The sequence below is a fragment of the Thunnus thynnus genome, chromosome 3, assembly GCF_963924715.1.
Source record: "Thunnus thynnus chromosome 3, fThuThy2.1, whole genome shotgun sequence".
NCBI lineage: Eukaryota > Metazoa > Chordata > Actinopteri > Scombriformes > Scombridae > Thunnus > Thunnus thynnus.
Genome location: NC_089519.1, coordinates 5,123,874 through 5,194,472, shown reverse-complemented (window position 1 = coordinate 5,194,472; position 70,599 = coordinate 5,123,874). Strand labels below are relative to the sequence as shown.

Genomic DNA, 70,599 nt, shown 5'->3' with positions numbered 1-70,599 from the left:
TAAAAGGGAGTATAAGACTTCAAAGATGAACCTGCACTCAGTAACAACCATACAATTTGATCAGACTCAGTCACACACCTACGAGCAGCCTGTCTGTATGCCAGGGGCCTCAAATAAAGGAGAGTCGGTTCCTGGGATCACTATCATCCCCGCGGCTGTACGACTACATGCACAACCACTTATGATCACTTATAACAAGTCTATAGACACGGCGGCCGTCAGCTGATCCACGCCGACAGGCACAAGGAGAGGCACCCTGGGAGAATCCCCCTTTAAAGCCCAATTATCCCGTGGAGCCAGTGTCGTTTCAAAGGCCAACAGTAGAAGATGTTGGCCCCCGATAAGGGACACATGTGTTCCATCACACTTAATTGAAGCAGGGTTTCCTGAAAAAGAAACAACCCCGGAGCAATATGACAAAACAAACAGATTTAAGGACATAACAACTGTATTTGTAATAGGAACGTTTTTCATGGTGCATGGAAATTGTGTTTTTTGGGGGCATATTTCTTTTTTTTTTTTTTTTTTTTTTTAAAAAAAAACATCTTTTTGTCAGAGTTCAGCACAGAGTGGTGAATGTGTGTGAGAGCGTTTCTTCTGCTTTTTTACTGGACATCATTCTGTCTTGGAGAGCACACCATGACGATAGGTTTCCAAACCTTCCCAAATTTGATTACAGGTCTGCAAAAACCTCAAACAATGCCGTGGCAAGCATGTCACTTACGGTCACAAGCCAAAGTCCTTCTCTGTTTTTTTTTTTTTTTTTCCCTTCTCTTCTCTTTCTTTTTATCCTTATGATCTGAAGTTAAGAATAAAGACGTACTGTAAGTGATGTATTTTAACAGGAAACATGCAGAATTCACAGAATTTATTTATCGTGGCTTTGATTTTGAGAAGAGTTGGTGAACCGTATGAGCGAATCCTTGTTTAGGATCTTTTGTGCTTAAGGTTCACATTAACAAATCATTTGAAACTAAGAAAAAGAAGGAAGGTTTGGAAATTCAGAGCCAATCATGATGACAGAGTTAAACACAGTTGTGCATTGGTCTCTTTGTTTTATTTTTAAGAATCACTGGTGTCTCGTGTACCTCGATGCTGCTCCCAGTTTGTTCCCATGATCTGTAGGATGTATTTAGCATTTGCAATTTCTCATTTATGGGGATATTATTACCTCTCTGGCACCGAGCCCTGTTTTTGGGGATCCTTCCCTTTAATGTTAAATCATGTGGACATTAAAGTCTTTCCTTGACTTACAAGACATGACATCTCTGGAAACATACAACCCAGGTCAAAGATGGAGCTCGTTAAAGGATTGCACACGACCACAAATTCACAGAGAGAAAGGGGATAAAGAGAAAAAATGTTTAGCTAACTCAGACTTCAGTCATTGGGGAAGCTCGGCTTTGTAACCAGCCGCTGAAGATGAGAGACAAAGACAGTTCTGTGCAGACTGCTCAATAAGGCTCCCCTGTCTTACTCAGTTTATCACAGGAAAATTGTGTTTGTTATCGACAATGCCTTTTAACAAGCACCACAAGCAATGAGGGGATATGACTATAAGGAGATAAAACCTCAAAATAACCCACACTGTACTTTCCTCCCTCTGATGTTAAATTAAGACCACGTTTTTTAAAAAGGTCATGTATGATTAAAAGCTGGTGCGTGCAGCTATTTGATCACAAACTGTTTTCCCCCCCGATTTTCAGTGGCACCTAACTGATGGAATATTGGCTCTTTCCTCATTTTCATCAAGCAAATCATCCTTTCTTCCTCTGACTTAAGCATTCATACTACGTCTTCAATTATCGTTAAACAAACTAATCTGAAACACACATAACACACATCATTCCGCCAGTGATTCTCACCAACAGAGTACAAAGAAATCTCAAATTGACTTGTTTAGTCTTCACAGCATCCACAGCCAACTGTTAGCCAGGCATAACTGTGGCTAACTATTTGTCTCATTAACTGCAGTTTGTATCCCGTTAAAACAAGCCAGAGAGACACTTAATGACCCCCCCAGACAAGCAAATTACAGAATTAATATCGCAATCTTTAATTAGACTTTACAAGCCGCCTTCAGATTTGGAAAAGTTATTTTAAAGTCTTATTTTTCCGAAGAAATACAAATAGACCAGACTATAGCTCCACCAGACAAGTTTACACATCCCATAACTGTTCAATAATCTCATTCGCTTCATTTGGAGCGCTTGTTTTTTTTTTTTTTCTCTCTCTCTCTCTCGCTCTCTGCTAAATTGCCCAACATCATGATGCAATTTGGGTTTTTTAATCACCGTTTTAGCAGTTACAGCGTGGCTGTCCGATTTCCTGCTACAAAAGTGTGTAGTGCCATTAGCACAAGTAATTCCACACAGCAGGCCTCCAGTTGTGCATGTGATCGGAGGAGAAGAAAAGAACAAGCTTCACAATGGAAAACCTGAGCTAATGTCCTCGATCGTCCCACCTTGTTGTGGTTGTTTCTGGGGCAATTACATTCTTTGGACATTATGGGGGAGAAACACCCGCAGATGGGATATAATCCCTTGGTTCTGTTTTTTTTCTTCTTCTGTGGAGTGTGTGTGTGTGTTCATGCGGGCTCATGCTGAATTTCAGGTGTGTTTAGCATTACAGCATCTCAAAATGGAATACTGAAACGTGTGACAGTCCCTTAAGATTCCCTAAATGGGTCTAGAGGAGCGCCGGAAAGTTACTGCAAGGTCAGCGGTGAGTCATGGAGCTGATGGCGGACCACTGGGGAGTGTGTGGTGCAGCGCTGGGATAGTTTGCTACTGTGTCATCGTTGCATTAAGAGATGTCAAGGTCAGGCTTTTTAAGTGCTTCCACAAAGAATCCCCCAATTCTCCACCCCCTATAAGTCACTTTGTGGACAACCACGCACCTATAGTGAAGTGTATTTTTTTTTTTTACATCTGCCCAGTGCTATACGCCTGAAAACATGGAAGGTAATCTCATCGTTTTGGCTCGCTCCACATTTCAGTCCAACGCAGAAGTCAAACAAGCAAAGCTACGCAGCAGGTCAGATATTGAAAAACGTGCACTTAGAGAGTGAAAAGCAAAACAGATAGAATTCTTGTCCTGTTTTAAACTTTGTCTTATATAAACGTAGCCTGGGCCGGGTGATATCTGATAAAATAGATCAAAATTACATTATTGGCTTTTATAGCCCACTGAAAACATAGCCCAAAGGTATGCTATTTGGCAGAGAGCAGCTCGTAATATGTCTAAGAATTGTTACCATCTGGCTTGACTGCAGGGAATGCTTCTCTCTTAAAAACCTCAAAGTCAAAATGATACAAGTAAAACGCAGCATTCATAACCAGGTTGGCTTTTTATGGACGCCTGTCCACATCGATTTGGCTCCACGGTGTCTTGAAGATAACTCGTGCTATTTAGAAGTAATCTTTTTTTCCTAAAAGTTGGTTTCGCCATTACACAACACAACGTTCGGTCTGAAGCTCCTGCCTTAAAGAGGAGTTGCTCTTTGTGATGTTGTGTGACTTCCAAGTTAAGGCATGTCACAGATAGTAGAGATCAGAGCGGTGGTATCAGTTTTAAGTTGGTCTGTTTTTCTTATTTATCTGGTTTCATCAATATAACCTCCCAAAAACTCAACATGCAATATGCAATCCTTCTGTCCACATAGGAAAATGTTGCCCCGTGACATTTTAACCCCTTTTTTTCCTGAGCTACACCCTTCTAATCGCACCCCTGTACAAAGTTTCAGCCCCCATTACCTTATTATGAGATTACAATGTCAATGTGCTCAGAATTGTGACAATTACAGTAAGTGGTGGAGTAATTTTCAGCATTAAATGGGGTCTTTGTGTACTATGTTGCCGTATATTTCCGCGGCCTGTCATAGGTTGAAAGAGGGCGTCCTGGCATCCAGTCAAGTGCATTCTCATATGTACAATAAGGGGGGGGGGGCAGGTATACAGATGCATGTGTATATAAAGGCACAAACACATATTCATATTAGCAAACACACACACACACACAGTCACACTGACAAGCTGCCATGGAGCAGGAATCCCTGTGTGTATATGTGTGTGTGTGTGTGTGTGTGTGTGTGTGTGTGTGTGTGTGTGTGTGTATGCTGAGGCCTGTGGCATATGAAACATGAGTCCCTGTTTAGCAGTGTGAACCGTGGGGGAGAAGGAAGGGGGGAGGCTGTTTTCTCAATGCCTCCTTGACCTGTCACTATTGATGATGTGTGTGTGTGTGTGTGTGTGTGTGTGTTAGTGTGTGTGTGTGTGCATGAGAGAGTGTGTGAGAATCCGGCAGACATCTACAGGGGGACAGCCACCCCCTCTCCTCCACCCTCCTCCCCTGCTGCCGATATCCTCTCATGCCACCACCACCACCACCACCACCACCCCCTCCTCCCTCCCCACCTCTCTGCCTCCTCTCCTCCCCTCTCCTGGCGCCCCGGTATGAGAGAGAAAGCTGTTGTTAATAAAAAGTTTTCAAAGAATGGGATGAAAAGGGAGGTGAAATTGAGCGGCCCTGGCCGTATTATTTCTTCTCCGTATGGGATCTGGCCTCTCGCGGTCTCTCCGACGCTCTCGGACCAGGAGGGGGTCGCTGGCTCGGTGACCATTACTGCCCCGGGGCCAAAGCAAATGATTTGCCTCTCTGAGGCTTCAAAGGGGAGCAATTATACTTAAGTAACCAAATGAATAGATAGCCCAGCTTGGCAGCAGTTTGGGGGAAACAGTGGAGGCCTTTGAGGGAAGAGGCACCACACCTCAGGAGTAATATGTAACAGCTCGCATCACAGAGGAAAAAAAAAAAAAAGAAGAAGAAGAGGAAAATAAACAAGAGAATATTTTGCCACTGAATTCAGAAGAGAAAAAAAAGGTGGTGAAATCTTCACAAACCAAAACAACAACATCATTTAGAGTGGTTTACCAATCCAGCCGATAGCTTTTAAAGTAATTGTTGCCTTGTAGAAGTACAGACCCAACCACTGGCCACTTTGGGTAACATGTCACATAGACACGTACTACATACAACATTATATCATGGCACATTTGAAAAGGTTTTATTGAAAAATATGCTGTAATATAACTTAACTGATTTGTTTTTGTTAGTTACTTGACGTAAACCTCAGAAACGTCCGATCACTTTGCCACAGAGACACTATTCATTTGTATGACGTTTGTTTGTTTATGGATATGTGTAATTACTGTACACAACAAACTTCAAAAGAGACATGCGAACGTCTCGCGTCTAAGTGAGCGCGAGAAGATGACCCCGAAACAAGATATAAATCATCCCTTCGCTGAATCAAACTGTAACACAATGAATAACATTAATTGCAATCTTGAGAGCCATGAATTGCAGTTCTGTGAGTGGCACACAGAAAGTCAGCCTCTCCCCGCTGATAAAAGACTTGAAAAAGGCCCTATTGAGTGAAGTGGAGACTGGGAGTTTGGTAGGGGAGCTCACCTGTGGAGAGGAGTCTATAGCTGCATAGAAGGCCCAACAGCTGCCAGGGTTGTAAGTCTAGGCACCTAGCAGAGCCGCAGAATGGGAAATGCAAGGCCCTCTTTCAATGCACTGCCACTTAGTAACAGAAGGCATGTGCCAAACTTGCAGAATGAGAATGAAAACTCCCCCTTCAGAGTTCACTAAATATCAGCAGCGACTCTCTTTTTATCCCCTCCTCTCTTCCCCCCCCCCCCCCCCCCCCTCCCCTCTTTCTCTTTTCTCCCTCTCCTTTACTCTATTATAATTCCTCCATAAAAGAACAATGGTTGACTGAAAGACCCCCAAACCACAGAGATATACCAACAATCGGCAGGGAGAAGGAAAAGGGGGGACTCGGCTGAAGTGTGGAAGCCATCAATTACTGAGGGCCTAAAGTTAACATCCCAGCAGGATATGTGCATTAGAATGCAGATATAAGCAAGCTATGGGCAGCAGATGCCTAGCGGAGCGGTCAAAAGAGCAGCCAGAGCTCATGAGAGGACATATGCAGTGTGGGAGACTCTCGCCTCCGCTCCTCGCCTTGGAATCTACAGAAGAATAGAAAATTGAATTGAATGATGATTGTAGCAGCGTCTCAAAAGAGCCATTGTGTGGAACTAACTGGAATTATGGGTTTGAAATGTGACAAACAACTGACATCTCACACAAAGGATGCCAATACACATGGCTGTGTCGCAGTCTCAATAAATCTCACACATCAGCAGTGAGATTGCAACAAGTGGCCCTATCAGCTGCACCGGGGCCGAAAAACGCACCGTGATTCCTCCACATCACTGCCCCTAACAGGATTTTCCCCTCTCACCACATCTCTCTATTCTGGCCGCTCAGCAAGACTCAGCCCTCTGGGCTTCCTCGCACCGCTAATTTACACTAGCCTGCAGGCTACCTTCACAGTCAGAACAGTGCAATTGTATTTTCAGGCTCATTAAGCAATAGCACAAAAAAGGGGAGCTCTTACCCCCCATCTACTTTCCCGTCCACGCTCTGTTCAGCGGGAGAGAAAGGGGAGAAGAGAAGTGATTTTTTTTAAAAAAGGTGGGATAAAGTGATAAAGCAAAGTATTGAATTATAGTCAGCTCTATCAGGCTGTTTGTGTTTACTACATCGGGAGCCGGGGGGAGGAGGAGGAGAGCCTGCTCTCGATCTTCTGAGAACCAATCCGGCTGCTCTGTAGCTGCCCCCTATTCAGGATCAACCCATGCTTGTTTATTTGAAAGAGCCCCCGCTTTTTTAACTTCCCACCCTTTCCATTGTTCGACTTCTCATGGGGAGGACTTTGAAATTGTAATCTCAGGATATTCAAACACACACATTTGTTCTGACCTTTGGTGCCTGCAATAACATTATTACTATCAGACAGGCATTGCCAGTTCAGATCTACATTGAATTCATGCATTCTGTCTTAATGGTTTGGTTACACATTTTGTGGACTTATAAAAGATTTATGTAACACTAGTTTTGCCATTAAAATTGTTCAAAGAAGGTTGAGAAAGTTTAAACTTAACTAAAAATACAAGTTTTGCCACAAATAAAGATTCATTTGTTCATCAAAATGTGTCAAAAATGATCAGGAAAGATTTCTTGTAACAATATATTTAGTGTTTTTTTTTTCAATGTTATGAAAGGGTTGGTAATTACTTCTAAAAAGAAAATACTATCACACCTTAGACATTTGAAATCAGGATTCAAAAACACATTTTTATTTTTAAAACTCTTCAAGTGTCACACATTTTTTTCTCATTGAAGTTCAGGAAATTTAACCTCAAGTGTTTTTTTTTTTAATCAGTTTCTGATATTATTGCTGTGATATCAAAATAATCAACATAATCAATGTGTAATTTATTGAAACTATGTTGACATGCTGTGAAAATCTAATTTTACCTGCATCCAATCATAAAGAAAGGATGATCATCCCAATTACACTCCCGTTAAATTTAACGACGGGATAAAACAAAAAGGAAAATTGGTTGCGACAAATTTTATATTTTTTTCCTCACATACTTTAAATATCGGCTAATACGTTTTTTACGATGCAAAAAAAGAAAAAGATTTCATATAATGTATACCAAATTGCTGTAATTTATACAATTGTTGCTGGTTTTGGCCTCACTGGGATTTCAAGCCAGCAGTAAAAGAGAAAATTGATGCTGCTGCCTTGGTTTTTTTTTTTTTTTTTCTCAAATATACTGCATCACAGCTTTGGCTGCTAAGAGCGTATGAGATTGTGGCGACATTCTTGGGTTTGTGAATGAGACCACAGAGTAGCCACACAAAGTTCCTCGTCCCCAGTCCTCAACCTAACTCGCCCACTCGCATTGTCTCTAGACTTTCCTCAAGAATGTGGATTTCTATGGCCAACAGCAAGCCAGACAGAATTGCCTATTGCATTGTCACCTCTTGTGGTTTCTCTCCTTAACAATCTCTATTGGCAAAGGAGTTCAGGAGGAACCCTCTCGACAAACACGTCAGTTTATGAAGATACTGGAGTGGGAAGCTGTGTTGAAGACAATTTAAAGATGTAATCATCGGTATTTGTAGCACGGCTTCTCATTAATTTCATCTTGAAATGTAAATTCTACCACCACAGTCACAGGAAAGAAACCCTGCTGTGTTTAGGTTCGAGTCAAAAACAGCAGCTATAACACCGCAGGACACTCCATCCCCTGATTGCTTTTTTACAGTCCAAAAAAAGAGGCCATGATGAAGGCAATTTGCTTCCTTCACTTCAGCACGGCAAGAATATTTCCCTCATTACTCGACATTCAAACACAGGGCTCTCTGATGCCACAAGAGGAAGTGGCTTTGGCAGAAAATGTCAAACCAGCGTTTAAGTGCAGGATTGAAGCTGGTCTGATGTGGATTGGATCAACTTGTTAAGTCAAATGAAAGGTCAAGATATTTTCCACAGCGTTGTGCAACCCTAAGCACTGCTATTTAAACTGCTGTTAAATGCGAAGTGCCATGCTGGTCACCTTATGTGCGGAAGGCACACGAGTCGAGGTTTTGACAAAGACAGAAATTTCAAATGATTCATGAAAAAATAGATCATTACCTCTTGCTTTTCTTGTCGGTATAAAAAGCTAATTTCCCCACAAAAATGTTCGTGTCTTATGCCCAACATCAAACCACTGGAGACGGGACAACTTAAAGCAACTTAAGCACATTAGTACCCCGCTCTCCTTCTGCCGATCTCACACGAGGAAAGTGAGATCGGTGTGAGAGTGACGTGCTGCTGAGAATGGCACTCACTTGTCCTCATCCAGTCCGTCATGTCAGCAAAGTGTCCGTTTCATCCAGGCCTGTACCTACAGCTCTTTGTGCCACTGTCGACACATCTCACAGGGATTGGGTTCCACAGCTCCCTCACTCCTCTAAATGATCTGTTTGTTTGTCAGAGGGCCTCGCTACAGCAGGGAATTCACACATTGTTGGATGAGGACAGACATCTGCTCGCCTGGACTCCCACAAAGTCTGAGTTCATCAGCTGCTGCACCTGATGACTAAAGTTTTGAGTCATTTAGAAACTGTTTGGATCATCTTTGGATCCTTTTTTAGGGTCTTAAAAGCATACACTGTTGTCTTCTCACAGAACTTATCGTGCCACCACTTGGCCCTTGCACTTTAAGAGCTGGCTAAGTGGTTTCATCGAAGCATGAGACTATTGGAAATGGCCCCTTACATACATGTGAAAAAGTTTTCATTTCTGGTGCCAGCTGAGGGGAAAGTGCTTCCCATCGAGCTTGCACTGACCTTGAAGGACAGATCTGCTTTCAAACTCACTAACACCTTCTGACATAGTTCACTTGCCTGCATGCTGTTACAGAAATGTCTTTTGGGGTAGGGGAGAGGGGGCCCCGAAGCTAAATACACTGGACAACACTGCAGGGGAGGAGAGGTTACTGTACTTCTTATGTACATTTATCTCTGGGCGTACCTGTATCGGATGAATCTCTGTATGAGTGTGTGTGCTCCACGGGGCGACTCTCATCCCCTTCTTGCACGACACTATGGAGATTAGACAGAGGAAAGGGTGCACGGTCGCAGGGATTTAAACCCAAACCAGCTGGGTGACGAGAGGCCCCGGTGTGTGAGGAGACAGAGGGTCGGCTTTGTGAGATAGGAAATGAAGCAGCGGACTCAACATCAGGATTTACTCAAGGCGAATCATCAACCAAAAGTTGTGCCTCTTACCTGATGAGAGGTAGGTTGTTCTTTGCACCTGAGGGCTTTCAAGAAGCCGGACATCACCGATCTTAATAAAGAGATTTGTCAATCAAACAATCTTTTGTTTTATGTTGTTTTTTTGAGGGGGGGGGCAGTGGGAGCTCATTACAAGCATTTCAGTTGCATGACAGTCATGTGTTGTAGGACACAAAGAATTCCTCGTGGTTCCTGAACAAGTCGAGTCAAAGAGGTAATTTATTCATTGTTTAATCCAATTAAGTAATTAAGCATGACGAGGATTCATAAAGTCATTTGGTGTGGCAAAAGAGGGTAGAAAAGTGGGGGATGTATCAGGTCTGCTGAGCAACATCCATCTTCACACTTAACCACCACTTAATTGTGTGTGTGATAGTGTCGATGATTGTGGTGCTTTCAGTGGAGGCGTATGTTGGGTTGGACTGATGATATCCAGGAGGCAACGGTGTGCCGCTGACACATTTGATGTGATATCAGCTTGGAAATGTTTAAAGGGAAGAGTTTAGATTGTAAACATCATGAAGGAGAGTTTGCATCTCTCTATACAAAGTGATGAGACTGTTACATGGAAATCATTTGAATCAATCATGTACTGTTCTTAAGTACAATTTTTAAGGTACTTGTACTTGAGTATTTCCATTTTATGCAACTTTATACTTAGCACAGAGAGAGACTTTATTAAAAAAAAGAAAATCAATCTCTAAAATATGATTTATATGGACTTAACTGCCCAACTATATATAAAAAAATGTAAAAGATAGCGTCAACTCAACTAACAACAGTAAAATGTGTGAATCTGTAAGAATTATCCAGTGGTGTAATATTCATAATAATACAACACAAGAGTACTTTTATTTCTGCTTATCTCAGTACATTTTTACTGATAATATACTTCTATACTTTTTACTGGAGTCATTTTTTTGAGGGCAGGACTTTTGGAGTAAATATACATTGTGGTATTGATACTTTTCCATGAGTAACGGATCAAAATATTTCTTCCACCACTGACCACAACATCATCCCGGACTGGATTCATGAATTCACCAGGAGCTCCTGTCAGCAGGCCATATTCCATACTGATGGCTGCTGCACAATAACACATCTGGTACTTTCCCCTCCGTGATTAATTCTAATACATCCACGTTACCTTGATTCAGCAATTTTTTAGATGAACCAAAACTTATTTTTCCCCTTGTTACTCTGTGTGCATAATAATCATAAAGGTTTGGTATTACTGTTGCAGATCATGGTTTTAATGCAATGTGTCAAACTGGATTAAACTAACCCGTCATCGATTTCAGACTAGACGTGAAACAGTTAACTGTCAGCGCCCACTTCCTCGCAGCTCCATGCAGTGGACTATGAAATATTTGGAGGACAATTGGTTAAGTGGAGTTAACCGTTGCCTTTTCTCCCTGAGGTATCTTCCTTTTTGATCCTGCCGAGACTGGCGCCTCGCAAAACACAACTTGTCTGGCTTATTAAATAGTATGACCTGGAGAAAGAAAACGCCTGTTGCTTCTCAACTGAGGCCATTGTGAAGCGAGAAGAGCTCATGACAGGCCTTAAATTGCTGTAATGCTGTGTGACCAACAGTCATACCTAATCAATTTCGATCCTGGATGCGCACGTTTTCTTATTTGATTTGGATTGTTTTACTCGCTTTTATTTTTAGAATTTCATTTAATTACTGTGTAGGCGACAGTCAGTTTATTTATTCACAAATGCAGTTTACGGTGAGATATTTTAATCTGTGAACTGACCTAAACATCTAAGAGTTTTTCCTTTTTCTTTTCTTGCTTCTTTGATAAAGGTATTACTTTGATATTGACATGATTCTTAAGTTGCCGCCCAGCTTTACAGTAGGAGATTCAGCCAATAGTACCAATGGAGAGCCCGGCTAATGGATGTAAATGGTCAAGAGAGTCCTCCCCACTGGTTAATTGAGCTAAAATTGGTCTAAGCTACTTTGTGAGGGCCATCAATAGTCCCGCACCGCATGGGGTCTGTATGATTAACTTCTCCTTCCTTTCAAAGGCCTCTTGATGTTCCCTTGGAAGCCAGCGGACCAATCAAAACCGCACTCCGAGACGTCACGAGCACAACTTGACGAGCTGATTGGCGGGACCGGGGAGGGGGAACAACCCCTGTCCTTTTATAGACGACCCCGTCCAGCGCGTAAAAGCTACTGGGCACAGCTGACAGCACAGAGACGCATATTGGACACTGTACACCTCATTCCTCTGAACGGGCCGCACGGAGGTGCATGGCCCCATCCCCTTGTATTATGATGAATCCTGTGCAGGGGTCGCCGTCCCAAGACGCCAAACAGCTTCATCAAAAAGATGAGACGGATACGGAGGGCGAGGAAGTTCAGCCTAAAGACATGACGACGGAGAAAGGATACAAACAGCAGCGGAGCAGCCTTCCGTTCAGCGTTGAGTCGCTGATTTCCAAGAAGACCACCTGTCGGACTTCTTATTCTCCCTCAGATTTATCTCTGGTCCTGCCGAAGTCCGCGGCAGGGCAGGGCGCGCAGTTCTCTCCAAGGACTTTTTACGCGGAGAGGAAGGTTTCGGCGGAGAGCTCGCAGGGTGTTTCCAGTAGTTCCAGCGAGGACAGTCCGCAGTTTTGTGAGAAAGATCAGAGCACTTGGTTCCAGACGCCGTCATTTTCTACTCCTCCTCGTAAGTCCGTCCCTCTGCTGTTCTCAGAGTTTTGCGAGGACCAGGAACTCACTGTTTATATTCTTCATATCTACTGTCAGTAATAGAGGCTGGCTGTTATTAGCTTATAGTTACACATGCTTTTTATTCTCCTGGTTGTGTCACAGTGATGTAAATATTGTCTACAACATAACTGACTGTGCGTAAATTTTCTTCTCGCATTTTGCGTTTTGTTTACATGCTGCAGTAAAATAGTGTGTTGTGCTGCTACTGTACACGTGAAGCGCATATTTGGCTGTTGCATGAGTTCTTTGACAATTTGTTATTTCTTATATTATGAGCAAATATATTTCTTCATATATTTACCTACAATTGCTGGAGATATACAGTACGTTAGCGCATAATCAAGATTTTAGGATGACAGTGATTATACCGTACAATTCATATTTGGATGACTGAATGTTTGTGATGCAGACTGATACAACATCTTAATTTGTCAGTAGAAATATAGTAGCCTATATGTATTTGCTTGCTGTATCATGTTTTTGTTTCCATCTACTCCTGAAGGCTCATATGTTGCTGTGATGATCAATTTTCCTACAACGACGATCAAACTAAAAAAATATAATCTAACCCGATTAAACCTATAACCTATTTTTCTTTGTTATTTTTTTTTCTAACAGGGAGCTCAAGTCCAAATCAGTGTACTTTAAGGAAACACAAAAACAACAGGAAACCTCGCACGCCCTTCACTACCTCTCAGCTGCTGGCGCTGGAGCGCAAGTTTCGCCAGAAGCAATACCTCTCCATCGCCGAGAGAGCCGAGTTCTCCAACTCTCTCAACCTGACGGAGACTCAGGTCAAAATTTGGTTCCAAAACAGGAGGGCCAAAGCTAAGAGACTGCAAGAGGCCGAGCTGGAAAAGTTTAAACTGGCCTCAAAGCCCGTCCTGCCCGCATTCGCGCTGCCGTTCCCCCTCGGAGCGCACATGGGGTCTCCTACATGGGGCCCGTCAAACGCCTTCCCGAGGCCCAGTCTGCCGGTCCCCGGACTGTTTAGTGGACCTGTCACTTATGGGATGTACTATTTGTCTTAGTATTCCTGTGTGTGTGTGTGCGTGTGTGTGTGTGCGTGCTTTTAAGAGAAATCATGTCTTCAGAACATGGTTGCAATACACTTATGGGCATAATGCGTCTTTTACATCTCGGAAAAGCAGTTTTGTATTTTCACTCTGGAGTTTAGAGAAATGTTCTAACCTCCAGATTGGAAAATGATTTAAAAATTGTGAGACATTTTGATATGTAATTGTGTGCGTAAATGGACTGAGCGCGTTCACTCGCTCTCCTCATTTTAAGACAGTGTCCAGTGCTGCGGATTGTGGATTCACAGGCCTAAATTACTTGGGCAAAACTCCAAACGTAAATGTCAGGGTTTTAAACGACATGCCTTAAATATCTCATTCCAGTCCATCCACCGAGTCCCGCAGTAGTTTGTGAAACTGGACATTTAAAGTGGGTCCAGACGTGGATGCAATAATCTACTGAAGCGGAGGAAAAAACAGAAAAGTACTTAAACGCTGCAGTGCCTTAAGACCAGTGTATCACTTGAAGTATTTCTCCTCATTCAGCATTGACTGTTTTCTGTCTTCATCGGGTAAAACTGCAGATTTGCTGTTTGAATGATTGTATTTCTTCACAGCAGTTCCTGTCACGATTTCTACATTTTTGTAAACATGGAGCAAAATTATATTTTAGAAAACACACGTATTAGATATTTTTTTACTCTCACAACGTGGCCTTCATGGGAGTGATAGTTTCTTTTCTTTCTTTTTTTTTTTTTTTTTTTTTTTGGAGGAATTTTGCTGTAAATGTAAATAATAATAATAAATGTGTAGTGTTCATGAAGCCCTGCAGCCTGGCTTGAGGAGCAGCAGGAAAGTGGTATTTATTGAATATCTTTGTATCTGTACTGTGTACATACTGTACATCACTCTATCTAAATCTTCAGTTACGTGTAAAAACTGATTTTAGTAAATAAACATTATACAAAACCCGAGTGTTGTCAGCTCATTGCACAACCTTTTCACTGTTTTTTCGTTTTGTATTTGGATGTATCACACTCGCAGGTTATGGTTGAGTTTAGGCCTAATGAACCAGTGGAGCAGGCCAGTGCTCCTCCTAGAAATACGACTTTATTAAAAGCAATAAAGATAGGCTTAAGGCTAGAGACTATATAAATGTTATTGCTTAGTTGATTTATTTATTTGTTTATTTATTTATGGACTCATATGTGTCTTAAGCATGCCAAATGTCAACCACTACTGTGCCAAAAAGCTCATTGCCTGACCAACATTTATTTAATTGGCATTATTATCTCATTTGAAAATGGCCCAAAAATGATGTTACTCTGTCCCAAGTCCTGCAGTTTAGTCCAAGTTATTAAGACTGAATGCATTTCGCACAAGTTGAACTCAAAATAGCGTATGACTCACACACAAAGTGTATCGTCAGGAAAATATCACTTGGAACCCAAAAAAGATCTCATCGGTTAAACTTCTGTCAAAGTATTAGAAATGATTTTAAACATTTTTTTAACATATCATGTCTTCTTTGGGACAATACACATTTGTTTTGCGTTTTAACAAATTATTTGCATATGAAAATATGTCTCAGTCCAACGTGCCTTGTCGTTTCTGACGTGTTGAAAACAGACGTGTTGTCTTTATGAAGACACACACGTGTTACATGAAAACTTGGAAGCCACATGCATACAGTACTTCCTGTCCAATAAAAAATAATTACGGTACTGCCATTGCAAATAATTATTTATAATACAATAGCTTTGATGCACTTGTAAAGACGAGGCCCATCGCTGCTGCCCTGTACGACCTGATATTAGGTAAGATAAGGATATATATTGTTACATTACGCCCATAAAATACCAGAAATAGAGATGAGCACGAATTACTAACGCCATACAAATGGGAAATGTTTACCTTTTAATGGCCAAATTGATATTAAAAGTAATGTATTTTAGTCTAATTAGGTTATGTGGTACATTTGTAACACGGTGTTACAGCCTACATTATTTACACTGTTTAATAGTTTACATAATCTATAGCTTAACACAGCATTGGACTCGGATAATCAATCTTTATTCCTTTTCCCATTTCCGTGCTCGTATCCAGAGCTGTTTGTTTTGGTTTTTACGAATAAACACATAGAAATACTTACCATAGTTTATTATGGGGTATAGGCCTATTTACATTGTTTCCAATCAAGCTACTCGGTTGCAAATAAAAAAAACAACTATAAAACACATTACATGTACTGTTAGACTACACAGTAAAACACTTGGTTTCAGATGTAGGCTGTAGCCTTCATTTACATACAGACGAACACATGAAGGCAGTTCAGTATGTCACACTGTAAGTGCTCTGACTGTCCAGCAGATGGCGGTGGCGGACTCACTGCTGCCGCTGATCATCATCATTATCAAGAAGACGACGAAGAAGAAGTACTTCCGCTGTTCCTTCCTGTACAGACGAAGCTTTCAGCGAGGTGAGTAACTGCAGCGACTGAAACAACATCTAACGAAATATATGTTTCAATAACGACTCGCCTGACACACACATTTATTGCATGTGCACCAGATGTAAACGTAAACTTCTCGTCAGTCGATATTTTGTGAAATGCATTGACGTTACAGAAAGACTTCTCTGACCTTGGCTAGCAAGCTAACAGAGCTAGCAAGCGTGAATTGAACAAAATGTCAAGGACCCGGTGTCATTGATTACTTTTAGTAAAATAAATTAAATTGACCATCTTGGGAGTTAATAGTTAATAAACAACATACATTTCTGTAGCGTGAGCCGTACTTTTCATTCATAGTGAAGCTCAAAGCGCTGCAGTATTAATGACATAGAATACGCAACATAAAGAGAATAGTAAAAGTTATATTACTACTCCTAGTAATAATATCAAAGCACCTGCGTTATGTGTCAACACGGTTTAATACAGACTTCATGGTGTCTTATCAACTCGATTCAAGCATTAGAAATGTACTTACTAAGAGTGAAATGAGTAGCAGCATTATGTAGTGACACCTCACTTAACTGTTTGGAGGTTAACAGATTTCTGTCAATCAATCGATCGATCAATCAAGCTTTATTTATATAGCACCTTTCAAACAAATCAAATGCAGTTCAAAGTGCTTTACAAGCGACTGATAAAACATAAAATGTTAAAAAAATGGCTTTAGAGACTAATACACACCAAAATAATTAAAAAGCACGAAAAGTTTATTGAATAAGACAACAATAAAATATGAGCAGTTAAGATAATAAAAGATAATACAAGCAATAAAAACAACAATAAAAAATAAAATTGTGAAATACACAAAATCAATAGATTATAATAAAACAGAAAAATGTTAATAAAACAAAACAATATAAAACAAATAATAATGATCAACAGTAAAATGTTAATCAAATAAAATAAAGGTATATAATAATAAAACAATAAAGTTATAAAACACTAAATAAAAGCCAGACTAAACAGATGGCTTTTTATTTCAATATCAGTATTTTCACATCCTCTGAAAGTTGTTCCAGCAGTTCGGAGCGTGACGACTGAAAGCAGCATCACCAAATGTTTTTATTTTGTTTTGTGTAACAGCTAAAAGAGAAGAACCAGAGGATCTGAGGAGTCTTCCAGGTTCATAAAGCAATAGCATTTCTGAGAGGTCTGCGTCTTAGTTAAAACTAGATTTAAAAAGTGTTTTTCCATGTATGGTTTGTATGTGTTGATACATACAATAATGTTACTTGGCATAGATACAAAGGCACTAATATTAAATCTGCAGCACAATTTTTTTTTAAATTTGTGTCTAATTGTGGTTTTTCCCCCCAAAAAAGGTCAATTGTCTTGTTGAAATCTTTAAAATGACATCTCCTTCTTCCCCCTCATTAAAAATCCAGAATCTATCAATATGCAAATATTGTTAATTTCAAAAGTTTAACTGTTGGAAACAAGATGTCTCCTACTTCACTGTAAAGTCCATTCTCAGTGTTTGTGCACTGGAGGCTTCACCCTTGTGTAAGTTGAATACTGGACCAGGATTGACTCCAAACTAGTTGTGATGTCACAAATCCTGCTTGTTGGACCGACTCTTAAAGTCTGATTTTCAATGAGCTCAGAGAAACTTTCCACTTTCAGCAGATGAATGTGAAAACAGCTTCTAGTGTCAAACTCTGCACATAAATTATTCAGCACAGTGAAGCTCAAACATCCAACTGAAGGAACAAGAAGAAAAAGACATTTTTGACTGGAGGAGGACTTTAAAGGTCATTTTTGAGTCAGTGTTTGTGATGCTGTTCAATTGTATTGTGTTTATACTGAGAGATTTTTCTAAAATTTAGTCTACCCACATTGATATAAATAGGGTGGTGGATACAATATTAGAAACACCTGTCAGTACAACACAACACAGTTCAACATCAACTACACCACCTGAAATGACTACACAATTGAATCAACACCACTGGACTAAATATAACGCTCCTCTGCCTTTCAGACAGACAGGATGGCAGGCCGTCGCGTAGCCCTCAAGGCCATCGACTGGGTGGCGTTTGCTGAGCGTGTTCCACCCAACCAGAGGGGCATGTTCAACGCTCTGAAGACCCGCAGTGATGCCATCGCTGCCAAGTTAGTTATACACCGACGAAAAGTCTTTACAGCGTCATGATCAGCTTAACTCAATTCTCAGCTTATACGCTGTGGGGGAAAAAAAACAACAAACAGTGAAATTTAAGTTTATGGCCCTTGGTGCAAGATTTGTTTTCTTGCTGATGGAGAACGATGTGACGTTAACCTCCATGCTACAAGAGAACGGCACATATCAGGGTTACAGAGCTTAAATGTCAACACTCACCTGGCTGAGAGGCTGCTGGAAGGACAATCACATATTTATATAGAAGAGAGCTTCTGAACACCAGGATGTATTAAATTACAGTATGCAGTTCCTTGTGGGTGGATGGGGGTTTTTTTGTATTTACATGTCAGGGCCACAGCCAGTATGAAATTCTAAAACATTTTTAGAAAACACTTTGGTCAATTTGATTAAGCTCTCAATGAACAGATGTGCATTTACCCAGTATGAGATGCTTTAGTGGGAAAAATGCAAATTGCAGACACTAACTGGTAAATTAGTGCACCTGTCAGTTTTAGTCTTTTTCCTTTTTTCATGCATCTCATATTGGAGTATCATCTTTCTGTAGAGTTTGTCTTGGACACACCGATCTAGCCATTAATAATAAATAAAGTTATTTATATAGCACTTATCAAAATCAGCAATTACAAAGTGCTTTACAAAGATGGTTCCTGCCTGAGGACCTCAAACTGCGTGCAGGTTGATTAGGTGAGATTAACTCAGACATGTATGCTTTACATGTAATGAGACGGATCTTAAAATCAATTCTAAAACCAGCTGGCAGTCAGTGTAAGTACATCAAAAGGGATGTAATTTGTACATTACATTGCTGCTTTTAATCCATCTTTTTACATTTCTATCAGTTTATGAACACATTTGCTCAACTAAAGTTTTTAAATAAGTGTAATTATTTTATGTCCTCACTACTTTGCTCTCTGTATCTTTACTGTCTTTTGTTAACTCCGTCATCTTTTCTTATACCAGACTGGCCTCCCTGCCAGCGACTCCCGTAACCATTGACTGGAATGTCTACAGGAGCACAGTGGCCAAAGCCGGGATGGTTGATGAGTTTGAGAAGAAGGTGAGTTTAGCTTGAATAGTTAAATCAGTCGGTCACGAGCCTTATGCGGTCTCTCTGTGAAGTATGGATTAGAATTCTACAGCGATACTACATAGCAACTTTAATACACTTTAATTGTTGGTGACATGTTTTATAAGGCCTGAGACTCCTCCATCTAAACTAATTGTGAATTCAAAGTAGTATAAATTGATTTGAGTCCTCTGTAAAGGCTAGCAGACAACTCTTAGCTTGTCATTCCCAGAAATCACTTTTAATCTGAACAGATTTGGGAATGTTTCGTTATATACAGTATATGGCTTGTTTAGCAAGTGTTGGTTTGTATCACAATTGGAACTCACAAATGTTCCTCCTACACACAGTTCAAAGCCCTGCAGATCCCTGAGCCTGTTGACACACAGACCAGCGCCATCAACTCACAGGAGGCTGAGGCTGTAAGTGATCACATCAAACAAATCCATTTTTATTGCCTTAATTTCATCTATAACTGAAAATCACACCATATGTATATTTTTCTAACTACTGTGGGAATTGTAAATGTTCACAAATTGTCCATATATCACAAAAATGAAACAGAAAGGCATTACATTGTACACAATTCAGAATGAAGCAGAGTGCTGTGATATGATCTGCTTTTCTTGTTTTGCTTTAAAAGAAAATTTAACTATTAACTAAAACTATTTCTCTAACAGAACAAAAGTGCATCAGCCTACATCGAGGCTTCAAAGGCTCGCATCACTCAGTATGAGCAAGAGGTGAGAGACACGTTGCATTAGTTGCTAAAATACGTCATGAACATCTTAAGAGAATTAGCATTTTCAAACCTTTCTCTGTCTTTCTCTTCCGTTTTGTGTGTTCTCAGTTGGAAAAGTTTAAGACCATGATCCCCTTCGACCAGATGACCATCGAGGATCTCAACGACACCTTCCCCGAGACCAAGTTGGACAAGGTCAAACATCCCTACTGGCCCCACAAGCCCATTGCCGAACTGTAATCCTATTAACAGACACTCAGCTGACAATAAAGACTATGTATTTTAAACTGAATGCTTTGATGTTTTGATTATTTGATTTATATGTGTGTATCCAAGTTATTTTGAAATATAGGCCAAATACAGTAAAGGCTGCTGTCCCTGGTATTGTTGGTCGTGCCCACGAGGGGGCGATGTTGCGTCAGTTTTACATTGAAAGGTAAACATGGTGGTTAAAAAATAATTTTCTAATATTTCAAGAGCAATAGTTTTTATTGTCACATGCGCACCAACACAGCAGTTGGCAACATTGACAGTGGTGACAGTGTGGCTTCTTCGAGCTCTGGTTCCAATTAAAGTATATAATAAATTATTTACAATTATTTTTTAAAAAATTTAAAAGGAGAGAAAAGAGATGAATTAAAACATATACATTATAGTGCACATTGGTGCGCAGGTGCAGTATTGCACAACATATCAATCTCCTCTCCCCTCGGATTTAATCTGTCTCCACTATATTATTAAAAAGTGTCAACCGACGCCACTGGGCTTCCTCTACAGTTGTGATTAAATCAATCATACAGTGATGTCAGAGACGTTTCCTGATTCAGTTAACGGTAGGTTTGATTAACTGTTTGCACAAACTGCATCATTATCCACTTTAAAGCTAAGACCTCTCTTCACAGTGATTCAGGCGATTATCTACCTAATAGGTCAGGGCATATGTCGATAATTCCTGTTACCCAATCATATATCGATAGAATATGTTCCTCAAATGTCATTGGACACCGGCTTTTTATTTACATAAATTTGGGCGGGACATCTGGCCTCTGGCCCATCTTTGGATTTTGATTGGTTCTGCGTTACGATTTCTCAGTTGCTGATTGGCCAGACTTGTAATAGAAGTAACATAGGAGGGGCTTAATCAAAGATGATTTCCGCTACATGTTAGTTGACAGTCAGTGACGTTTGACGGGAGTCCATCAGCTCAGGTAAATGCCCTGATTTAATAACCTTAACTATCATATAATGGCATGTTTTCAGTATGATATGTTTTTATCTATAAGTCGTGTGATTTACCGGAAGTTTTTCTTCAGCCCTGGTGAGTAAACCAGTGGTGAAAACAAGCGCTAACCGTTCAAGTGTGTCAATAACGGTAGCGCTCAGTCAGAATGCCCTGTGGAGGTCAAAGAGGGATACAATAAGCATCAAATGCCGTTTTCGTTTCTATATCTAAGCTAGTTTGGAGTTGTTTTGCTTATGATGACCTCAGCAGACTGCCATCAGCAGCATCGACAGCTAGCTAACATTTTCTAGTGACAATGTTAGCCACTAGATTGCGTTATAGATGGGACAGTAAGCCAGGTACCGTATGCCCTGAATGCTGGAAAGATGTCAGCTAGATTTAGCTAATTTGAACCCCGCGGATTTCAACAAGACAACTGATAATACCACCTTTAACGGTTGGTGTTACTCCAAGAGGAAATCACTTATTGTACACTCTGAATAAACAACCAGGCCTATATCCACAGCGCTACAGTCACCTATAGGCTTCATGTGACTAGCCACCGGCACAACACTGCGTCAAAATACCGCCTGCTGGTGTGAATTGTCTTAATTAATATCGTGCAACTATAAACTGTCAGATAATTTAGTCTTCTGATGGAAAACATCCCTCTTTTGGTGTTGTGTGAAACGGTTCCCCGCCAGCTTGGTGTGTTTACAACATAACTAAACAGTCCTGGCAGTAAGGCAACACCTCTGTGGGTGCAAATTATGCAAAACTATTTTGGCTGTAGGGAAATATGAGCTTATGTCGTCCTCTTGATTTCACCTTGGTCAGTACGTTACTGAGGTGAGGGTTGTTGTATATGGGCTTTATGTTTATTTCCTTCCTTCCTGGCTTTCATTTGCTCAAACCTCAAGACCAGACAGAAACGTAAACGCCACATGTTTGGCTAGACTTCTGCGGTCAAAGGTGACACACCCGTTCGTGTCTTGGTGTTGTGTATCAGGGCTTACAAGATTGTGTTGAGAGCAGTATAGCCAACTGCAAAATTTTCCACTGTGGTTGTCTTCTCTTACTGTTAAATCATTGAAATATGTATGTGGTGCAGAGTCACAGCATTTCTCAACATGTATCATCGTGTTCAAACAAATTATACAGCCCGTTAGCTCTACAAGCTTGTCATCGGGAATCTCATGGCCCTGAGTGTTTATCGTGTTGGGTGAAAACAGACATAGTTGTGTGTTAGTAGTCGGCCCAGGTCTGCCTCTGGACAGTGGAGTCAACACTAGCTTCATTGTTCATAGAGAACAATGGGAGTAGGCTTGTGTGGAGGGAGGCACTGCTAGGAGGCTAGAGGTTGGCTACTATCTTATCATCTCTAGGGGATGGCAGGCCTGTGCTTCTCTTATTGTGGTATTACCACATACCAGGCTATGTAGAGACAAAAAGAGACAGACTGGAGCAAAGTGTTATGTGTGGCAAGTTTTTTGGAAGCAACTTTCTCATCCGGAGTGAGAGTTTTGTCACAGAGGTTGCTGAACCAGAGACAGATTATGAAATGTTTAAAATCCACATGCCAGGCTCAACGTTTGAACAGGCATTTTCAGAATAGAGATAGAATAGGACTGTAAATTACGGCTGGCTACTAGCCAAAAAATAATGCATGAATAATCTAACTGCAGCCAAAGGTTGCTAGAGATTTGCAAGTGTTGATTTCCAACTATGAAAAATGGACAGACATGTCAGGTGAAGGCGTCAAACAAAAATTACCATGAGTTGACTTCTTCCACCTTATGCATTCAGCATTATGAGAACACTTACAGTTAAATTTCCATTCATAATATCTGATAAAAAAGGAAACCCCCCTTATTACATATGGATAAATATAGCCACAGGAGAATTAAGCCACATGATGTAGTTTTAATAGACATATCTTTTACTTTAAAAATGAATGCTACAGATTTGAGAGATCATGGCCTTCCGTCTCTCGCCGTAGCATCCTGTACTGTGGTTTGTTTGACTCATAGGGTTACTCTATGTAACATGACACCCACCCTCAGTCTGTCACTGACTGAATTTCATCTATACAGCAGTTCACCCACCCTCTCCCATCCACTAATGATGTTATTGATTAAACAGGAAATACATTAGCCCAAAGATGCAGCTGATGCCTGCCTGTGCCTGTCACTTCGTATGAAGTGGAGACAACATCGGGGCTTCGCATGTATTATAAGCAGAAATGTTTTACAAATTAAATATCAGCACAAAACATAGTCATTATTATTTGTAAACAAACCTCAATTAGTTGATGAATCATTAGACAGAAAAATACTGTCTATTTTCGTAATTCATAAATAATTTCTGTCAAGCAATAATAATGAAAAAAATGCTGATTTGCTGCTTTTCTCAGTTTTATATCATTGTAAGTTGAATATCTTTGGATTTTGGACTTCCTGGTCGAACAAAACAAGACATTAAAAGATGCTTGAAAGTTGTGATGGGCATTGTTTTACTATTTTTTGATCTTTCATAGATTAAGCTATGAATCAAAAAAATAATAGGCAAATGAATCAATATTGAAAATAATGAAAGTTGCAGCCTACTCCCAGATTATAATAAATAAGTAAACAAAAAGTTTAGTTGGAATTACTAGTTGATAAAAGTGGAGTAATCATCACAATCTATTTTTGGATCAAATGGTAATCAATTATTTGTTCCTTTTCGTCTATTAATATTTACATACATTCAAACATCCTTTAGATGAATACTTACAACACAGAATAAGAGGCCTATTTGTAGTCTATCCTATGGCTATGGTAATGTCTTTTCTGTAATGATCTTAAAGTTTTGGCAACTAGCCATGAGACGCTTGCTTGCTTGTTTACAGGCTTCATTATGCTGTCATGCTAGTGCAGGAGCCTACTTTGTATGCCCTCAGCAAGCATAGAGTGTCTGGTGTTGGCCAGCTTGTTCTCCCTCCAGTCTCACTTTCTGCTGGACTTGTCAGAGTGGGAAATCGGTGGACCCCAGCTAAGCTAGCATAGCTGTTTATTTGTCCATAGACACTGAATGAAGCTTGTTGTCCCAGCTACAGCACAAACGTCCATGTCAGCTGAATCAGTCTGTTCTGGCAGATGTGGGCAGGGAGATGGTATTTAGCAGGCCTGGATGAACTTTAGGAATTATTGCTTCAGTGACCACCAGCAGAGGACTCTGGTTATACTGGGCTACTTGCAGTAAATGTCTATCACTGTATGACTATTTTAAAGGGAAACACTGAAATTGACATGCTTGCATATTAATAATTACCAAAGAAATTGCATAGAAAAAAATATGCACATATACATTTAATTTAAAAAAATCTGCTTGAATTCTTTTAATTATATTTTGTTTCCTTAAATGTCCCGTCTTAATCCCCAATAGAAGAGGCAGCAATTTATTAGGAAGTGTAAGAAGATCATGCCATTGGGAGGGGAATGGAGAGGGATGGATAAAAAGAGGGGAAAGGTTACCATCTGGATAGGTTTTTATCTGTCTGTGTGTGTGACAGAGACAAAAGCCTGGGCCAGTGTCCTCTTCTGTAGGATGCAGTAATTTGATCCTTCTCTGATTCTAGCACTCGGTTAAAGCGATTTTGAAGGAGAGATTAAGTATAGTCAGACAGTCATGAGTACAAACAGTCTAGTCAGGGACTCTCAAAACCTTTGCCTGAGGCATAACAGTTTCATTTTCATATTCTCTGTCTCTTTTAACCATATTTGGTGGTTTCTCACAATGGATTTGCAATAGTCTGGAGCAGTTAATTGTTTTTGTGTGTACTGTGTTTCCTCTATATTCATTCTGCAAATTATGAGCACTGCTGCTAACATTTCACACGATCATTAATATCAGTGGGCTACTAATGATTTTCACTTGCACACTGTGCAAACATGATAACAACCTAGTTACCGCGGAAATGTTTTAAGTTGTCGTCTTCCTCTCCTCATTCTAACTAACTAACTCCCTCCCCAGCCCAAAGCTGTCAACCTAATGGGAACACTGGTGTATATGTATAATACGTCAATAGCAACAATGCATTTTCTCAATAGGAGTGAAAATAGTGGTAATTTCGTAGGTTCCCCTTTGATTGGGTATGCATGTCTGTTTTTGTTTCCAGTGGCCGTTGATGGACCATCCCTATGAAGAAACAGGGTTACAATGGGACAGAGTACCTCGGAACAAGAGGTCCAAGGAGACAACCCTGAGGTTGGTTTTGTGAAGTTCCAAAATCAAACTCCAACACAGCAAAGTAGTATTTAAATTCTTTAGTGAGCTTATTGAACTTCAGTGGTACCACAGCTACCGCAGCCATCTCCGGGCTCTAATACTCCTGTGCGGTTTTTCCAAGTAGGTCTTTTCCATACACATGTGCTGACTTGGTTTGACTCGGTGCATCAGCCCAGCACGGCAGGGATTTGCATTCCCATTACAACAAGGTTTGTCTTGAGTAGTGGGTAGTATACAGCGAGTAGTATACATCATGGCTGTGACAAGTGCGTTGGCAACTTTGATTAGTTCTAGTTGACTGGCAGTGTCATAGCCAAGTAAACTGCCATTACTTCCATGTAGCACATTTGTGAATTGTGACCTCGATTCCACAAGCGAGGTGAGTTTTCCAATGGCAGGCAGTGGGGTGCGTGAACCATTCGGTGCATGGTGAGCGCATTTGGTGAGTGAGGGCTTATATCTCAATCTCTGACAAGTTGTTTCACCAATAACAGGGTCCGTCCCCCCCCTCCCCCCTATTTAACTCAAATGCCTTTCTCTTACGGGCCGCCACCTTTGTTGAAAATTCTGGGAAGTGATATTGACGGAACGAAAAAGGCGGAACTGCGAGGGCAGTTCAGCACCCGGACAGCGCACACATGCTAGAGTTATCTTGTAGTTCATCTGCAAAAAAGGCAGCAGTTGCAAGCATGTTTAGATTTAATGAGTAAATAATTACCTTTGCGAGACCAACGTGAAGAAAAATGAAAAATTGTTGGATGTTACGAGGCAGAGTGAACTCAACAGCCACACATTTCTCTGTTCTCCATTTCTCCGTTTAGCTTCTTCAGGTTAGGCTAACCCATGGTTGCTAACTTTGGAGCTAACATCCTTTACTTTTCAATCATTTTGGGAAACAACAGACGTGACTTTTCTTGGTCTTGACAAGCTGCAGCATTTATTAACTGACATGCTGTAACGTGTACTGTATATTTACTGCCAGACTGACAACTTACTGCTAAACATTTCCTCTGCTCTGCTTGCATTCACCTTCACTTTTCTGCCGCTCGCTCTTTCCCACTCGCTACGCACACATATTACCCACTGCCCTATTCCTTAAGGGAACTGCCAGAATCTTAAAAAATACTGTAATACAAACTTTTGGTCATATCATGCAGCACTGCGCTGTAACCACTTCTTCCAACGGACAGATAAGTTCTGATCTTCATTGATATCAAAAGCAGGGAACGATGGCAATGCAGCAGTCATGTTTGTGGAAAAAAGGCTGAAGGTTGAATCCTTGTTGCCAGTGTAAAGTTCCACAATCAAACTCCAACACAGCAAAGTAGTATTTAAATTCTGTAATGATCTTATTGAACAGTGGTACATGTACATCATACATACATCACATGCATTATAAGCCATAAACATAGCCTTAAAGCCATAAACGTATAGTGTGGATGTCACTGTAAATCTATATGAAGGCCCAGTCACGCAAAAAAAACCAAACAGAAAACAGGTACAGGTTTGTTCACTGTATTTATTTGCAAAAACAGACATGGAGTCAAGATATAAAATCTAGATATAGAAGTACTAGAGATGCAACCTTGGAACATTGGTCGGCTATCAAGATTTGGTAAGCGGGTTGACAGGAATGGCAGAGCCATTTGTACTGACAAATTGCAAATCAGACCCCGCGGTAGGTGTTTATCATCCTTTTTAAATAAATAATGCCAGCTTTTGGCAAACAGAAAGAGAAAAATCTTCTCACAAATTAAAAAAAAGCTAATCTGTGAGCCATCAAAGTGGCTCGACACATATTAAAGCACTATGACATGCCAGCAAAAAACACAGAAAGTACCTTTATAATAGCCAATAAGCCATTTCCTCTTTTTTAACATGCTAGTGTAATTTGGCAACACAGAACACTATCAGCTCATTATAACAAATCAATGCTCTTATCTGTGTTCAGTGCCAAACTCAACGTGACTTTTTCTCAACATTGGGTTGTGGTTGGTAAACTCTTCTTTCCCAACTGGACTAACAATTACAACAGCCAGTTTCACATCAGCATCACCTTTAGACTGATAATTACACATATTTCCAAACCTTATTGTGCCAACTTAGCCTCCAGCTAAATGATATTTCTGTTTGTGCGTGCTGCCTACGCACACGCCATCTGTCAACTCACTGTCAATGTCTCCATTGTCCAGCCTAGGCATTTTACTGCCAAATAACCTTTAGCTCCTCACACTCTAATCAATAACCACTGATAACAGACATGTACTCTCGTTGGCCGTTAGCCTGAACACTAAATACCTATTACTCTTGTTCTTATTATACTGTATCTGATGACTAGCCAAACACACACACACACACACACACACACACACACACACACACACACACAGGATAAAACAAACAAGCCGCAGAATCTTTCCACTCCCTGCACTGACAGTCTAGTTTTAATGAGTAAAGAAATGCTGGTTTGATGTTACTGAGCTGAAGTGATAAAAGTCTCTTCAATCAAGCCAAATGGAAAAAACTACTCTGCTTTCTATGAGTAGGGTCCTTTATTATTTTCCTCTGTTTAGCCATTTGTTTTTGAAGGACAGTCCAACTCCATCAGTTTAAATGATATCTTGCTGTGAGCCTTGGCTTCGTCTGAATGTAGAGAAGATTCATCCTCTTCATCCATCTGTGACTGACATGATTATAGCCATACCACACAGAAGTGGAAGTCAGTTATGACAAGGTCATACTAGATTTTTTTTTTTATGCCTATTCCATGCTTGACTCAACTGCCCAGACCACTAGAAATGTGTCAGGCGTTTGAGGACCTCCGGGTCTGATATTTAGAACAGGGTAACCTGCAGTGTTAAATGGAGACTGGCCTTTCCTGGGGACGCCAGACCAGTCGGAGCTTGACGTGTTTTCTTTCTGAACATCTTTTTTTTATTTATTTACAGGCTCAGTCTGCATCTGCTAACATTACAAATGTATTAAATTGAGCATTATCTGCATTCTTTGGATGTATTGTAGCAAAACAAACAAGCCACAGGAATCAATCTCAGTCTGTTAATAAGGAAGAGTGAATGCGATGCAAGAGAGGATGATCACCAGAATTACTTTTTTTAATAAAGTAAAGTAAAGGACCGGGAGGGCACATGTAAGGGCACAAGCGTGGAGAAGGTCAGATAAGATGCTACATCTTTCCCTGGCACCGATAGCCAGACATTCCTGCCTCCGGGGCAAATCCCTTATTCCCACATTCCATTACACTTCAGTGGAATTGAAGCCTTCAGGCCCAGCCTCACACAGCGTTTCAGTCTGAATAAAAGAGGTAGCAGCACACGGGTAAACCAGTACATATACGTGAAGTTTGGGTTGTTTGTTTGGATAAATAATTTCTCTGTATTTCTCTGTTACATTAGGACGGGTTTAATAACATCAAGACATTTGTGGAGGAGGAACTACAGACAAGCATGGTGAGTGTGTGTGTGATGAGGATCCATCGAGACATTTTCTCAATGCCTTCATTTCAGCTGCTGATGGGTCGCCCCATAGGAAGTTGTATTACTACAATACATGTTTCACCATGGTTAAAGACAGAAAGTAAGGTGATAAAATTTAGCTTGATAATATTTAGAAAGCACAAGCAAGTAGATGACATAATGAGATCTCTCTATATAAAGCAAGGAATCTCTATGTATGTATGTATGTATGTATGTATGTATGTTTGTCCTTTGCATATCTCGAGAACCGTTCATCCAGTCTACTTCATATCTGGCAGGTGGATTGCTAGGGAAATGGGGAAGCGCCACGTCGATGTGCGAAGTTGTTTGGATGAGCAGTTCTCGAGAAATATGTAAAAATACCTCATAAATAACATTTATTCGCTTCTTCCTCTGCACGTGGATTTAACGATTGGATATACGGACAGCGCCACTCTGCCTTTGCAACCCACATTGTGGTCAGAGATGGGATTACACCCGTAGTGATAAGAACTACCATAGAAAATGAATGGAAAAAGTTTAGAGAGTTAAGCTCTATTCCCGTTCCTCTCATGTGGGAACTTCGTATCTATGTTCAAGACATAGTGTAGGATGTCTGAGGCACATTTTGAACGGGCACTGCACTAGTACATTAAACTAAATATAATTTTAGTGCTGCAGCCTGTACTTGTCAGTAGAGTTTGTCATTATGCAACCTTTGACCCTGTACACACCTTAACCCTCTTCTTCTCCTGTTCTTCTTTTCTCTGTAGATGGTTGGGATGGTGATTGGTGCTGGAATCGCCATAGTCCTCATCGCCATCCTCATCTTCTTCATCTTGCGGAGGATCCAGCTTCGAAGTCAGTAATTGCTGAGATGTATTTCTTACCGTGCAGTGATAGCATGTCATGATAGCTAACTTCTATGTATTTCTGTGTTAATTTTCAAATTCGTCGTTCCTCATATTTCACAGACCTCGAAGCCCAGGAGGCTCCCAAATACCGCTTTCGCAAGAGGGACAAGGTCATGTTCTATGGGCGAAAGATCATGCGTAAAGTGAGTGTCTGACTGACAGGAAACAATAATACTTTAACAGTCAGTGTGAAAATCAGTATGGTAGTTGTCATGAGTCACATGTCATTCCTTTTGCTTTCCTATCTAATAAGTAATGCAAGGCCTCATATTAATTGAATTGTTTCCCGACAGGTCTCTCAGTCTACCTCTTCCCTGGTGGGTACATCCTCTTCCTCTCGGCCACGCCTGAAAAAGAAGCAGAAGATGCTCAACATTGCCAAAAAGTACATCAGAAAGCTCACCCTCACCAACCATAACACTTATGTTATGACCAGTTCAGTTTGTGGTTTCCATCCCTTTCCCTTTCTCCTCACCCCACTGTCTTCCTGTCTCTCTCCTGTGCAGGATCCTGCGCTTTAAGAAGGAGGTGCCCACCCTGCAGGCCAAGGAGCCCCCTCCCTCAGTGCTGGAGGCAGACCTCACAGAGTTTGATGTGGCCAACTCTCACCTCCCCTCTGAGGTGCTCTACATGCTTAAAAATGTCCGGTAGGTTGGTCTTCCTCCTCATGCCTTTGTAATTGTGTTATTATGTAATTATGTAGAGCACAATGTTCAAAAGGCCCGAACATGTCTGTGCATTATAGTTAAATTTGCATGAGTAATATGTGACTCCTAAAACATGAGTGTTGCTCCTTCAGGCATGCCTTTTTAGATGTGTGTGTTGTTAGGAGGTTGGCTGGAAAAATGTGCTCATAAAGTGTGCTCAGAATAGCATTCCACGCAACTTAACACAGATTGTAAATAAGCCTCATGTTCCTGAATGTATAAACCCAGCCAGGTTTGTTTACACCTGTTTTGCATGCGTGTGTATACAAACCTCCTAACCACCTAACCTCTGTTGTCTTTCGCTGCAGCGTGCTGGGTCACTTTGAGAAGCCCCTCTTCCTGGAGCTGTGCAAACACATGGTGTTTCTGCAGTTCCAACAAGGGGAATACGTCTTCAGGCCGGGCCAGCCTGACAGCAGCATCTACGTGGTTCAAGATGGAAAACTAGAATTGTGCCTTACTGGAACAGTATGCAAACTCTTGAAGCACTGTTTTTGTCTTTAAGGATTATATGATGTAATGTGTGTTGTGGTAAAAACTTAGTGCAGACCACATAAAAGCAAGTAAATCTACTAAGGGGCTTAACCATGGGAGTTCTGGCTTTAACAGCTCATTAGTATTTATTAACATTTGACTCAGATGATCTCATTAGCAAACTAGGGGAATATGGTTGTTGACGGTTGCTTACTTAATGACAAACACAGCCAGGTCAGGGGCATTTAACAAGTCTTACATGGGTTATTTGTCTTGATAGAGATTTCAGTTCAGGCTGTATCTGCAGTATATCTGTGAAACTGTGTGGCTACTGAAGTAAAACTTTTCCGATCCTTGGTATGTACACTGATGCTCACTGCTGTGTTCTAGGATGGCAAAGAAAATGTGGTGAAGGAGGTTTACCCAGGAGACAGCGTCCACAGCCTCCTCAGCATCCTGGATGTCATCACAGTAGGTTTCCTGATACTTCTTGGCACACACACACCAGGGCTGCCAACACATTCACCATGAGACTTAGGCAATTTCCACTTTTCACACACTATCATGCCACAAGTCTATTTACTCACACAGTGAAAAACAAATTCATAACTGATAACATTGCAGTGTGAAAAGAAGACACTGACAGCGCACAGACAGATAAGACAGAGCAGCACAGCGCAACAGCAGCGAGTTATTCAGACCATTAGGGGGAAAGCGAGAAATATACAGAAATCTATTATATTGTAATTTACTCCCATGCATGCTGGTCAGAGTAATCTCCGTGCGCATGCAGGCAGGAGTGAGAGTGAGTTACTATGGTTACAGGGACGCTCTGTATTGCTGTCACTTTGAAACTTTCTTGCGATTCCCAAATAATAAAACATTGTTTAACCAAGTTTAATGATCCAAATCATATTGTGATGTGTTGTAAGGCTATTTCATTTATATAAATTGTTTTTCCTTGTTTGATCTTGCAACCTACCACCAGTTTTTATGAATATAATTTCAAATATGAAATAGCCATTCTTCTAATTATCATTTCCTGTCCTGATCCATCCAATTATTCACTGTTCTTGATGCATTCTCTTTTCATAGCACCCTCAACCTAATTAATCTAGATGAGTGCAGGTGGCTGTGGCTTAATCCAAGAGGTTAGGTGGTGTAGAAATGCAGGAAAATGTTTTAAATGTGGACCCCCAGAACCCCCGTCAATTATGTATCTTTCCAAGTTTGTCGCCAGATTTTAAAACAACCATGCACACATGGATGCAGTTATACCATTACTCCTATTAGATAGACCTGAGAGACTAAAGTGGGGAGTGTTGGATGATGGGAGCGACTTGGTGAGGAGCACAGATCTTTCTTATCCACGTTTTGAAGAAAAATATATGTAATATCTGGAGTGTATATCAGAAATGCTACCCATTAAACACAAATTAGCAAAAGAAAAAGACTTATGAAAAAGGTATTGGTTCATAAGGCCAGAGAAAGGTCGAGTGGGTCAATTTACCAGGAATCATGCTCATTTGATTATGAACACAAATAACTACTACTAATATTCACCCCCCACCCCCATCTGCATACACACACAAACCTGCACACACAAAGGTGCTGTGTCACTCCTATAAGCACACATACAAATAACTCACAACCCTCTTAAATGAGAAATAGCAGTCAGGCTCCACCCGCCTCAGATTCCTTCCCCTCACATCATGCACTCTCACCAACTGACTTAACAGAGCTTCTCCACTGGCACACACATGACTTATCCATTTATCTTTACTGTAGTTGTAATTCAATGAAAATACTTTATGACTTCAAAGTACACCTGAAATAAAGAGGGTTCAACCACCCTCTTACTTTGAAGGTTTTATAAACAGATTTAGAAATGTGAAAATGATCTGAGGTTTGTGGTTTTATGCATTTAGGGCCACCAGAAGCCTTACAGAACGGTGTCAGCACGGGCTGCAGAGGTTTCCACTGTTCTCCGTTTACCTGTAGAGGCCTTCCTGTCTATATTTGAGAAGTACCCTGAGAGCCTGGTGCGGGTAGTACAGGTGTGTGTCAAATACTGTTGATTCTATTTTGTTGTATCTATTTTCCAATAAGTATTCTAGTATTTAGCTTAACAGGTGAAGAATGATTCTAACATACATATATTTATTGGTCCGGTTTCCATCTATTGTACTGTCAGCTGTAAATATACACACTCATAAAACAGAAGTGTTTCTGATAAAGACATCTGTCAGTTTGCGCAAGATATGACAAATGACTCACTTCCTGTTGTATCTGTTTAGATTATCATGGTTCGTCTCCAAAGAGTAACAGTCCTAGCCCTGCACAACTATCTGGGGCTCACAAATGAGCTCTTCAGCCATGTAAGTTTATACACACACACACACACACACACAAAGTACCATGCTAACATCTGATGGTGATGTGGTTTGGCATTTCTTTAAGAATTCTGCATCATTAGCTCAGTGCGCAGACTGTTTTTATTATGACTCGAGTCACCTAGTGCTCATTTTGCATCTCTTTTTCATCTCCCCCCCCCCCCCCCCCCATACATATCATACAACATACGTCTTGCACTCGTCCTATAGGAAATGCAGCCCTCACGTCTGCCGCCACCGTCTCCCCACCCGACTCGTACCAGTCCCATCCGCCACGGCAAGCGCTTTGGCAGTCTGACAGTGCCTGAGGAGCATCGGGAAGCTGCCATTAAGGGTGAAGCTACAGGTAGGGACAGAAAACTAGAGAAACTCAAATATGATGATAGAATATGGTTTCTAATTTTTTTATATTTGATTTAACAGTGAAACGCTGTGAAATACAACTAAAGTCACTCTGAGAAGTTGAGAAAATGAATCTTATATGTATTTATTGGTTTCCATTAAATGTTGTAAATATCTTGTCCATTTTCCTCCAGTGCAAGTTTTGTGTCAGGTTGGCTGTTAAATGCGGCACATTTGATTTATTTACAGGAGGAGAACAAGGGAAGGATGCAGCAACAGTGCCAACTCTTAGCAGGACCATCTCCATGCCTGTGGATATTGCTGGTGAGGGACTTCCCTCCTGTTTTGGAGAGATAATGTTTTCCTAGTGTTCTTTATTTACCAATAAACTGGATACGAATACTCAAATGTCAAAGCTGTAAAAATGTGTCGATGAAACCACAAATTGGTTTAGCAGTTGAACCCCATCTGATGTCATACACGTCCCTAACCTTTGGGAATGTTCACACCAGTCATATTTAAAGTGTTTTAAGCTGTGGACCCTTTTTAGTTTGCTTCTTTTTGACATGTATTAACAACTATTTCCAAACTCGATTGACACAAGTGAATATCACTGCAGCTGCTTGAAACGACAGTGCGGTTAGATAGACTGACAAAGCTTCCTCAACCATTTGCTGATAACAGCATGTTAACACAGAGCGGTTTATGGCTATGAAGACACAGCAGCTAAGTCGTGCTTGTATGCAAAAATGCAAAAAAGCTTTCTCACTGTTGTTCATTCGTAGCTGCGGTCACCACCATCTGAATATACGATATCTGATTATTTCTGACTTGTTTTTCTTGTAGATTTATCCTCTCAATTTTGTTTCTTTTTAAGTAAAAACTTGTGGATCCAACACATATCCTTGGGTAGATTTAATGGTTTATTTTGAGAACATGGCTCCTGTATTGGTTTGACGTAACCACAGCAGAATGTTTACTAAAGAATGAAAGACAACTATCTGAATTTTGTCTGTGCAGGTATACAGAAAGGTCTGAGATCAGACTTTGACATGGCATATGAAAGGGGACGGATCTCTGTTTCTGCAGAGGATGGCAACACTCCTCCCACCTATAGTCGGGTCAGTACACTGCAAACTCTTCATATAAATGAGATAAGGTCGACTATATTGTTTCCCTGACATAAAACTGGGTAATTGCACAACTACAGTGGAGTTGGTTTGAGAACAAAGACTAAAAGTTCACCACAGGGCATACATAACCACAAAGTATATAAAATACCTAGAAATATTTCAAATTAAGTGTCTGAGGCTAATAAAATGTTGTGGGTTTTTGTCAATAAATTGTTACTAGAATTATAATGTTCTGTGGACAAGCAGGAACAAAAAGCACATCTTGATGCCTTCCAGTTTTTGTCCGTAGCTCTTCACTTTATTTGTGTCTTTCCAAAACACTATTTCAAAAATGTAAATGTGATGTTCATCGTACAGTATCTCAATCTCAATAATAGTTCACACATAATAATTTGAGGCTCATCAAACATCTTCTCGTACATCGTTCCAGTCTATATCTCAGGACCAGCGGGAGAGGAAGGTGACAGTAGACGAGGTTCCCTCAGGGATCTACCTGTATCCAGAGGAAGAGCCGGGAGTGGACAACATTTTCTCACCCATATCCAGTCGATCCAGTGCTTCTCTGTTTGAGGAAGCTCAGAAAGAGGTTCTCAAGCTCATGAGGATTGAGGTTTGTGTCTGTTATGTTAAGAGTGTTGTGGTTTCACATGACACCCAGGCAGTATGCTGCAGACACTATTAAAAACAGTATCGCAGATCGACAGAGAAATAATGCACTTTGATATCAAACATTCCCCAGTTCCACCTATTTGTGAGGATTTACTTTTTTTTCTTTGTCTTATGTGATAATAAGAATTTTAAAAAATATATTTAGAATTTTTTTTGGACTGTTGGTCTAATAAACCAGGGAATTTGAAGACATCGCCTTGGATTTTAGGAAACTGACGAGAACATTTTTCATGTTTTTCAGATGTTTTATAGAACCAACAGACTAATTGAGAAGATAATCTGCAGATAAATCGATAACAAAGAGAATCGTTAGTTGCAACTCTAAAAAAAACGACATCATCATCATCATCAAGCACAATGCTTTCATGTGCTCTAGTGTTTACATTTGGAAAAATAAAAGATGTAATTTTTTGGCTCAAGCTAACTGATGCAAGTAAAAACAGGGTCTAAATATTCAGTTAGTGCAGCGTTCTCCCAGTCACGCTAGATACTGTCAGACCAAATTTCCGTGGATTGAGAAATAATAATAGCCTCATCACATTATTATTTTTTCTGCATGAATGAGCACATTGTCATAAATCGCCCCTAGAGCATCTGCTTACAGATTATGATGTTGAAAGGAGGTCAGTTAGTAGACCCCCTCTGGATGAGCTGTACCCTCTCTATAGAAGAGAGGAGGGAGGACTTCAGTGTCAACCTACAGTTTCTTAAATGCTGAGACAACTGCTTTTATAGCATGTTGGATGAACTTAAACTTCCACTTCAAAATCCAGGAAAAAACAATGATGACAAGCTAAAGTTCAGCTGAACCAGATACTAGTAACTATGACATATTGCATCGTTTAGAAAATCCAGAGATGATACAGAGGTTTGTTTACAAAAATTAAACACTCATCACTTAGATGCTACCTTTTATGTAGACTGAATTCTAATAATGATTTTAGTCTAAATGCAGCAGGGAGTTGTACGTGTGCATTCGATGCAATATGCAGTAAACCCTCTTTGTGTGCCTCGGAGTAGACGTTGCCACAGTTAATCTTTGGAAACCATATGTTTGTGTTACTAGCAGGTCAAAGCAATACAGATGAAATAAACGTCTGGAGTTTGACTTTCATCCAAAGCTGAACCGAGGAGAAATAAAACATTTCATCCACATTGTTCCTCTACTTCACCATACTGTCTTAACACTGCTTGACATGCTCTTTGTTCTTCTTCTCTTGTCCAGGACCCCTCCTTGTTAAATGGGAGAGTGACTCTGCACCATGCAAAAGCTGGAGCCGTCTTGGCCAGACAGGGAGACCAGGTACTTATCACAGTGGACCCTTTTTTGATAACTTGCCTGAGAAAAAAAAGCAATATAGGAAATGAATCACAGCAACTAAAATATAATACGTCAAATAATACAACAAAGTTATTTTTATCCTCCCTTGTTTCTGCTTTTTCTATCCCTTCCTCTTTTCACTTTCAAAGGATGTTAGTCTGCACTTTGTCCTGTCTGGTTGCCTGCACGTCTACCAGCGGATGATCAATAAACAAGATGCTGTTTGCTTGTTTGTCACCCACCCGGGGGAGATGGTGGGCCAGCTCGCCGTGCTGACCGGAGAGCCCCTCATCTTCACCATCAAGGCCATCCGAGACTGCACTTACCTCAAGATCTCAAAGTCAGATTTTTACGAGTGAGTCTTCTCTCCTAAGTTTGAACATTACTTTGCAAAAATGTGTAAAGATTAAGTTGGTTTGACAGTTAATTTTAGAGCAGGCATAAAACTGTTTATTAATTTTGATAAACACTCCTAATAAAGCACCATTGACCAGTTATACCTCCTAAAATTCTTACACAAAGCACATAAAAGCCTCGGACTAAACCATAATTTCCAGAATCTTCCAGTTTTACTTCACCTTAAAGCTTATTTAGGAGCAGTACAAGTCAGCACTTCTAATGCTTATGGCTTTGTGCTTCCCCCTGCAGGATCATGAGGGAGCAACCCAGTGTGGTGCTGAGCGCGGCCCACACAGTGGCCATCCGTATGTCTCCTTTTGTCAGACAGATGGACTTTGCTATTGACTGGATGGCTGTGGAAGCTGGCAGAGCCCTCTACAGGTATTCTACTTCTGCTCATAGTTGGCTTCTTTGTGCAAACCGAACTCTGTCATCATCGCTGTCTTGTTCATTCACTCAAGCATTTACAGTTTATTTGTCTCTTCTCATCTACAGACAGGATGACCAGTCAGACTGCACCTACATTGTCCTGAACGGACGTCTGCGTTCAGTCATCCGCAAGGCAAACGGCAAAAAAGAACTAGTAGGGGAATACGGTAGAGGAGACCTCATCGGAGTGGTGAGAGAACGAGGCTTTTTCCCCTCACAGTCACAGTCTCATTCTGATGGTGGTTAAAAGAAAACTCCGCTATCAAATTAAAATGTGGAACTGAAACCTTTAGAAAGTTTTGCGCAATTATGACAAAAATGACAAAACCAATAATGTCAATTGAAATGTTGATCACAGTCGTTTCTTTGTTCCCACAATATTTTTGAGTACTCTGTTGATCAGATATAGATCTTCATCAGGCACAACCATCATTATATATACATGTCTCAAAGCAATAATAGGAATCCACTCTTAAAAGCCATTGGTAACAACCCATTTATTTACACCTGTGCTTTTCCTATTGTGACATTTAAAAATATCCTCTAAGAAAGAGTCCAGGAGTGATCAGCTACAGGCAACGACAACTGGAAGGCAAAGTTATGTAAATGACAAAAAAATAAAGTAGAATAAAATGATATAAAAATTATTTTTAAAAAAGAAAAACTAATTATCATTACCTTCTTGCTAGCATTACTTTTTTGAGGTCTGAATCAGGCCTTTGAGACCTCAAAAGTTGAATGTATCTGATGGTGTCCTGTCATTTGCTTTAAGGTGGAGGCCTTGACCAAACAGCCAAGAGCCACCACTGTCCACGCTGTGAGAGACACAGAGCTGGTCAAACTGCCCGAGGGAACGCTCAACAACATCAAAAGACGATATCCACAGGTCAGTAACTTCACCTTGAGTACTGTTGAAACCTTTGAAAATCCAGTCAGGTTGTGGTCGTACGTGCTGATGCTTGATGTCTGTGTTTAGGTGGTGACGAGGTTGATCCACTTGTTAGGCCAGAAAATTCTGGGGAACCTGCAGCAGGGTCGCGGACCATTCTCAGGTAAGGTGATGATGATGATGATGAGGACTGTAAAAGCAGAAATGGTTGTAATCAGAATCAAGGTTTTGGCCTAGTATGCTGACACATACAAGGAACTTGACTCAAGAACCATGAAAACAACAAATTTAATAAAACACAAAACATACTAAACCTGCATTAGGCAAGAATTTATCCTCCTTTCACTCTGTGTGATCCTGCCTTTCAGGTTCACCCCTGAGTCTGCCCGGTATGACAGCCAGTGCCGACGTAACCAACCCCGCCAGCAACCTCTCCACAGTGGCAGTGCTGCCTGTATGTGATGAGGTGCCGATCAATGCGTTCAACCTGGAACTCAGCCATGCCCTCAGTGCCATCGGTGGGTCTACAAAAGCACTTTCTTCTCTTGAACTGCTGGATTTCTATTTAGTTGCAGTATTTTTTGATGTTCATACATTTTATCCCTTCTCTGACATTTAGGGCCCACTCTGCTATTAACCAGTGACATAATCAGAGAGCGACTGGGTGCTTCTGCTTTGGACAGGTTAGTTTGACAGTCAGAGACAGGAAACCTCATCTCAAAAGTCTCTGAACGGCAAACTTTTTTCATGATCTCTCACATTCTTTTTTCTCTTTTTAAGTTAATCTGTATTCATCACTGTCATTTCCTTTCTCTATGTCTCCCGTTCGTTCTTCCTGTCATCAAAGCCTCTTTATCTTGCATTTCTGTGGTTACTTTCCATTACTTTATCACCCTCTCATTCTTTTCCCCTCTATTCACCAGTATCCATGAGTACCGTCTGTCCGGCTGGCTGGCCCAGCAGGAGGACATCAATCGGATTGTCCTTTACCAGACTGACAACAGCATGACCCCGTGGACTCAGCGCTGCATCCGCCAGGCGGATTGTATCCTCATTGTCGGCCTGGGGGACCAGGAGCCTGCCTTGGGAGAGGTATGTGTGTGTGTCTAGGAGAGGAAAGGTGGAAGGGCAAGAGATTAAGAAAAAAAAACAAGCCTTTCAAATACAAATACAGTACATTTACTCTCTCTATCTCTCTCTTTGCCTCCAGTTGGAACAGATGTTGGAGAACACAGCTGTTCGGGCTCTGAAGCAGCTGATCCTTCTACACAAAGAGGACGGTCCAGGCCCCTCCAGGACAGTCGAGTGGCTCAACATGCGTAGCTGGTGCTCCGGGCATCTTCACCTCAAGTGTCCCCGCAGGGTCTTTTCCAGACGCAGCCCCAGCAAACTGGTACAATAATTTTTTGTTAGTATATTGCATTAAAATCATAGTGTACTATAGTTTTTTTGAGATCTTGGGCTGTGTTATAACATTGGTCTTGTATTTCTGAATGTTAATGTGAAGCTGATGCTTTTACTGTGTTTTCATGAGTATTTTCTGTGTGTGTGTGTGTGTGTGTGTGTGTGTGTGTGTGCGCAGAGGGAGGTATATGAAAAGGTGTTTGAGAAAACGGCAGACAGGCACAGTGATTTCTCTCGGCTGGCCCGAGTCCTGACAGGAAACAGCATCGCTCTGGTGCTGGGAGGAGGTGGAGCAAGGTGAGCAGAGTCTGCCAGTGAGATCTGAGCCCTAACTAGCTGTAGGGAACAGCTTCTGTCTTATAATTCTTAGAGTTTTGAAATAGAGTATTAAAAACTCCCCCTTCAGTTTACCATTGTGTACGGTAATGCAGGGAAGGATTTCTAGTGTAAAAATACAACTCAATCACTTGTACTGTTTTGCCAAAACTAAATTTGGATGTTGGGAATGAACACTTGTATACCACAGGAACATTTCAAGTCATTATTTTACCACTCAGTACCACGTACAGCTAGACATAGGTGAAGTCATTTCATGAACTTGCTGGGTGTTTTCCCTCCTGCAGAGGCTGCTCTCATGTGGGTGTAATCAAAGCTATGGAGGAAGCAGGGATTCCTATTGACATAGTGGGTGGGACCTCGATCGGCTCATTCATCGGCGCTCTGTACGCTGAGGAGAGGAGCGCCGTTAGAACCAAACAGAGAGCCAGAGAGTGGTCAAAGGTCAGTACACATTATCCATTATTCAGTCATTTCTTTATTATCATGTTGAGATGACATTTTTTAACTTTGATCATGAAAGAAAAACGTGTAATTCACTCAATTTAACATCCTTCAGTCGATCAGAAAATGAATGCTTAGTAACTGATAGCAAACAAAACCCTAATGGTATTGATTTAAACAGAAATAGTTGCTGAGGAATAGACACATGTCTGATTTTTATATTTTTTTGTTGTTTAATAGGCAATGAATTCGGTATTTAAAACAGTCCTGGACCTGACCTATCCCATCACCTCCATGTTCTCCGGATCAGCCTTCAACACCAGCATCTACAAAGTGTTTCAGGACAAGCAAGCTGAGGTGAGCAGTTTCTGCACAAATTCATCTCTCCAAAGAATTGATTTACTGTACCACTGCAGTAAAGGGGGGGAAAAAGTAAATAATTGCAAAATGAATAATAAGCTTTATGACAGTGATATAACCATTGTGTCCCCAGGACCTGTGGCTGCCGTACTTCAACGTCACCACTGACATCACAGCTTCAGCCATGCGTGTTCATCAGGATGGTAAGTGACAGCTGAACTGGCTGCAGGGGCAACTGAGCCTCGCTATCCAATGACTGTTTTAATAGAAATGCAAAGTATACCTTTTTTAAAGCTTTAGAAAACACTTTTTATGAAAATGATTTTAGTAGCTGTAGGTGAGCCCACATAAATGCAAACACACACACACACACGGCATGAATACTTTACTGCTAAAATGTTTTTTTAATACATTTTTCTGACATTTAACACAACTCAATCCAATAATACTATTCTGAATGACAGAGAACTAATGTGTGAAATTGGCATCGTCATCAATTCATGTTTCAAAAGGAATTAAACAGAGTAATGCTTGCAGCAGTCAGTCAGAAGTAAAACGGCACACTGACTTATATATCGGCATGTTGCTACACTCAGTCAACTTCAGAAGTGACTTCAGGCAGTATAATATTTCCTTCCTACAACATATCTATAAATATTGTATTAGCAGGCACAACCTGAGGCAATACATAACTATAAAAATGTAACCGGAGTATGCATCGTCTAGAGCGACTGGACCGCATGCTTTCAGATTTATGGTTTCAGGTGGAATACTCCAAACTAAATTGAAGTCGGTGCGCTCTCAGAGTAACGTGGACGACGGGCACTTTGAGCAAACGCCAGTATGCTCGCTAAGGCTCGAGGTGTGTGTACATTTAATAATGTCCACGCCTGCCGCAGGACCTTGCACGACTCAGTGGGAATAGACAAAGAACGTATTAGAAGGAGTAAAACTTCACTGTTATAGCTCAAAAAGGCTCAGAGAACGTCCCACGTGACATTTATTGATGAGTTGCAAGCGAGGATACTTTAGTGACTGGTGAAGAGGAGTGAAAAAAGTATATAAGTGGCTGACCTGCACGCACTGCATCTCTCCTCTTTGGTTGCAAATGCGCTTTTTTTTTTTTCCCTTTAAGAACATGCCGGTTTCAATCCAGTTTGGAGTATGCTGCAACCAAGAGTTTATAAGAATATTTCACTGAACATAGACCGAATAAAACACTGTGTAGATGTTTCTGTGCTTGTGTCTGTATTTGCTGATATAATGGCAAATGTGCTCTGTTTGACTTGCATAAAAAAAAATGCACCATCACTAACATTAGCTGAAGTAGATGCCTGAGATGAACCCCCCCTTTCCCCCTTTCCCCCGCCCCTCCACCCCGCAAATCCAGTGTGCCATTTTCTATGCAATGTAAAATCAGTGTAATGCTACCTTCACAGTATTGTACATCAAATTAAGACATTGCCAGTTTCATTATAAAGGCAATATTTTGAATTATGATAACTCTAAGGCTGAGTGCTGGATTTAAGGGGTTTGTGGGTTTGCAGGTTGAGTCCTGCAGGAAAGTATCGAATGCTTCTGTTCGCATCTTGGCATGTGTATAAACCGCTGGAGCAAAGCCTTTTCCTTTCTTAGTCTCATTGTTCCCATCATCTACCTCTTTTACTTTTACTTTCTGTTTCATTTTCCTCTCTTCATTTCTTTTTCTTTCTTTTATTCTTCCTTTTGCCATCTTTCTGCATCTATATTTTTTTAATTTTCTTTCCTCTCCTCCTATTCTTTCTATTTAATACCTTTTCATATGCTAAATCAATCAAGCTGTAGCCTTTTTCATTTTTTTTTTTTTTTTTTCCCATCACATTTCTATCTATAACTCCCAGATCGTGCCCTAGATAAACCCCTTTACGTCAGGTCTTTCTGCACATAGAGAGACATCACAGAGCCGCCCATCTATAGGTGACGCAGTAGGCTAAATAACTTGTGTAGCTGCTGACCCCAAAAACACTTCCCATGTCCATGTCAACATGTAGGATCCAGAACACTCCACCTTGCCTCTCTACTTCCCTTCCTCGCTCCTTTTTAATAACATCCCATGTTGCTTCCTTCACTCCTTCACCTCCATTCTGTGCTTTCTGTAGTTTTACTTGCGTGTCTTTGTCAAACATTGCTAGTGTGGTGCTATTCTGAGTAATGTCATATTGGCACTGAAAAGGAAAGACTTGTTCTGCACTATTCTTTTTTTTATTGGTGTACAGGTACACAGTGTCATAAGTTTGCATTAAATCTTTTATCCAGTGAGAAAGACGATCAAGATCTGAAACTAGACACAGCAACTCTTTCCTGTAAAACCTTAGTCCAGTTTCCCTTGCAGTTTCCTCCTTATTCTACAGTTTGGAGAATTTAGTTCAAGGCCCAACAGTACTTCTTGAAGTGATGGGCTACCTCTCTCTCTCTCCCTCCCTCCCTCTCTCTCTCTCTCTCTCCTCTGTCTCTCTTTCTTTCTCTCTTTTTGCTCGTCTTCCTCTCGCCTTGCTTGTTGAACCAGTCATCTAACAACGCTAATACTGTTTTTTTTTTTTAATATGCTTAATGAAAACATCAAACAAACCTAGCATCACTGTCTCTAGGTAACAAGCTAATGACATGTATCTGTTGTCATCCATTCAAGATAGAGTATATGTTGTCATTAATGTCATAGGCTGGTTGTATTCAGTATTTTGGTATCTTGTATGTGATTGTTTTGAATTAAGATGTTCACGCTTCCGTATTTAGCCTTGAATAGTGTAATTTGATTGGCCTTAGATTGGTCCTAGAGTGTGCTTTTATATGAAATTGGCTTGATATTAGAATTTGTTAAGTTTTGTTGAAACTGTAGGCTGAAGCTCGTAGTTTTGTTGAGATTGTCTTCCCCTCTTCTCTCTGTCCTGCTCCTGGCAGCTTCTCGCATTCTTCTTCTCCTCTATGTCGCTGGCATCTCTTTCTCTCTATTTCTTTCTCTATCTCTCTCTCTACTTTTCTCTCTTTTTTTTTTTTTTTTTCAGCATTCATCTCTCTCTCTCTGTACTCTCTTTGTCCTTCTCGCTATATTTTTAAATCTGTGACGTGGAGTCCGGCCCATATTTGATGTGTTCCTCCTTCTCCATCTCAATTTCCCGGCAGGTTGCGTCTGGCGCTATGTTAGAGCCAGCGCCTCCTACACCCCCTATTTACCTCCCCTCTGCGACCCCAAGGATGGCCACTTGCTTGTGGATGGTTGCTATGTTAACAATGTCCCAGGTCAGATTTTAAACGCCCGCTCACCAAAACCTCCTCTCTCATCCCTAAGTCGACAACCAGTCACTCGGCTACCCTCCTCCTCCTTCTTGTCCTCTACCTCCCAGTTCTCACACGTAACTAACCCACCATGACCAGTTGGACATTGGGAGCCCATGGTTTGGAAGGAAAGACTAAATCAAAAATATATCTTTTGGATTGATCCAATCGGTTTATTATCCAGTAGTACATCTCGTTTCCCTCCAATTTCAAGATTTTCGTTTCACACACACACACACACTTTTTCCAGTTTGCTTGGTGCCACCACTTAATATAACCGCTTATCCTCACTTTCTTATTGGATTTTAGGTTTTACTCATGCATGTCCAAACATCTATGGGTCACAGAGAGATGCATGTTGGTCTGGCTTCTTCTGGCCCCCCTATATTTACTAAAAAAAAAATCTCCCTTATCCTTTTTATCTCCATGGATTTTGCTCGTAAACACTGATGTCTTCATGCACCACTTTTCTTGCTTATTTCAATATATTTTTTTACAAAAGTGCACTTACTAACTTGCAGGTAGCTCTGCGAGGCTCATGTGAATCAGACAGGTCAGTTCGCCTTTTTTAGCCGGATTTTTCATTTTGACACTCAAGGCACAGACAAGAAACAGTACCATATGTTTAGATTAAAGGGAAGCTGATAGTTTTGTATGTGACACTCTGCAGTACTCTCCCGCCTCACTGGATATTGTGCAGCTCTCCACCATGTCAGCATCGCATCTGTCTGTCATTTTGGATCATTGTGCGTTTCGGTAGACCTAAATGTGTCTGTCCTGTGGACTGAACTGCAGCCTGTTCCCCTTGTTTCCCATGGGGACCCTTCTTGGGGGAATTTCTTCTGTTTCATTTCAATCATCTTCACCAACAGGAACATGTTTGGTTTCTTCCACACTGCACCTGTCTTCTCCCCTGGCTTTGCTTGCTTCTATGTGCATGCCAGCGTTGGACACAGTGAGCCAATCTATATATTTCTCATAAATATATATTGATGGCATGTGTTACTTTTTTTTTTTTATTTCTTTTGTAATTATTTGGGAATATGTGTTCTGGATCCTGCTGTTGCCCACTGTAGCCCCTTTTACAAACTGAAAAAGACCCTTTTGTTTAGAATAAGAGATGAAAGCTCTGTAAGGAAACAGAAAGTGGTAGATGGTTAAGTATTACCCTGAAAAATAGTATTTCAGTGAGACAGTTCTCCTCACAGACTTCACATATACTCCACGCACAGTTGCACCCCTTGCTTTTCTCTGCGGTGCTCCTTATCCTTCCAACCCATGCAACACCCGGCCTGCTCCTGCCCCCTGCTGGCACTGAGCTGTACTGAGGCACTGGGCAGGCTGGTTGCTCCCTGCCATGTTCACGGTGAGACATCTCCAAATTTGTCACAACATCTTCTCCTTCTCTGACATGTTGACATTATTGTAGGTCCACAACAACATTTTCTACCACTAAAGCTCAGTTTATAATGATTAGTTTCAACTTCAGTGTATAGTATCTTTGGATTTGGCACAAATTTGGGAAAGGAGCTAATTCATACAACAACATGCAACAAAGAAAGCGCTGCTGTTGGGACATAGTTTGGAGATTCAAACAGCCTTGGCACTCTGTGATGGTTGCCATTTACTTTTTTACCTTATGCACAAGTCACACAGGATCTGTGTGCAAGGTAATGAGGTTTGCAGTGGTGTACAACAGAGTCTAAAGGTGGGCAGAACCGCCGTCCTAGCGTCTGCAGGGATCGGCTACCTTCCTTCAGCCGATCTCTGTCTGGTGTTGAGATTGCGGTCTGCGTCGACACTAACCTGAAACGTATAGCAAACGTTATTGAGATGTTATCCCCCCTTCCTCCTCCCTCCTCCCTCCTTCCGTCCCTGGTGTGCCAGGCTCTCTGTGGCGCTATGTGCGTGCGAGCATGACCCTCTCGGGGTACCTGCCGCCTCTCTGCGACCCCAAAGATGGCAACTTGCTCATGGACGGTGGCTACATCAACAACCTGCCAGGCAAGTAGAGGTGGTGTCCCTCCACAGTGTCCACCAAACTCCTATCCCCCAGAGGAGGGCGGAAAGTGGAGTGAGGGATGGGGATGCTAATTAGGGGAGGGGGCTTTGATCAAGCTAGCAATGTTTACATGATGGGTAAGTATATAGCTGTGGGCTTGTTTTAATACTGGTGGAGGGAAGTCCAGTGTGCTGAGATTTCCCCATCTGAATATGGAGACGAATCAGACCATTACTGATTCGGTCTGATTAATGCATCTGGTGAGACAAATTGAAACTTAAGCAACTCAGAGAGCAAATTACCTTCATCAGACCCTAAATATTCTGTTTTTTTATGAGATGGGGAAAAATCAGCATTTAGAGTTGGATATTTGAAAGTGATTCTAAATGAAGACAAGGGTTCACTTTGTCACTGTGATATAAAAATAAACAGATTGAACTAAGAAATACCACATTGGATCGGGGAACGTGGTATTTGTCAGTCCAACAACCTGGTGTCAGAAACATGTAGACGTAAAAATCAGAGGAGGAGTTTGCATTGATATCAAATTTGACATTTTTTACAACTGAGCTTTGGGTAAATTCCAGCTGAGATTTAAAAGCTTCTGGGATGGAAAAATAAATGATTTCTCATCTATCTTTTACTGACAAGACACCAGTTTGCTTTGAGATTGGGATCTGGTTCCCCTCATGTAGAAATGAACATTTTCTGTAGGGCTGAGCGATTCAATAGTATCATTTATCGGCTTTTCAGCACAGTCATATCATAATGATATGAGCTTATGGTGCTATCTTTCATCAAATACACATGTGAGTAGTTTAACAGTGAAACACAGTTCTGCTTTGAACTTCAGTTAATTTTCTATTTGCAATATCCTAATCAATATTGTGGTAATGATTTCAACAGTGTCGCCCAGCCCTGCCTTTCTGTTTAGCTTAGCTTAATTTTAAAAGGAGTATTTGCTTCATTTCAACCAGAGGAAAGAAAGTGGAGTCTGTTTTAAAAAGAGGGGAAGAATGTTTTTTTTGTCTGCGGACCATCAGGTACATCTCAATTACCTGAAAAATGCATTAGACCAAATGCACAAATTCCAGTAATGTTCATGCAAAGTACAACTAAAGTAGGAAATAAAGAGATTCTGACATTTATGATGGTGCGCAGATGAAAACTCCCCCGAGTCTGTCTCTGTGTAGTTATTGTAAAGAATGTACTCTGTGCTGATGAAACACAGCCACATTTCACAGAGCTCTGGCCTGAGCTATTGTAATTCTCTATTTGGTATGGGAATCATGTCTCATTATCTCCCAAGCAATACTCGCTGCTGAGGTTTGTGAAATGTGGTGCTTTCTGGGCCCAAAGATTGATCCAGCTGAATGGAGCCTTGTAAAATCAACATCCTTCATTTCTGAACTTTATTAGTCTGCCTTTTCCCGAAGGAGTTTGTGCTCAATCAACCGCATTTTAAGTTGTTCTTGGCTCACTGGATCTGTGCTTTGGTCTTCTGGGATGTCTTCCTGTTTCTGTCTGTGAATAGGCTCAACACCACAAAAATGCTCACTGTCCCAAAGCTCTTTTTAACACTAGCAAGGCAATGAGAAAGGTCATGATTTCGGACCCAGTGCTTGTTGGCTAGGAAAGTATAGTTAAGTATTTTCCTTTTTCAAAAATTCCAGTGTTCTGTCTCACTAATTTTTCCATAAATTGTCTACAGACTTTACGACAACTTAAAAAATGGATGTTTTTGTGGTGCGAGTCCGTTTGTCTCCTAAAATGAAGAAACAGAAATTACCCTGAAATAAGCCAAGTAACACGAGAATTATTGTCTTATCATCTCTGCTGCTGGATTTTGTTGTGCTGTGTTTGTACGTCTGCGTGTTTGTGTGTCTGTGTGTGAATGCTGTTCACCCCACAGCGGACATCGCAAGGAACATGGGCGCCAGAACAGTCATCGCCATTGACGTGGGTAGCCAAGATGAGACCGACCTCTGTAACTATGGCGATTGCCTGTCTGGCTGGTGGTTGCTGTGGAAACGAATCAATCCCTGGGCGGAGAAAGTAAAGGTACGGTACGGTAACTTACGATGACAAAGCAACATATGATATAGAATACTGACATGATTCTCACACCACTTACCTCACCAGGTGCCAGACATGGCAGAGATCCAGTCGCGGTTGGCTTATGTGTCATGTGTGCGGCAGTTGGAGGTGGTGAAGAAGAGCGCCTACTGCGAGTATATCAGACCGCCCATCGACCGCTTCAAGACCATGGACTTTGGCAAGTTTGACGAGATCTATGTGAGTAACTTAACAAATATTTCTTGTTTTTTTATTTATTTGGGGATATGTAGCATTCATACACAATAATACAGTCTACCCTTGACAAGTATTGATTTAGATGCAGCGAGCAATGAGAGCACAGTCAAAACTTCCTCAGTCTTCCACCAGTCATATCGATAGTCTGTCGTTCTGGGAGGAGAATGTGGATTCTAGTAGATGTTCTTTTGCATATTTGAAGGTGAAGGCCGTGTTCAGACAGACATGAACACTTTATGAAAAACGCAGCACCATCATTCATTCATTTCGTGGGCTCAAGAAGGATGATGATGCAGAATTGTATTGTTCGGCAAAACAACTTGAATCTGGCTTATTGTTTTCTGTAACGCAGTGTGACATTATCTTGCAAATCACTGTGTAGCCCAATCAAATACATGTTGTAATATTAATACATGAGTTATAATCCTGTCTCATAGTATTATAAGCTTTCAAACTCGACTGTACGTGACCTCAACACCTATTAACACGGACAATAAGAGCTGCTAGCAGTGAAGATGCATTGACTTGACAAACTTTAGCAGTGCTCCTGTTGCACTTCCCCTTTTCTTTTTAACAAAAGTATTCCAGCTGATATTCATCAAATCCAAACCAACATTATCTGAAATGCAGTTTTGTAGCTGTTTGTCTGCTTGTTTGATTTGATGATGACCAGAAAATATGTTTCTAAATTAAGGAGTTGATGATTTAAGGAATGTTCAAATGGCACAAGTTGCACCTTGTAGTGCAAATGAATATGTTAATACTGATGTTATGTCATCAGTTACAAAGCATTTACTCAAAACATGCGTCTATTTAATTTATTTACAAACGTCTTGTGCTTTTATTTAATTTTTTTGTATTTCAGGATGTGGGCTTCCAACATGGCAAGCTGGTGTTCACCGGCTGGGCCCGAGGTGACATCATCAAGAACATGCTGAAGGATCACCGCTCAGCCGACTACAACGACAGCAAGAGAACTGACGTGAGAGGACACACACACACACACACACAAATGATTGATTTATAACTATATTGATGTTCACCATCAAAGCCATCATAGTTCAACATATAATATTAATAATTTATTGTCTCTTAGTCTTGCACGTGTCCAGGAGCTGACTTCACGGACCTTGCAGAGATTGTGTCCAGGATAGAGCCGGTCCAAAGCTACGTAGCTGCAGAAGGTGAAGTATCACTTCCATCACCTGGTCTATTTTATTGAAATACAGTCGGATATGTCCCTGATGTTTTATGGATGCTATCTAAACCCGATGGCTCAGTCACATAAATTCTCTCTGTAATATCTCCTCTAAATCTTTCCATTCAGCGGAGGAGTCAGACTGTCTGACGGAGTACGAGGAGGACGGGATGGACACAGTGAGAGAGGAGGAGGGGGAGGAAGAGGAGGAAGAGGCAGATGACCCTGAGGACCACTCCCCCGGAGAGTGGGGCCAGAATGGAGTCTTCCAGACTGTGAGCACACACAAAAATGAAAAAATGCCTGTTTTACAACATCAGGAATCAGAACCTACTGAAGTAAATGTCTTAAATTCATTCAAATGAAAACCTGCCTACCTTAAAGGAGAAGTCTGGTGATATTTTATATTGGTGTTATTGTCAACTAATAAGTATTGTCAGTGTAGCTAAAGCCTGATATAACTGATTCTGTGCTATACTGTGGGTTTTCTTGTCCAAAACTACTTAATAACACATCAGTCAGCCACACCATTCCTTCATTTCAATGAACACACACACTGTCCTGCCAGCGTCGGAAATTAGCGGGGGGGCAGGGGCAAAAATGCCCCTAAAAACTGTGATGGAGGGGCAGAAATTGCCCCCAAAAATTCGAAAAAAATAATTTTATCTTTACTAGTTTAGGTCAGTATCCTAATTCTACATGATGCCATCATTTTATTTTCATCCAATTCATTTAATTTCAGTTGTAACACACAAACACAAACAGCGCTGTTGTTGCACTCCTGCTGCACCTGCAGTGAAGTTCGCTGCCAGGATGGACCGCTAACTCCTTACAAAAACTCTAACTGCTCCACCCGATGAAAGCAACCTAAGTCCCGGGCCATCACCAACACCACCACCAGCAAGCAAAATAAAGACGAATAAGACGGCAAAGAAAGTTGCGGCTTCAACTATTGAAAAATGGAAAATAGACTGGCTTGGTGTCGAATAAATGAATAAGACGACTCTCCTCTACTGCAAGGCATGCAGGGTTCACCCACCCAAAAATAGCCTGGAACCATGAAAAAGTAATCACGACTTTATCAAAGGAAGTGAACGGGTCAAAAAAGTGTTCGGCTCATCGGCACTAAGCCAGCAAACATAATCGATTTGCTTATGACAATTAATATTAACACTAGTGTCTTTTGTCAGCACGTTAGCCAATATAGTGTTAGTAATTTGGCTAACGTTACTGTTAATACATATACATATAATATAATATACGTGGGATAGATTGCCTCCCCATTGGTTTACATTGTAAGGTGTGATATGGCACTGCAACTTTCAGAGCTTACTAGATCTAAACCGTTCAAGTTATTACAAAGTTTTTAACAACTTTTTTTCAGCATAGTTTCATAAGTCACCTATTAAAGTTTGAAGCCGATACCAGTAACACCCTCGGAGGAGATAGCATTTGTTTGGGGGCCAAACTTGGGGCAAAGTCTTATTTTGAAAGGCTAATTGCGGACTTCCTGTTGGATTTAGGTCAGGGGTGTCAGTGTATGATTCATAGGTCTTGATGAGACAAATAATTGAGTTTTGGTTTGATCTCTCTACGACATTCCTACGGGCCGTGGCGGCCATTTTAGTTATATAGGTGGCGCTAGAGAGCACCTTTTGGCACTTTAGGGGTTAATTTTTACATTTTATCATTTTTCACCAGACCTGATGTGCGTGCCAAATTTGGTGAGTTTTTGAGCATGTTTAGGGGGTCAAATTTAGGGTTTAAGTGGCGTAATAATAAAGAAACAAACACACGAAAAACAATAGGGTCCTTGCCCTTTTGGGCTCGGCCCCTAATAATCTGATATCTTGTGACTATTTAGAGTGTGATACTAGAGGAAAAGATAAACAGGTAAAAAACAATACTGTCTTTTCTCTGCAGGATGAGGAGAAATCTGTGAGGCAACGCAGGAAATTCACCAGTGACTCCAACACCTCAGAAGTCTCCGACTGCTGACAGCGGGCCATGGAGGAATAGGAGGAGTTTAAACAAGATCAAGGGCCAAATTAGTCCATAAATTGTCAAGACGAGGGACTCGGACGTCACACTCAGCTCCTGCAACTCCTGAAACTCTAACAGACTGTTTGTTTTTTTTTCTTGCTTGTTTTTTGGAGGGAATCACCGTTCATTCTCTAAACTGTTAAACCTTTTTCTTTAAACATGTATCAAGTAGCTTCCTCTTCGCTCTCACGCTGGTTTCATCTGTTCTCATTCTGACCACATCGTCAAAAATGAATACTGTATATGTGGGCTCTTTGAAAGTTTACCCCTACCCAGTGTACTATTCCCTCAACCAGAGACTCCCCGAGTAACCAACACAAGAAAACAGGGACACCTAAAACTTCCCGAGTCACTTTTTCAGTTTCAAATGGGCCAGAAAGACGCCTCCTGCATGTCCCGTCTGTCTCTGAATCTTCACGTACGTCTCTAATGTCGGTACAGCTTCATTGCACTCCGTACACGGTCCATTCATTTCTCGCGTGTGTTTGTTCGGACTAGCCCGTGTATTAGGATGACTGTTTGGTTCAGGCTTGAAAAGACTTGTTGAAATAGTAGCAGGGCAGTGAAAAGACAAGTAAGGCATACATGTAGTAGAGCTGTAGTTGATAAGAGTTAGGTAAGTTTTAGTGTAGATGTCAAGTAGGGAGTCAGGTAGGGGAAGCTACAGGAGGAATAAATGTCCATGTAGACACCAAAGTAGAGTTTATGTTGAATGAACAGAGGCGAGAGGAGAGCGGCGGATTTAAAATTTAGAAATTTAAAGAAAACGATTTGTTATGGAATTCAGAAAGATACTGTAGAAAGTTTTGAAATGTGGAAAATTTAAGAAAGAACATTAAGGGTCCAGAGAAGGAAAGAGACGGACCAGTGAGTAAAAGTGTTATTTTAATTTAATTTATTTAAAATTCACGCACAATAGAGTAGAGTGAGCTTGATTTGTTGTAGGTAGACTAAACCGAAGAGAAGATGGAGAGAATGTGTGACGGAAACGAAGGATGAATGAGGTGGTTTCGGTTGAGTGGATGACAATTGTGTCTGCGCGCGCTTGATATGGTGTGTTTCAGCTGTTTCGTTTAAAAATGATGCCAGATAAAGACGATGCCTTTTCAACCGGTGTTCGATGCACTCTCAGTGATGGCGGAGAAGAGAGAGAGCGAGCGATCATTTGACTGACACTACACAAAAAAAGTGGTGTGTGTGTGTGTGTGTGCCCGCCTCTGCTTACGAGGTCGCACACACACGCGCTCAGGGTTTCTGCGTTTACAGAAACGGACACGAGACATAAGTTGAGAGGAAAGTATAGATGAGACTTTATCTCTGTCTTTACAGTAGTGGAAATCTTAAAAACCATGCCAACAAATTATTGTTGAGAAATAAGTCATTTTGACGTGAACGCTACACAGAAACCCTGAGTTAATCCTAAACTTCAAATGGAAACTCACCTCATGTAACTAACACTATAATTAATATGGACCTCTTGTAGAAATTGTAACAGGATTATATTATAATATACACATTGTTGATATTCATATATGTATATGAGGTGGAAATTTGTAAGTTGATGCTTTGCTGCAAAACAAGGGAACCTACACCTAAACAAAAAAAGGGTTTCTTCTCTTAAAATGTTTTTTGTTCTCTGGATGGTTGCCAGATTTGCTTTTTGTTCTTTATTTATATGTGTTAACTACTGGCTTTTTTTTTTTTTTTAATGATTTTCTTTTTTTTTAATTGGGGGGGGGGGGGGGGGGGGGTTAGGGAGTGTCTTATTTTAATTAACTTGCTTTAGCTGTTTTGCACTGAAAATATTTGAAGTATTCCTTGCTCAGAAGATGTTTGGTTTATTATTGCCATCCACCTTGAGATGCCAAGGGAAACTCAATATAAAAAGAGATAATTTAATATGCATATTGAAAAATAAATATAATATGCATCATATCGTGTGGCATTTGAGTTCTGTCTTATATCATTCCATGTATATAATGAGCTTCACTGTTGTTTTAAATGCAGCAAAACATTTGTATGTTACAAAGCTGACAACTGGAAAACTGAACACAATCCTAAAATATATAGTTGATAATACTTAAATTGATTTTAAACAGGACTCTAATGTGAGGATGTTGTTTGCACCAGTGGTAAGCCGCCAAAACCAAAATCAATATTTGGTTTTGGGTCTTTGCTCAGCTGATGTTTGCCTTTCTGTGCCGACACATGTGGGTACAAAAACACCACATGTTGGCTTCATTTCATTTTGTACGTGCAGCTGAAATAGTTCAGTGAACCACAAGTTCAAATTTGCATGCAAAAGTGTTTTTGGGAGAACTTTTGTATCAGACATCAGCAACTGTGGTGTATCTGTTAGAACACGCTCGACAACAACTTTAATGTTTCTCATGCTTTACTTGTAGGCTGTACAGGTTTACACATGTTAACTGTTTGTGGTTTATATTCATTACGCACTAAACATCCTATAAAGCCAGAAACATACTTTTATCTCCAAACATATACATATTTTTTATGGTGATTTTAGGTCCTGCTTTAAACCACCACATTTTGGTATCAGTCACCCACAACAGATCCTCCACAATGTAATCTTTTCTCCTGCCTCATGTGTCGGTGAGGTCAAAGGTCATAGTAAACTGCAAACAGTATGGCTCAAGGACACCTAGACAGACGAGATTATCACCACAAAGTGTTAATTCATATTTCTAACATTTTGTAAAGGCTTCTAAGAACAAGAACACCTGAAATGTTTTTTTAGACTACAGCATTCATCAGCATAGACTTAAAAAAACATTAAGCTCAGATCTAAATGTCAGAATACTAACATGTTCACAATGACAGTGCTGAACACTAAACTAGCACCAACTACAGCTAAGGCTGATGTTAATGTCATTATGTTGCAAGTAAACTAGGACGTCATGAGGGGAACATGAATGTGGGTCCCGAATTTCATGGTAATACATCCAATAGTTGATATTTCAGACAGAGTGGAGGACTGACAGACTGAAATTGCCATACCTGGAACAGGTGATACTGCTAGCATGGCAAAAAAAAAGCAAAAAGAGATCAATAAATTCAAACTTGTTCATAGCGTCTGATGTGGGACAGTGTAGATTATGTACGCGTGTCATTGATAAACTTCAGTCAGTCTTCAGATAAAAACAAAGCACCTGACTCTGAGCCAACCAACAGATCATTATCAGTGTTCATTGATAATTACTTCCAATAGAAAAGACCTGACCTCTAAACATTAATGTGATGCAGCTTTATCTGCCCTTCATATCATGTTTCTTTTAGCTAATATGGAGTTTTTACTGCTGCGATCATTTACCTTGAGGTCAATGGAAATTAATCCAATTTGAACTCTGACATCAGACAACATGCTTTGAACTAATTATAACTTTGAGTTTTATACATTACACTTTAATACATTTCACAGTATGTATAGTATTTAACCATTGTACACCACTAAAATGTATGCTGCTGCTGGAAATAATTTCACTTGTATCCAAACTTAAAATGTACTTTGTTGTAACTAATTAGATTTTTTATTTCATCTTTTTTTTTTTGCATACAAATACTGTCATCAGTGTGTTTTTGTTGCATGTTTCTCCAAAGAGTTTAATGAGGCAGCTTTTTCCCTCTAGTGTTAATGTATAAAAAAAATTATCAAGTGCATGATATGAGAAGCGGATGAAGTAACTACAGAAAGAAAGGAGACATGTAGTGGAAAATTCACTGTTTAATCAGATAAATGTAGCCCATAACAGTAGCAGGCTGAGAAATAACCAGGTGGAGTTCATACTGTACACATGAGATCATTCACACCTGCAGTCAAAACACTGACAAATTCTGCACAGTGAAGCTCGAAAATATATTTTTGAGTTAAGGGGAACTTTAAGGAAGTGATAAAGGGCATTGCTGCATTTAAGGCAAATCATAAAAGTTTAGAAAATATTTAAATATAATACAAAATAAAACTATACATTTTTTTAACATTATCTTTTTTGAAAGCCCATTTTAATATCCCTTAAAGGGAAATTCAGATGAATAGTGGCGGAGGAATAATAATCAGGAGGTCAATAGGACATTTCCTTCAAAATAAACATCTATTTTCAGTCATATGTTCAGTATATTTGTTTTTGTAAAAACAAAGATTAATGTGTTATCTCCACAATCTGATGAGCTTGGTCCTTTAACATGAAACAAGCATGTGATGCATTATATAATCTTATCAATGGTTTTCTGCTATATGATCATACAACTGTTAGTTATTTGGTCATGTTTGCCTTCATGGGCGTCGTCAGCAAAAAAAACGCTGAAGGGGTTGAACCATGTGAGCGAGCGCTGTCAGCTGTGATATGAGCAGGTATATTAGGAGGTGTGTGTTGTTCCCTGAGACCAGAGTGGTCACGGCTTCTCCTCGTCCGGCTCCTAAAGCGTCTCGACATGAACTTGATCAGTGTGCTGTCCTGCCTCAGCCTGGTGCTGGCAGCTGCTGCCGCCCAGGCTCCTAAACCCTGTAGTAAGTGTTGAAAGACTACTGGTATTTTTTCAGTGTCATAGTGAGTTAAGCTGGACTTCAGTTACATTTAGGAAAAGTGAGGAGAGTTTTGACTGTTTGTGCATGATAGATGGAGAAAAATCAAATGGCTTAAAGCTGGAATTTGATTTAACTGAACTCATAATATACATATTTTTCTGCTTATCCATCCCTCTATTGCCAATCAATGATACAGACAGGACAGATCTCTAATTATATACAAACCAAAAATATTTCTTTGTCAACAGCTGAGTTAATTCACTCATCATGCTACGGTTTTCAAATGAGCATACAGAAATATCTCATTTTAAATTAGCAAAAGTACTGATTTTTGTTTTTTGATTTCCTCTTCCACAGTCGTTCCACCGCTGATGACTGGAGGCATCACCGTGGTGAGTTGACCCCTTACTTTGCATGTACTCTGGTTTTTTGAAAGATGCTCCATTTTAAGGCTGGACCCGTGTCAAATGATCTCTCACTCTCCTTTCACTCTCTGTCTGTCTTTCAGATGGCCAAGAACATGTTATCCACAGGAAAAATAAGCTATGATGCTTTTGCTCCAAGGATGCGGGTTAGAAACTACGGTTCTAACGGCAACGAGACCTTTGCTATGGACCAGCTGATGCTTTTCAACAAGGTATTAAACCCTGCTTAAATTGTTCTACATGCATACTGACTGAGCTTTGTCACATGTGAAATCTGAATGAGGGTTTATCTGTTACTATGGGAACACTCTTGACACAATGCACATGGTCTACCTGTTTTTCAATGAATTTCAAACAAATTAATACCAAATAGTATTATAGCATTAGTCTTGATGCAATTTTATAAAAAATACTGTAAATTGTTAAGATTTCTTCAAACATCTGAATGTTGATTAGTTTGAACCAGAAATGTATTCACCACATCCCCTTTTCTGCAGCATCAGCATATCTAATCTCTTCTTTCAAACTACAGTCAGTGTCCAGTCACCATGAATGATGGTCTGTATGTTTATACAAACTAAAACATGAAGCAACACGTAGCAGTGCACAGAATGACGCACAGTTAATAGTTTTGTGAAAAGTAGGAAAATTATATTTAAGGTCGACAGTAGCTTCTTTCTGCATTCTTAACACAAGACTTTCTTTGATTGAATAAAAGAAAACAACACCAAAAATGGGCTGCAACTAACAATAATTTTTATTATTAATTACATTATTTTCTGAATATTTTTTTTTCTTATTAGTCAATTACTTGTTTAATCTAAAATGTTTGATAACTCATTCAAACTGCCTGTTTGTCAACAGTTTACAATATTCATTTACATGTATATAAGGGAAAAGCAGCACATTCTCACATTTGAGAAACTGAAAACAGAATGTTTGTTTTTTGTTTTTAATAATTACTTAAAGGACCAGTGTGTAGGATTTAGTGTCATCTAACGATGAGGTTGCACATTGCAACAAACTGAATACCCCCCCTTCCAAGTGTGTAGGAGAACCTACGGTGGCCATGAAACTCATGAAAAACATGAAAGACCTTCTTTAGAGCCAGTGTTTGGTTTGTCCATTCTGGGCTACTGTAGAAACATGGCTGTGCAACATGGCGGGCTCCATGGCAGAGTACCCACTCCCTATGTAGATATAAATCACTCATTCTAAGGTAACGAAAACACAACAATTCTTATTTTCATGAGATTATACACTAATTAAAACATAGTTATGAATATTATATTCCATTTCTGCCAAGTCTGTTCCGCTAGAAATTCTACACACAATTATTTAATCATCATGATTGTTTTCCATTAATTTTCTTCTTTGATAAATCAATGTTCCAGAAATAAACCAAAATATGACAAATAAAAAGACTACACCCTCCTCTATCTTCTCAGTGCTACTATGTCTCAATACACACACTCTTCGCTCAGTTTATCACCATATTTCTTTACTAGAACAGTAAATTACGTTTCTAACATGAGTCACAGTTACTGACCGCGTTCCACAAGGCCTCACTTTCATCATGGCTACATCACCTCTCGGACTTGAGCCCCATGCTAGCTGGCTAACATGCTAACATGACTTGTTAGAACACAATGCAACCAACTTACAGAATTTTGTCACAAACACAATAAACAGCACACATCCCTTATGACAAAACCATATACATGGTAATACACAAGTTTCCTTTCAAAGTCAACACATGTGAAGACAACAAAGATATGAAGCAGACAAAAATAGAGACGTGGAAGGTCAACACTTGTTTTCTGTCTTCATCCTTTCAGAAAGTCTATTACGAGATCGACTGGAGCAAGTTCACTTGCAAGAAGAAGGCTCTGGATGCCAGCTTCATTCCCATCCAAGTGCCTCCTGATGCCAAACTGATGGGTCAGGTGATTATGGGCTCCTCCTCTTCCTGGGGAATGGGTGTGCTCATCAACACTTGGTATGGAAGCCTGCCACAGAACGGTAAGAGGGAACATTGTACCCAAAACCAAGAAATCAGGCGGTAACACTCTGATATTTTCTGACGTGGGCTATGAGGATATGTGTGTGTCATTCATTATTTCTACATGTGCTGTTTAATTAGATGTGGATTTGGTGGCTTTGAAGTTTTTCGAAGACATTTTTGATGGAGTTGGGCTAAGAAACAGGAAGTAAAGTAATGAGTAATGTAGATAATTACCTGCTGAGTAATTAGTACTTTATAACTTATGATTCATGTCTTCAGGTATGTACACAAGTGTCTTCACTGAAACTGGCTGCATCCCTATGACCTTCACTAGCTACACCCCAGAATCTGGATGGATCACTCTCAGGTGAGAACTGAGCCGACAAAACCGCAGAAACAGCTAAACAATCAACATCACCAAAACAGTGCTGCTATTCATATAACCACTAATCTGTTAAGACTGTATCAAACATTTCCCTTTAAGTAACTTTAAGTTTTGAAAAATCATCTTAATCCCAACTGTCTGACAGTATCAGTATCATGTACTGTACTCTGTAGCTGCTTCTTCCAGCTTCTCACTGAAACTATAGGATTTTTCACTGAGGGAAATAATCAAATACAAGACCAGACATGTTTTTTATGGCTGCACCATTTAATCAAATGGAAATATTCTATATTTTGTGCATCGTGATATACACATTTTCACCTAATTCAGCCTGATATGTTTAAAATCTTCTTAAACTTTGGGATCTCCCATTGAATTAGTTTCTGAGGGTTTTAACAAAGTTTGAATGCACAGCATGAGTTTGAAGTGACTGATTGGGATTTAATTGTATAAAAAAAAGTTTTGAACCTTGTAGCTATACTATACAACAATGGACAGTTCCTCCACAACAGTCAAATAAACATGATCAAATATTAGCACATTCGGTGTGGGCATGATTGACTTTTATTACACCCTCACTGTGGAATCATGACATTGATTGAAGTGAACTTTGTTAAATCGTGGCAACATGGTTTATGCTGTGCTGTATACAGTCTGCTGTCCATCTTGAACTGTTCCTGTGTACAAAATGTCCTGTTCGTTGTCTTCCATCTGTGACGTTTTACTGTCAAACTTAAACTCAGGTCAAAACTCAAACAACATTCTTAGTACATTAGTCCGTAGTGATTCTCAAAAATACATTTTTGTTTATATTTCAGCACATTCAACTGGGTATTGGGGCTCTCTGACGCTATGGACTTCATTCCTCCTTTCTTCTGTAACAAGTCTAAACTGGAGGAGACAGAGAAACCAGATACTGTCTTCACTGCCCTGCAGTCTCTGGCCATGAAGACCAAGAAAGTGGAGTAAACATTTGGAGAGTCATATCAAAATAATCACAAATCTGCTTCCTTCAACGCAGCAGAACTAAATTTTAACCCAAATGATCTAGTAAGATTATAATAATTAATACGATTGTTTTAACCTGCTATGCCACAATATAGCCACCAGAAAATGCAACAAGTCAAAGGACTGTATGTGAATGTCATTTTAACACACTTTTGACATCTTTCTCCACCTTGTGTTGTCGTAATGGGGTAAAACCCATCCGCCTCACTATTTGGGATGGCAGGTTAAAGGAAGAACAGTAAGATTGATTCTGAGATATGAGACTAAAAATTAGAGGTGCACAGTAGGAGTCAACCTGGAATAACAACTTATGTAGCTGCATTCCTGCTATGTATTGTATCTCTGTCATCGTCTTCAATAAAATAAAATAAATGCATTGAATGATATTGTCCTTATTTGGAGTTGGGTGTTCGGGGGAATGAATGAACAAGGCAGTAATAAGAAGAAAAACAATTACAACATAGACAAAAGTGAAAAGTGAAAAGTGAATATTTAATCCTCACCAAACATGTTTTCCATGTGCTTTCATGTGTGTGGGGGCGGGGGCACATGTGCTTGTAGACAACAAACAGAGAGATGCAATGGTTATCAGACCAGTTGCAACAATCAGTAATCTCGTTGGCAGGACAGACAAGGCTTTTAATTAGAAGCCAAAAGATGAGTTTTAAGTTTAGATTTAAAGGATTTAGCAGACTCAGACTGTCTGACGTCAGCAGGGAGGTTATTCCATCAAAACGTAGCCCGATAGAAAAAGACCCTGCTTCCTGCTCACTTCTTTTTAACTCTGGGTACAGACAGGAGCCCTGCATTTTGAAAGCGGAGAGTTTGGGATGGAATATATGGTTTAACAGGTATGATGGGGCCCATTTAGGATTTTATAAGTCAGTAGAAGCACCTTAAAGTGTGATCTAACATGGATAGGAAGCCAATGAAGGGAGGCTAGAATTGGTGTAATATGGTCATATTTTTTTGTTTCAGTTAAGATTATAGCTGCAGCATTTTGAACCATCTGAAGACTTTTAGTACTAGAACATGGCAGACCCGAAAACAGAACATTACAGTAATCAAGTCTGTAGGAAACAAATGTATTTATTGGAGTCTCTGCATCAGCCATGGACAGGGAAGACTGAAAGTGGAAAAAGGCAGTCTTGGTGATTTTTTTGATGTGCTTATCAAAAGAGAGGCTGGGATCAAACATAACACCAGGATTCTTGCATGCCACACTTTGTGAAATCACACAGTTGTCGAGAGTCACTGTGACATGATAAAACTGGTGTTTGTGTCTAGCAGGGCCAACGACCAGCATCTCAGTTTTATCTGAATTTAGAAGCAGGAAACGGCCCCTCTGGCCCCGGCTCTTCATCGGGCTTCTCGACAGACCCCCAAAACCATTTGTCCTTGGAGCAAACGGCATCGCCCATCACCTGATGTAGCCAAACCAGCTACCACCTCAGCTGCTTTCTGTCCACCTCCAGCTGCAATGACCACTGACCCTGGTCAAGTGCCACCACCTCCTGCCTCGCTGAGGTCAGCTTTGTCCATCACCTGCAAACTCCCTTCCAACCTTGCACTTTACATCAACGGGGTAACTCTGTTCCTGAAATCTTGATATTGGGTCAATCCATCATAATATTCGTTAAACTCCCATCTGCCATCACATATTGTCTCGGCGGCAGAGAGGTTAAGCATTTTATTGAACTTACTCCAACGCTCATCGACCTCCACCCTTCAGTCCACACTGTAATGGTACACACTGGAACGAATAACGTCATGTCCAGACAATCAGTAAAGCTGCATCAGGACACTGAATCACTGTGCTGCACGATTGAGGGTCTGGGAAAAAGCTGCATAATCTCTTGTCCTATATCTACTCTCTCAAAGAGCGTTGAATGCTTTAGTCGTCTTTTTAGTCTCCACCAGTGGCTGCTTAATTTCTGCTCTGCAGCAAGATATAATTTCATCAGCAATTTTGACTATTTCTGGACTAAGCAGTACTTCTACAAAATGGATGGCCTCCATCCAAATAAGAAAGGAACCAAGCAACTAGTTTCTAATTTTATCCATTTTATAGCTTTTAATTCTCCCTGACACACATCTCAGCATGATCCATTCTGCACTTTAACTTCACCTTAGAAAAGAAAAGCCTGTTATACAACAGTGAGGGTCCTGCTGGCCTTTTCTGTGATTTTAAAAGCACCGTTCCCATCGTGACCAATGACAGAAGAAACAAGTTTTCAGCAAGCCATCTCTCGCCTTGTATGGTCACTCCATCAAATGTCAAATTCACATTCCCTGCCGGTCAATGTCTCCTCCAGTGCTCCATGCCAAAATGCCAAATATATTCAAGACAGGGCTGTAAAGATCTCTGTTAAATAAGTCATTTGTATAGCTGTTTTCATCAGATATAATTTAAATATTTCCTGTTTTGACTTAGGACTGTTTTTCTCCTTCAAGGCACTTCCATTTGTATTTAAGGGGAATACCCAGTGTCTGGGCCCTCTGGTTTACAGACCCCCCAAATCTTCTTTTGCCTTTATAAATGAATTCTCAGAGCTCCTATCTATAATCCTACCCAGATATGACAGGAATTTAATTTGAGGTGATTTTAATATTCATGTCTGCTGCACCCCTAACGGTGTAAATCCTGAATTTTTATCCCTGATTTATTCTTTTAATCTATCTCTCTCACCGACCTGGCCCACTCACTGTCAGGGCCATACTCTTGTTGGAATATTAATACTTTTATTAATATAAAACCTCGTCTGGGCACTACCTCCATTGTTGGTTAGAATTTTTTAGTGCCAGGAGGAAGCACTGACCTTTATTCAATTTAATCAACAAATCAGTTTCATAACCGGACGTTCTTGTCCAAGCAGCAGACCTCTGTGCTCAAAGAAATCACAACAAGAACAACTTCTTAGGATACATGAAGACATTTATTAATAGTTAAATGTTTTGAGGATGCATGATAAAGCATAAGATAATACATACAAGAGAATAATAAGGCCTTTAAATGATAATAAAAATAAAATAATACAGAAAATAATTTAGAAATAGTGGCTCGAAATGTGTGACTTGAGATGTATTGCAACGTGGAATGCTAAGGGAACTCTAATTCAACTTCTCTAAAGAAATTATCTTTTTAATTTTAATGTAATTCAACATCAACCCTTGATCACAAAGCCATGTCATATCTCACTGTTGACAAGTTTGCTGCAAAGATGACGTTGCAGCGTCCAGCGTTGTTTTGGGTTAAGCTGGAGTTAGTCTGCAGCAAGGGTGTAGAGTCACAGTGATGTTTGGTAGTTGCACAGTCTTGGCAGCGGTGTTGAACACCAGTGAAGAGGAGTCAAGCCATGTCAGGCCGCTCTGGAAAGAGTATTTTAGGTTTAACTCCTAGTTGCAGTACTGCTCTCAGCAAGCAGGCAGAAATCCAGTCTGGAGGCAGACTCCATTAAGAGTCACTATCATCTTCAAAATGATATTTCAGTTTGAGTGGAGAATTCAGGCTTTGGCTGGCTTCTTGTAATCTTAGTTTAATGCTGAATAAAGTTTAATCTGACTACAATCAAATCTTAAACTCAAATCGTAAACGTCAAAAATAAAATACTGTACATGGAAACACTTAAACACTTAATTTTACAAATAAACAAAAACAACTGACAACAACTTTTAAAATACCATTGCACAGTTACCACAGAAACATTCATTAACTCTTAATATAAGGAAATTCAGTATGAAGTTCTAACCCTCAGTAGGGGGCAGTATTGTCACATGTACATGTAGTAAAAATGTAATAAAATCAAAAATGTATCTCCGTGATAGATTACAACACAACTATTAAAGTTATAACATTCTTCATGTATTTCTATGACAAACAACATTACATGATTAACATAATGATTAGACATTTCATTTACATGAAATTCGGATTTGGCTCAGATTTGCAGAGAGACTCCATGAATGTCCTCCAGGAATGTGAGAGTTTTCTGACTCTCGTCTGTGGAAGATAAGGGGGCCAGTTATCTGTCCATGTTTACTGACTTGTCGCTCCTTTCTCCTGGTTCAAATGACCCCAGAGGTCATTTATGCTTTTAGTTCAGGCCATAATTTAGTTATTGGTCAGAAATGGCCTCTCAGGAGGTCTGTTCAATCTCCATTTTGTCACAGTGTTTAACTTTGGTTAGTATCATGTTGTCAGAGCGCCACTTGGCAAAGAGGTCAGTTCAGGGTCCAGAGGTGAGGCACTAGACCATGTCTCTGTGGGGTTCACTCACCTCCTCAATTTGAGTTTAAAGAAGGGTTGTTTTATCCATTAACCATGTCACCCTCACCCCACCTGTACCTGTGAAGAAACAGACACCAGCCTCAGAAACTGACCTACACCACTCTGGGTGTACCTAGTTATAGGGACATTAATATGGAAGACATTAACTCTATGCCCCAGTTGTTCAGACCCAAAGCTCCCTTAACGCCTTGGAGGCCTTGGTAGTTTATAGACACTGTAGTTTTAAATGCATACTACTATGTATATGTATATCCTCCTGACTACCAGGAAAAAAAATATTGTCCGATTACATTTTTTTTTAAATTCCCCAATCCTTGTTAAGTAATTAGAATGCTGAAAACATTTTTTTTGAAAAAAAAGTTTTTATTTTTAAGATATCATGTGTCCACTACAGTGGACATCAGAACGCCATACATGTGAAACGGAACCTTGATGGCAACTAGTTAGTCCCAATGAAAATTTCAAAAAGTCATCATAAGAACGAGTTTGACATCCACATAACTGTCCATCATCACTTTTGTTTTTTTGTTTTGCTTTGTTATGCTTTTAAGATATAATGTTTCCACAGTGAACATCGGAACGCCGTATGTGAAACTGAACCTTGATGGCAACCAGTTAGTCCTTATTTGGTATGATACTTCAAAAAGCAATTCCCCTTCTTGGAAACACAAAGGAATACCTTGCACTTTGTGCACATCACGTATGTTTTGCTCTTGCAGCTGGATCTGCGACACCTTGATGCATGCGTTTCGTCCACCATCTCTGGAAGATGGATGGCGCCATAGTGTCTGAAAGCTGCATTTGGCTGCGGTTTCCACTTTTGACGTGGTGGAGTGTAGTCATCTTCGCTATCACTTGCGATGCCTGCTTGGGCCCGAGTAATCAAGTCTTCACCAAGGAGCAGTTTGAAGTCAAGGAACTTCAGTGGTTTCTTCCCCAGAAACTGGCTGTCACTCTTATACTGAAGCCAGGAGTTGGTGATTGCCAGGTCAAAAAAGTGAAAAACTGCACGCACTGTCCATTTCCGAGTGCGAGAGGCCATCCTGTAGAAACTCAACATTCGGTCAACCAAGTCCACACCACCCATGTTGGTGTTGTACTCAGCAATTGCCAGTGGCCTTGACACCTGGACAAACCTTTTGTCCTTCTTGGACCATCTTCTGCGTGTGTCCTGAGGTTCAATACCATAGGCGGAGGATGCCATGGCAACTGGCTTGTTGTCCAACCACTTTATGACAGCAAGTTCAGGAGTGCTTCTTCTGACTACCATCTCTGATGCCCCTCTTCCTTTCTTTTTGAAGGGTTTATCCCCTATGATCTTGCACTCCTTTGGCACCCTGTTTGTCATGAGGGTTCCAGTCCCTGTCATCCCTTTTGCCATCAGGGTGTCGAGGAGGTTGATCGTTGTGAAGAACCTGTCAAAGAACAGGTGGGTTCCTCTGGGAACAGACTCTGCCAAATGAAGAACGGCTTGCTCTCCGATGCCCTTTCCTTCTGTAACTTTGAAGGTAGTCTTGCCTTGGTAGATCACAAAGTCTAAGACCAGACCGGTTGGTGCGGCCAAGACAAACACCTTCAGCCCAGTTGGGTGTGGTTTACCTGGTACATACTGGCGCACTGGGCATCGACCAGTAAATGGAACCATTTGCTCATCAATGCACAATTTTCCTGTTCTAGGCAGACTCAGACATCCTTGCCTCACTTTGGTCAAGAGGGGCCTGATTTTCCACAAGACATCTCCTGTTTTTTCATCATCTGGCACATCCAGGTCATTGACAATCTTAATGGAATTTCTAAGCTTGTAAAACCGATTTCTGGTCATGGATTCTGCCACAATTTGAACTCTGGTATTTGAGGCCCAATACATTTGAATGTTTGGATATCCTAGACAGCTCATGTAAATAGAATTCCCAAAAAATGTCTTCAGTTCTTCAGGAGTGGTATTTAGTGTTGCTCCAGACGAAAGTACTTCACGCTGATTTGTGCACAGGGCCATTTCTTCAAACACGGAGTCATCAATGTACTGCTTAAAATAATCCATTGGGGTCCAGTTTTGGCGTGTCATGGAATCATTGCTCTGGGTAATGGGAGGATCATCAAGTTGGAATTTGAATCTAAAGAAAACCAATAAAGGGAGAAAAACAAAATTAATATAAGTCTCAATTGTTAGAGAAAAAAGTTATTCTTTTTTGAATACAAACTCAATATGTACTTTGAAGTCTTGCTCCACAGTGGACTCCGACTGGACATAGATGTGGACTGTTCTGCTTGATCTGACTCTTCTGCATCTGCTTGCCCTGCCTGAGTTTCATCCTCAGAGCTCTCTGAATCATCTTCCCCTGCATCTGGCTCAAACACTGCATCTTGCATTTCTTCATCAGACAACTCAATATCTGAGTTTCCCTCAACGATTCGCAGTAAAATTCTCTCTGCCTCTGAGAATGACTCCCTTTCTTTTCATTTGAAAAAAAATAGGACAAAATTAAGTAATTAACTATAAACGTCCACTACGGAGGACATTTTTTAAACTCTTCAATAATATGCTAAAATACAACTAAATTAATTCAGAAACTGTTTTAATCTGTTCTTAAGAGACTTATATAAAAAATGCCATCAACATTTCAAGCCAAAATTTGCTCAATAAAAAACTTTATTCACTTACCTTTCCTCTTCCCATAAAATGTGCTTGCACTGACGGACGCCATTTTCCTGGATGTGGAAGTGAAAGGTCCCAAAGCCCCACCCCTTCACATTTGGTATCATTGAAAAGCCCTATCTGTCCTCTATAGACAGCAAAAGGAGTTAAAGCAGTAGTATGTTGTGGATGGGAGATATTCAGGTTTGCGAATGTCCTCCACAGAGGACAAAATTGAACTACTGGTAGTCAGGAGGATATGTATTTTTTTTTACAAATCCTGAAGATGTTGTTGACCTAGTTCAATTGAATCTTTCATATGTATTGTGTGTAAACAGAATTGGATATTGTTGGCCTAAAGTGTCAAATGTCAGGAGACATTTTGAAATGTGGGGGAGAGTGTGGCACATAGGAAATTGCCACTGATTTAAATATGTTATTTTTTTATATGTATAAAACTTCAGTTTGAATGTTAACAGACCCCTCCCCCCTCCCCATTTAATTTCACATACTGGTAGTTGGAATGGAAAAGGCACGTGACCACCTGGGGGTATATAAGGTATGAGCGGTTGCACTCTTCAGTTGGCAGTTAACGTTAAGAGTAAAGCCGCTGAAGATCAGCCGACCCACAAAGTGTCAATTTGTTCTTTCAGGTGGGTAAATGTAATGTAAGCGTGTATTCAGTTTTTCGGTTTTTCTATTTAATGTACTGTTTTTATTGTTTTATCGTTGATTTTATTGTTATTGTACTGCTTTATGTATTGTAGCGTGTCTGTAGGTTATTAGCGCTAGCTTGCCAGTTACAATGATGGTTGTCTTTGGGTTGAACAGATGTGGGGTTTGCCTGACTGCACTGATTTGTATGTATGTGTAAGATTTAATGTTATAGTGTTTTGTGGTTTGTATTTTCTTTGTTTTGTTCGTTTTCCTCTAGCAGCTAATAACGTTTCTTTTCAGTTTGTTTATAACGGTTAATAACGTTTATTTTCAGTTTGTTTATAACGGTTAATATCGTTTATTTTCAGTTGTTTATAACGGTTATAGAACGTAGTCAGTTAGAGCCAGAGCCCGAACAGCTGATTAGCAGCATTATTGTTTACCGTTGTCAAGGCAACCAGGCAGCTCACGTTGTAATACGTCACGCGTAAACAGAGGGGATGAATGAGGGAGATTATATTGTAATGTAAATGTTGCGTGATTGAAGTTATGAGGGAATGAGATAATTGTTTTATACCTGAAATGATAAGAATTGTAAATAATTGTAAATAATAGACTGATATAGCACTTTCAATGCTGTTATAGAATTGATCATTTTAGTAGCCTATTTTATGTATATATATCCTTTGTGATTCTGTTAGCCTATTGATTTTAAATGGAAATAGCAAGCTACTGTTCCAACTAATTTAAGTTGGCAGTTAACGATAAGAGTAAAGCCACTGAAGATCAGTCGACTCACAAAGTGTCAATTTGTTCTTTCAGAATAAATTATTTTTCTTAAATATGTCACCCCTCGAGTGAGCTTCCACTCTATGGGCGTAACACATGCATATTTACAGACTGGATTTTTCAATGAGGGAGAAGTAGGAAATGTAATTTTAAGGATTTTATTGAGGCAATTTGACTGTTTTTTGTGGAAAAACTGTATCAGACACAAATTAATATTCCATGTGGAGTATTTTTTATACATCTTAAAAAACATGTCTGAAGGGGATCTTTAAGGTTTTGGACAAGCAAACTGACATCACCATGGCCTCGAAATTGGATTTTTTTTTTTCAGTTTTTTCATAGACTAAATGATTAATCAATAAAATAATCATAATCATAATATGACAAAAGTAATGAAAATAATCGTTAGTTGCAGCACCATCTGAATGCATTTTTTAGTTTTTATGTAAAGCATCACATGGTTCAGCGAGGAAGAGAAAAGTTCTACTTTGCATAAATTAGTACTTCCACTATTTTATGCAGCTCAGTCATTCTGTTTATTGTTAAACCCTCATTAAGAGACTAATATGCATTCCGTGTCTTCAGCCAAATACCTGGCTGCCTTCATTCTGATTCCTTGTGGTCTTCAAAGGCGACACCTCAGCATCTGGATGGAAACTTGTGCTGGTTACTGCTATAATTTGTTATATCAGGACAAAGAATTCTCCAGTCACGTCAACATGAAAATACATGAAAATATAAACTCTTAAGGCAAGATGTAGTTTGCTTATTTGCTTTTTTGCTGAGTTAGATGAAAAAATTGAAAAAATAAGGAGTCTTGTGTATTAAATCCATACTAAAACTGAATTGTATTAGAGACAGTTTGTGGTTTTAAACTTGTTAATCAGGGAGCTTTAGAGGTGCTGGTCGGTGGATTTAGTTACCTTTGGACAGAGCCTTGTTAAGTGTCTCCCCTTGTTTGTAGTCTTTATGCTAAGCTAAGCTAACGACCCTCTGGCTGTAGCTTCATATTTACCACACAGATATTGGTGTCGATCTCATCTAACTTTCAACATGAAAGCACAATGTTGAATTATTCCTTTTAAAACCTCTTGTCCTTGCTCCATCTGTGACTCTGAAAGCTGAACGCTGCGCCAGCAACAAGTCAAAGAATGTGTTAATTAGAGTCAGTAATGATTCTCAACAAGTCACTGGGTTCCTCACACCTCATACAGTCTCTCTTCCTTCTATCTGTGGAGGAGATCAACTGGGGGAGACAAGGACACCAGATACCATTTCTGCTGTCTTGTGATCGCTGGCAGAGGCAACCAATAGAGGTGTAAACATCTGGCTAACACATCATGATAATCACAAACACTGCTCCCTTCAGCACAACAGACATTTAGACAAATTATCTTGTAATAATCATGGAATTGTTTTAAAATGATTTCCAAGGTTATTTTAACTTGCAATGAATCAAAGGAATATATATCATATTTATATCTCTCTCAGCCCTATTTTCATGGACGGATTTTCAGAGTTGGATGTTTGGATGGATGAAGAAATAAAACAACAGCAATAAAATTATGAAAAATACAACATCATGTAAAACAGTGCAAAGTCTGAAAGAGATGAATGTAATAATGATTATTTCACTCTTACTGTAAAAAACTCGTCTTCCATACAAACAAATGAAGCATATTGGTATCAAATCAGTGACGTTCATTAATCAATATTTAAACCACAGATGACAACAACTACTGCATGTCTCATAATTTGAGTACATGTTACATACATGTTTTCAAATACTGAATATAGTATTTTGAAATGAAAGTGTTGAAAGTTGTGATTAGTTTAGTTTATCCCCTCATATAAAACTGCAGTACTGACTGTCCTACAGCAGATGGAGGCAGCATTG

At 40.2% G+C, this 70,599-nt stretch overlaps 5 protein-coding genes across 8 annotated transcripts; 4 read left to right on the top strand and 1 right to left on the bottom strand.

Moving 5' to 3' along the window:
• The first annotated feature begins 11,744 nt into the window (after positions 1-11,744).
• LOC137175994 (homeobox protein MSH-C-like) lies at positions 11,745-14,454 on the top strand. Its single transcript, XM_067581972.1, has 2 exons — positions 11,745-12,401; positions 13,064-14,454. Exons 1-2 carry the CDS (start codon positions 11,981-11,983, stop codon positions 13,474-13,476), a joined length of 834 nt encoding a protein of 277 aa, XP_067438073.1. The 5' UTR covers positions 11,745-11,980; the 3' UTR covers positions 13,477-14,454.
• A 1,365-nt stretch (positions 14,455-15,819) lies between these two features.
• LOC137175990 (ATP synthase subunit d, mitochondrial-like) lies at positions 15,820-20,213 on the top strand. Its single transcript, XM_067581956.1, has 6 exons — positions 15,820-15,940; positions 17,955-18,085; positions 19,074-19,170; positions 19,530-19,601; positions 19,860-19,922; positions 20,030-20,213. Exons 2-6 carry the CDS (start codon positions 17,964-17,966, stop codon positions 20,159-20,161), a joined length of 486 nt encoding a protein of 161 aa, XP_067438057.1. The 5' UTR covers positions 15,820-15,940; positions 17,955-17,963; the 3' UTR covers positions 20,162-20,213.
• An 843-nt stretch (positions 20,214-21,056) lies between these two features.
• pnpla6 (patatin-like phospholipase domain containing 6) lies at positions 21,057-53,900 on the top strand. Of its 4 annotated transcripts, none has more exons than XM_067581941.1 (36): positions 21,057-21,129; positions 25,303-25,391; positions 28,826-28,879; positions 29,659-29,746; positions 29,860-29,942; positions 30,093-30,184; positions 30,306-30,446; positions 30,815-30,974; positions 31,371-31,451; positions 32,909-33,037; positions 33,278-33,358; positions 33,584-33,719; positions 33,965-34,039; positions 34,736-34,836; positions 35,279-35,458; positions 36,743-36,820; positions 36,988-37,193; positions 37,487-37,618; positions 37,733-37,856; positions 38,439-38,552; positions 38,643-38,718; positions 38,924-39,073; positions 39,175-39,238; positions 39,479-39,647; positions 39,766-39,948; positions 40,138-40,256; positions 40,583-40,739; positions 40,980-41,096; positions 41,233-41,302; positions 46,299-46,415; positions 48,326-48,474; positions 48,556-48,708; positions 49,592-49,708; positions 49,823-49,910; positions 50,054-50,199; positions 51,848-53,900. In XM_067581941.1, exons 2-36 carry the CDS (start codon positions 25,344-25,346, stop codon positions 51,920-51,922), a joined length of 4,053 nt encoding a protein of 1,350 aa, XP_067438042.1. In that variant the 5' UTR covers positions 21,057-21,129; positions 25,303-25,343; the 3' UTR covers positions 51,923-53,900. The 4 variants fall into 4 exon arrangements, with proteins under 4 accessions (XP_067438042.1, XP_067438018.1, XP_067438034.1 ...); XM_067581917.1 differs by lacking the exon at positions 46,299-46,415 and adding an exon at positions 44,259-44,375; XM_067581926.1 differs by lacking the exons at positions 25,303-25,391; positions 46,299-46,415 and adding an exon at positions 44,259-44,375 and having other exon boundaries at positions 21,111-21,129.
• A 2,454-nt stretch (positions 53,901-56,354) lies between these two features.
• Positions 56,355-60,714, top strand: LOC137180528 (ependymin-like). The gene is made up of 6 exons (XM_067585920.1): positions 56,355-56,492; positions 56,868-56,902; positions 57,019-57,147; positions 58,774-58,957; positions 59,220-59,307; positions 60,144-60,714. Exons 1-6 carry the CDS (start codon positions 56,417-56,419, stop codon positions 60,292-60,294), a joined length of 663 nt encoding a protein of 220 aa, XP_067442021.1. The 5' UTR covers positions 56,355-56,416; the 3' UTR covers positions 60,295-60,714.
• A 4,160-nt stretch (positions 60,715-64,874) lies between these two features.
• On the bottom strand, positions 64,875-67,511 carry LOC137175956 (piggyBac transposable element-derived protein 3-like). The gene is made up of 2 exons (XM_067581908.1): positions 66,834-67,511; positions 64,875-66,735 (listed from the first exon to the last, which is right to left on the bottom strand). The coding sequence occupies exons 1-2, from the start codon at positions 66,989-66,991 to the stop codon at positions 65,244-65,246; spliced, it is 1,650 nt and encodes a 549-aa protein (XP_067438009.1). The 5' UTR covers positions 66,992-67,511; the 3' UTR covers positions 64,875-65,243.
• Positions 67,512-70,599: the final 3,088 nt, after the last annotated feature.

Excerpts from the sequence above, each read along its gene's own strand:
- LOC137175994 (XM_067581972.1), top strand. The coding sequence starts at position 11,981 with ATGGCCCCATCCCCTTGTATTATGATGAATCCTGTGCAGGGGTCGCCG. Across the intron at positions 12,402-13,063 it reads GTCATTTTCTACTCCTCCTC|GGAGCTCAAGTCCAAATCAG; the intron begins GTAAGTCCGTCC and ends TTTTTCTAACAG.
- LOC137175990 (XM_067581956.1), top strand. The coding sequence starts at position 17,964 with ATGGCAGGCCGTCGCGTAGCCCTCAAGGCCATCGACTGGGTGGCGTTT. Across the intron at positions 19,602-19,859 it reads ACTCACAGGAGGCTGAGGCT|AACAAAAGTGCATCAGCCTA; the intron begins GTAAGTGATCAC and ends TTTCTCTAACAG. Across the intron at positions 19,923-20,029 it reads TCACTCAGTATGAGCAAGAG|TTGGAAAAGTTTAAGACCAT; the intron begins GTGAGAGACACG and ends GTGTGTTCTCAG.
- pnpla6 (XM_067581941.1), top strand. The coding sequence starts at position 25,344 with ATGGGACAGAGTACCTCGGAACAAGAGGTCCAAGGAGACAACCCTGAG. Across the intron at positions 25,392-28,825 it reads TCCAAGGAGACAACCCTGAG|GACGGGTTTAATAACATCAA; the intron begins GTTGGTTTTGTG and ends CTGTTACATTAG. Across the intron at positions 30,975-31,370 it reads AATTGTGCCTTACTGGAACA|GATGGCAAAGAAAATGTGGT; the intron begins GTATGCAAACTC and ends GCTGTGTTCTAG.
- LOC137180528 (XM_067585920.1), top strand. The coding sequence starts at position 56,417 with ATGAACTTGATCAGTGTGCTGTCCTGCCTCAGCCTGGTGCTGGCAGCT. Across the intron at positions 56,903-57,018 it reads TGACTGGAGGCATCACCGTG|ATGGCCAAGAACATGTTATC; the intron begins GTGAGTTGACCC and ends TCTGTCTTTCAG. Across the intron at positions 58,958-59,219 it reads TGGAAGCCTGCCACAGAACG|GTATGTACACAAGTGTCTTC; the intron begins GTAAGAGGGAAC and ends TCATGTCTTCAG.
- LOC137175956 (XM_067581908.1), bottom strand. The coding sequence starts at position 66,991 with ATGCAAGATGCAGTGTTTGAGCCAGATGCAGGGGAAGATGATTCAGAG. Across the intron at positions 66,736-66,833 it reads CTGTGGAGCAAGACTTCAAA|ATTCAAATTCCAACTTGATG; the intron begins GTACATATTGAG and ends GGTTTTCTTTAG.